The 72,089-nt window shown below is 37.7% G+C and overlaps 1 protein-coding gene across 2 annotated transcripts; it reads left to right on the top strand.

The window, feature by feature from the left end:
* Positions 1 to 24,562: 24,562 nt before the first annotated feature.
* On the top strand, positions 24,563 to 52,102 carry Cpr76Bd (Cuticular protein 76Bd). 2 transcript variants are annotated; one of them, XM_073982438.1, is made up of 6 exons: positions 24,655 to 25,082; positions 45,120 to 47,391; positions 47,530 to 50,490; positions 50,553 to 50,893; positions 51,459 to 51,702; positions 51,769 to 52,102. In XM_073982438.1, the coding sequence occupies exons 1-5, from the start codon at positions 25,077 to 25,079 to the stop codon at positions 51,699 to 51,701; spliced, it is 5,823 nt and encodes a 1,940-aa protein (XP_073838539.1). In that variant the 5' UTR covers positions 24,655 to 25,076; the 3' UTR covers position 51,702; positions 51,769 to 52,102. The 2 variants fall into 2 exon arrangements, with proteins under 2 accessions (XP_073838538.1, XP_073838539.1); XM_073982437.1 differs by having other exon boundaries at positions 24,563 to 25,082; positions 45,120 to 50,490.
* The last annotated feature ends 19,987 nt before the right edge of the window (positions 52,103 to 72,089 follow it).

Here is a 72,089-nt window from a genome sequence, read left to right as displayed (position 1 = left end):
GTAGTTTCTTTGAAAACAATTCAAGAAAATGACTTTTTATGGTCTGCCCATTTAGGGACAATCCTTTAAGTGAGATTGGGTTATATTTATTGCTGTGGGTTGTATATTTTATGTTGTCCGTCTCATTGACAAACCTATCGGCTAAAAAATCGCATTAAACGGTAACCAAACCTAGTTTTGGATCATGATGACGATTGTTTGACGATTTTCCAAATTTTGTTGACGATTTGACGATTTTTTTGACGATTTCCGACCAAAAACTGTCGGCAACGCTGGGTGTGACTCGTGGGTAGATCACAGGCAACCACCATTACAGTATTATAAAGTTTACAATACACATACAGGCTGCTATGAGGAAGTGGGCCGCAGGCCTAACAGAATCAAGCCAATAACTCAATAGTGATCAAGGTTTTCGTGGATCAATTACAGTAGCATGTATTGAATTGAATAGACTACCAAATAGGATAGGAGAGACTAAAGTTTTCCGAGATTAAATTATCCAAAGATACGACAAAGGTGCATAAAAAACACCCGGCCGTTTCTATACACCGAGGACGCCATTACTACAATTATGTGTTTTTATTCGTGGTTTTCTTTTTTTCAACATGGGATCGGTAATATATCCTGCCATGCTTCTCCGAACGCTTTTGGTCCGTGCCGGGATAAAGAAGAACCTGGGCCATGTTCGTTTTTCAAATTCTCATCTATCACATACCAATATCGGTGACATTTGTTTGCTTTTAGAGGGCAATTGACTGTCTGATGCTAAGCTCCGTTGACGTCGCTAGCCGAGCAAATTACTAGCTTCAGATTTTGCACGGTGAACGAAGACCTCTTCCAAGGATAAGTGGAGATTGTCGCAGCTTCCCAAGCATCACCACTGTGCTCCCTTGGTCTGAAAAATTTCCCTTGGCGCAGACCTCCTTCCTATCATCGTCTCTGTAAATAGACTCCCCGACTTCATAACCTCTAAACGCCGTACTTTTCTGAACCATGGAAATGGTGATTGGTAGAGTTGGGCAATCTCGTTCAAATGAACGATCCGGATCACTGTCCTCGTTCAAAGACAAATGAGTAACATCATAAAAAACCAACGTGTGAAATTAAGTATACGCAGTTTTTTCAGAGAAATTACCGGTGTCCATTGAACGAGATAGTGATCCGGATCTTTCAATTGAACGAGATTGCCCAACTCTAGTGATTGGTAAGGGTTCAGAGAATATAACAATCACCGCTTCAAAAACTGACCATTTTCTCGGGTTGCGGAGAGAACTTTCCGGAACATCATCATTGCAGCAGCCGCTCGCTACATACCTGCTTGTCAAATACCCGAAATCAGACCGATTTTTTCAGCAGAGGCGGCATGGCTAGCAAATGAGAGTGATAAACTTCGTCGTACCATTCCTGGAACCAAGAGTTAGGGAACTTATTCCTAAAGCAATGCAATATTGGTACAGGATTTAGTAAACTGTGAGCAAATGTTACATCACTCGAGTCCGGGAAAGAAGAATTATGGAAGGGCTGTTACTTTCAACGGCGTGACAGTGACAAGTCCCATGAGGTGCGGTGTTATTATAACCTGCAATTTATAGAGCACCCTGAGAGAGATAGGACGAAGAGGAGCATTCTAAGCCGAGGAGGTACCACCACAATGTACGGTGAGCGACGTTGAGCTATGCCATCCGAAATGCCAAATCATCCAAAGCTTTGGACTCACATAGAATCACAATGTTAATGCTAAGCAACTGGTTGAACACATTGTACCGGAAGCCTAGAAAATTGGCAGGGTGGTCCAGCTACTGAAGCCGGACAAGGATGCCAACAGAGGTGAATCATATAGGCCGATCTCCAGCTTGTCGCCAGTAGCAAAATTTCTAAAGGCACTACTCCTCTCCATGATGAGAAGAAGTTTCCCAGTTGCCCAAAATCAACATGGCTTCCGGAAAATGTACAGCACCTCAACAGTATCACACGTCATATCCACACATATTAGTCGAAGACTGAGCCAAGCAAGCCGAATAGTTATGGTGGCTTTTGACTTATCGACTTATCTTTTCTAGAATTCAGAAATAAGAAGTCCAAGATCCGTGGAGTTGTCACTGGACGGCAGTATTTTGGAAACTGATACTCAAACCTGCCAAAAGACTGCAACAGGGTGTCTCCTCGTGACACCAGTGAACCATCTCCATGAGGAGACGAATATTTTAACGGTACACCAACTGCTTGCCACGATCTAGTGGACAGGCTTCCGTCACCCAGGCACGTCAGTAGAGATCTTCATGATCTGGAGAGAGAGAGAGAGAGAGAGAGAGAGAGAGAGAGGTTCAAAGGTATAAGCGAGAACCTCTAGATCAACAGCCTATCAGCCTTGAATAGCATTCATACTGAAACAGTTGCCCTCTCTACTGCGTGGATAGCTTGCGATTATTTGGGCTTTAGTCAAAGAGTTCGAGTTTTATTAGGGTTTTGTTTGTAGTTTGTCTTTGACAGGGATCGGAACTTAAATAGTTACTGGGCGTCGGCCACGCCCCTTGAACTAACAGCGGTGTTCCAATCGGGTAACCTGGCTGGTTTGCCTTTTTCGAGGTTTTGTGAAGGATCCCTGGCTAAGCACTCCCTATTGTCCGTTTGTTGGCAGGGAGCTGGTTTATTACTCCTGCTGAAGTTCGGAGGAGACCTGGCTAAGTACTCCTTATTGTTCTGCTGCTCGTGGATAAGTACTCCTAGTAACGTCCGGGGAAGGCTTGGCTAAATCCTCCTTATTGTCCTGCTACGTGCGGAGACCTGGATAAGTACTCCTAGCGACGTTCAGGGAAGACCTGGCTAATTCCTCCTTATTGTCCTGCAGCTCACGGAGACCTGGATAAGTACTCCTAGTGACGTTCGGAGGAGACCTGGTCCAGTACTCCTTACTGTCGGTTGTTAGTAAGTACTCTACTGGGTTGTACGTATGACGGCAGTGGTCTGACACCAGGAGTAATGAAAGAGGTTGAACCTAAGATACTTAACGGGGACAGCTCTTAAAAGGGATTAAACGTGAAGGTCTACGAAGACCACAGAGGGTTAAACAGGAAACTCAATTCTAAACCGAGGACACAAGGGTTACGGACGCCTTAAAGGGTTTAACATGGGGCCCAACTTGAAGCCGTGAACCCAAGGGTTACGGACACCTCAGAGGGTAACACACGAAGCGCAGTTTTAACCCGATGACCCAAGGGTTACGGACACCTCAGAGGGTTACACACGAAACGTACTTTTAAGTCGAGGACGCAAGGGTTACGGGACGCGAATCGCAATTCTAAACCGAGGAACCAAGAGTTACGGACACCTCAGAGGGTTGGACACGGAACGCAATTTTAAGCCGAGGACCCAAGGGTTACACACGAAGCGCAGTTTTAACCCGATGACACAAGGGTTACGGGCACCTCAGAGGGTTACACACGAAACGTACTTTTAACTCGAGGACCCAAGGGCCACAGAGTGTTAAGCTCGAGGGGATCCTTAAGTCTAAGAGAAAACACCACTCTAACTCACCTGGGGTACTTCGTTCGCGCACTTGTTTGCGTCACTGGTTCACTTCACCGAATGATCACTTTCCTCTCCTGCCGTCCTTTTATAGGAAAATCTGGTGATACCTATTATTCCTTAAATAATTTAATTAAATTTGGGTTCCGGTTATTTGAGAAACCTATAACCTTTTGGTACCACCGATTACGCCCCGTGGCCTTGATTTTGTCGGCCAGTGACCCTAACGGTCGATTGATGAAAGGGGAAGGAGGTTAGTCAATTAAATAATTTAATCCATGTTTATTTATAATTCAATCATCCAATAATAATTATATAATAACAATCCAATAGTATAACAATATAATGTGTGGGGCGAAAACGAAGGCAGTGACTTTCGTCATCACATCAGGCAGTACAAAAGTACAATGTGAGTGCCGTCCGTACTCAGAGACCATCCTCCATCCATTGCAGCAGAAGAATGCCAGCTGCTAAGGGATGCACGAGGGGTTTTAGACCAGTAACCATGCAGCCGCCTCAATTTATATTGGGCCAGAATTGATGGGACGATGTCCAGCATGTGGTGTGGGACCACACGACACGGTGCAAATTTTGGCTGTCCAGCCAAACACACTCACCTGTGTCCGGATACTTTATGGACGCAACCAGTCCAGGTTGCTGGATATAGAGGAAACAGAACCAGATAGCTAAGTAAAATATATCATATTTGTGTTGCTACAACAACAACAACCAAGATTCACATTCGAAGTGGACCAGCTATAATTTTTTTACCTTAACTATGTGCGTATTTTCCTCCACCTCTATATGGCAAAAATGAATTTTCCATTTATTGAAAAAAAATCGAATTCATTAAAACTCTTTGATATGCAAATGTCAGAATTGTGTAGATATCACAAAAATGCATTTGATGTTGTATTTTTTGATTTTTTTGTGTGCTAAAAAGGCCATAAAAGATTTTTGCCGACTGTGGACAGCCTTTTTTAATGCCGCAGCAGGTATTGTCTAAAATTTTGTCAAGGCTTTTTTCGAAATCAAACAAAAATCAATGTGTGGTGGCATGTCTACAACGGCAATCAATCGCTAAATAAGGTTTTAGATCAAATCATGACAATTTTACGGTTGTAAACTAATGCCATAACGCACACACATACATGTACTTCATGTACACGTATAGCGTTACATGAATCGAAATTTATGCAGACCTATGGAATTATTGATAATCTTTTCAATTTATTTTTTTATAAATTCAAACTGAGTTGAATATTTGGCACACGCAACTTAAACTTTAGTCTCTTCTAGTCCAGCCGATATAAATCTAAATCAAAAAAATTTTAGTATTTTTTACTTATTTATTTTTTATTTTAATCTCTTAGTTTATTTCGTGATTGATTTTTGTTTTTGGTTATTAACAACTTAAAAAATTGTCAAGAAAAATAATGCAAAAAAACTCCACCACTCGTTTCTAGATTACAAACCTTTTTTTCGTTGCTTTGCTTTGATATAATTTACATACTGTTTCTTTAGAGACATATTTATTTTAGGCCTATGTTCATATATTAGCACCTTCTGGCTCTTTGCACTCTAACACGACATTTTTTCCAGAGAGATACGGTAACGTTGATAGTCACTGCATTGATATTTTCCATGAGCAATTCCTCGAAGCGGCTCCGTTCAGCAGCAGCAGCACAGCATGAAAGCAGCTATTGCAGCTAACGCCTAGCTAGGCTTAGAATTTGAAGTCATTGCATTGCAGCCCACGGTGTTTTCTAGAGACTGTTACACTGATAAATTAACGAGATTGATCGGTTGGTTCACGTGGTGGTTATACTTTATAGTCTCAAATAGTATGTAAGAAATACCATTTTGAAAACCACACCTCTCGTTCAAGGATTGCTATTTCGTTGTAGTAAATTGGCAATTAAATCCAGCCTGATGAATTGAGAAATCGCAGGAGGTCTCCCAGACAATCTTCGGCTATCTCAATGATATCATGAAGGAACGGTCGTCCTAAATCTTTAAATCGTCGTTGCATTTGTGCTTGACAGGAACCGATGAGGTGCTTAACAGTTTCTTCCTCTCCTTTATTTCCGCAGCTGCGGCAGTGGTCGTTGTGTGGTAGATTTAAGCGCTTTGAATGGTTACCAATAGCCCAATTACCGGTTGACACTGCCATAAGTTTTTCCAGGTTCCGTCGATTTTGGCTGACTAGGAACTTTGTGTTGTTGTATTGAGGCCATGTAGATTTTGATATTCGGCATGTTTCCGTTTTGTCCCATCTACTCTCGGCCAATGATATATAGTATTTGAAGATATCCCCTTCAACTACTCCCATTGGTGTTGCGACTGACGCCTTTGGGAGTTTGTTAGAGACGGGTCCTGCCCTAGCTAGTTCATCCGCTTTTTCGTTCCCAACAAATCACTTATGACCTGGAATCCAAGTGAGAGTTACTCTTTAGCAAGTTCTTCTTTACAATCTGTGACGACCTGTTTTCTCTATAAAGCTGGGGTAGACTCAATGGGGGCCAGAGTCGTCACAAAAATTTATTTGTTGGGAACGATAGAGAGACAAAAATTGTAACAAATATTGAACTCTTTCTAAATCAGAGTAAGGCAGAGAAATTTCTTAGATCCCCCTTTTGTGCTCTCAATGAGCGTAAATTTTTTGTTGCTCACAACGTGTTTGCATCTTCACAGGCTATTTACGCTCACTTAGAGCGCATGGGCTCTCTTGTGAGTCACAATGCCTTCCACTGTTCTAAATCACTATACACTATATGTCGTTAAACACTTTATTTGAAATATGTTCTTAAGTTCACTAAACATAGTTACGGCGACGTACTCGTAGGTAGCATAGCTTTATTATCGTGGCTTCAATCACAGGATGGAGTAACAACAAAGCAGCGGGCGGTTCGTTGTAGGCGACAAACTCTGAGCAGCTTGATACATGCGTGTGGTAAATTGTAGAACGACGGCTAGATATCAGCTTGTTATACCAGTTCTTTGACAACGACAGGGATTCCATGCCTCATCCGCAACACGTAGGGGGTAGCAGCTCTGTTGACGATAGCAACAAAGGAAAGACTCGCTCAGAGAGACTAATGCACAAAATATTTTGTGCACCACCGTCAACTCACTACTACACCACAGAGTTAAAAGATTGGCACGAGCTTATCGTACCAAATTTAACTCACCAGCGGTAAATAGACAACTGTCCCGAGTGACTTCAAGGCAACTGCGGCAGCCAACTGCAACCAACTTCAGGTTAAACCATTGTTCTTGTTACTTCATTTCGCGCTAGAGGGCTTCGTTGCTGAGGTAGTCATCGTCTTTGCCACTAGAGTTTAATAGGGCCGTTAATTTGAATTTACAAATAAAACGTATTTTTTTTACCACTCCTTTAGGTACCTCCCCCACAAAAGTTAAAAAATGTTCCAAAAATTATGCGCACGATAACTCTTGAAGGGAGTGACCAATTTGGTCCATACTTTACACATCCTAATATATCTACCAGATATCAGATCAGGTTCGAATATGGCATTTTTTCGTAATCGTAGTTAAAAGAATATACATCTACTGTAAATGTACTCTAGCCAAGAATTTATTATAGTCTCCGCGCTTTATAGCATCTTTGGTATTATACCATCTGGCCCCTTAGATTTGTTTATAGCCCAATGTGACTTTACTCGGACTTATTATCTTATCGACTTCAATGTTGTTTTTATCTATATTAACATCAGATTGCTTTTCGCTGGTTCTATCCGAGCAGCCGGGTAAGAAGAATTTCAAGAGTTTCGGCTGAGTTTTTTCAACACCTGCCGTTTTTTCTCTTTATATATGTATATATATTTCTCTTTATATATGCGATAATATTGATTAGTCTGGCTGTATCTTTGGTGCTGTCTTGGGATCAATGAACGGAAACAAACAAAACGATTCCCGTACCAATCACACAAAGCCACAAACTTTTCAGCTTCTCTGAATCGTTTCATTCTCACAACCAAAACAAAAACACAAACTTTTCAATGTAAAAAGATGGAAACCGTACGATTGCGGAAATGTAACTTCGGTTATGCTTTGCCGAGTTGTTTCATTCACCACCGAAACAAGAAGTATTTTTGGGAAACGTTTGCCGTGCGTATTGTCAATGACACACTCAGACACACACACATGTGATTGCTTAACAACCCTATAAGATAGCATCAGCATACCACAGTGAATTTTATCAACCACCAAACGTTTTTGATTTATTCACATGTGTTTAGTACTATTCCGTTTTCTATCTGCTCTTGTGGAGTAGAGTACTTTTCGCTTTTCGTTTTGTTCGCACTCACGAATATAAACAAAACAAAACTAAACAGCGAGCTCGACCAACGAGGGTTATGTTTCGTTTTGTATACTGCTTGGGATCCGCAAAATTCAATCCATGATTGCTTTTTTGCTCTGGCAAAGAAGAGTTTGTTGTCGAGTCTTAGTTAACGAGAGAGCCAAACTGATGATTTTATTGTTCGGGGGTTCATTGGCGATGGAACTTTCTTGTTCATCTTCGCTAGACGTTGCAGCAGTTTTGGGGCGTCGCAGTCTATATTGGGAAGCCAAACTCTGGCACGAGGTCTCATTGGTATTTCTTGGCCTAGAATCAACCGAAGGCGGATGCCTTACCAAGAATGCATTTGCCATCCATTTTTCCCAACAATCCCTTTGAGAACTCACCCATGCATTTGATTACTCTGCAACCACGATGAACCTCGCTTGAGTTGAAATGGGCCACAGAAGAATCATAGCTTGTGAAAACGTGTTCCAAAACTTGTTCTGACAACTTGGTTTCTACCACGCCCCATTCCGTAGTGACCATACGGGACAGATTTCCCTTCTTGTCGTTTGCCACGACAACCATCAGGTTGTCCTTAACAACTTCATTGAAGGACCGTTTTATTGTTGATGAGGCAGTAAAATTCTGTTTCAGCCTTTTCCTCTTAGCGGGCTTATTGTCCACTGTCCGAGAGCTTTCACGCTTAGATGAAGTTGGGCGATTATTGGATTTTGAGGTTTTGGCTTTCTCATATTTCGCGACGATTTTGGTATAAGTGATCTTGTCCGCCTTATCCCGTACGTGGATTGTAATTTTAGCAACATTCTTGGCAATCTTTCCGAGAATGAATTTTCCCTTGTGATACAGGGCCTTTCGTTGGACGGAATTTTAATTTTTTATTAGCTTGCGTAGGTTGGCTATCTTCAGTGACGGTCGGAGTTGCTGTTTTTGTATTTTTCTGATGAAGTTTATCAGCGAAAACAGATGCTAAAAGATCGTCTCTGGAAGTATTGCCAGACTGCAACCGAGGGGGTGTGCCGTAAGGGGATGGACGATCGTACGCAATGACGGCGTGCACAGACTATGCTAATAATAAGTACAACTCGGCCGGTGCCCTGGGGTCGAGGCAGTATTGCTAGCGACCAGACTTCTTTAGACACCTGTCGGTCATTCAGATCCTCAGCACAACTTCCATTACCATGATCTTAAAAATGTATATATATGTCACTGGTCCCAAGGTGATCTGCGAAATAGTCAGTCCATTTCCTGGGGTCGTGACAATTCCCTCCTCCTCCTCTTGAATGGAAGTTAAATCAATGGAAGATAATTTTGAAAGAAAAATTAAAAAATATTAAACCTAAAGATAACATGGCCTAAAAGATGACAAAATTACTAAATCTTTCCCAGTACATCCTGAATTGCAGTAAGGCAATATTTGCTTATTCATCTTTTTCAACTGAAGCGTAAACTACACTTGATAGCCCGTCCCTTTTCTCACAGTGTATAAGCAAATTTACATACCGCCAACTAAGCTCAAACTTAAGATCAGAATACAACAACAACCTAACCATTAGTTTTATTAAATAGCAAATAAAAATGAAACAGTGATCTTTGTTACTCTTACATTGAATAAACAAACCAAAATGTATCTGAAAAAGAAAAACTCCAAGCCTTAAGGTGACTGCTGCTGCTGATTATAAACATTTTTGCGACCACGATCTGATGACGAAAAAGGTGGGGCACTTTATGCCTTTGATATTCATACTGAATTATATATACGCACAGACGAAACGAATTTTATACGTTAATACCAACAAAAACAAAATAAATGCTGCGCTCCATCCCTCAACCGCACACCTTTGAGAAAATCGTTACGATTAAAATGAACCGAATACCTTTGTAAGAAGTATTGTTGGTTTGTTAAACTGTTACGCGTAAATATTCAATATTCGTGATTGTTGGTAAAGTGATCAGACAAACGCTCACAAACATACACACTTTACTGAATGATTCGTGGTTGTTAGACAGAGTTGCCAATGGGGATGTCAAGAAATGGGATAAAAACATACAAATACAAAAAAAATCCCAAAAGTCCAGTTTAAGGACACGTCTCGTATCGGTTTGACAATCTTTACAGCAGGTTGTGCTTGGGGCCCCTATACGACGGTATATTTTTTCGACAGCAAGTCCATACTTCCTGATAGAATAGTCCAAAAGCCCTAAAACACTGCCGGCACCAACTGAAATGACTGATGCGCACCAATCCCACGGCGGCCAGTTCTAAACACGAATCGACTCGGAGGACTCTTTGATCAGGGGTCGACACCTCAACACTTATGTGTTTTTGTTCGTGTATTTCTTTACCATGAGAGCAGCAAAATATCCTGGACTGCCTGCTCCCAGCTCTTTTTGGGTGCGTGCCTCTAAAGAGAAGAACCCCGAATCAAATCCGCCAGATCTGCATCCACCACATAGCAAAATGGGTGAGATGTATGTATTTAGGGAATGAGTTCACTTCCGAGGATGCTCTGGTCTTAGCTGCCTCCAGAACTACTGCGGTAGGAGCTATGCTGTTGTTGAGCGCACATGAAATACATCGTTCCTGCAGTTTAATTGCAACGGTGTCGACAACAATATCAGCCAAATCGTAGACTTTATGAGTCAGGGGAACATCATCGCGCTCAGGAAACACAGCTCATCGTCTTCTATAGCTTTCAACCTTGCGATGGTTACAATGTTTTGCATGCAGACCTATCTAACTTGACTAAAGTGACCCACATATAAAAACTATGGGGGTAGTAGTAAAGTGTGCGGCTGCTGATGACTAGCTGTACCCTGCGTTTTATGTCCGACATTAGTTCAGGAGGTCAATAACTGCCTGGTGCTAGAGGACTTCAATGCTTATGTTGAACTTTGGCATTCGGTCTTAGGCAATGACCAGAGGAGTACAGCGCTGGCCGAGCAAATTGATAACTCCTTATGTTGTACGGTAAACGAACACGCTCCCACTAGGATAAGATTACCACAACTCGCCCGACATCACAATGGGATCACTCGATAAATGACATGTCCTGGCAACGCTTTGACCCATTCCATCTTCTGATCATGGACTGCGTGAACGGACCACCGTCATCATAACCTATGACCGCTGTATTTTTCTGAACCATGGGAGAGGTGATTAGCAAGGGTTCAGAGAATTTACCAATCACCGCTTCAGAGAGCTGTAGCAGTTGCCTGAAATCAGCATGGATTCCGGAAAATACACAGCACCACAACAACACTACACGCCATATCCATCGAGCAATTATGGTGCTCTTGACCCTTTGAAGGGTTTCGATACCGTCAAACATGCCACGCTGTTCGAGGACTCAGAGAAGACTTAACTCTAGGCGATGGTTGCAATGTTAAGTAATCACCTATATGTGTGGGGCGCTATCGATTGTGGAATTCAGATATAAGAAGTCGAAGCCCCGTATATTGAAACAGGTTGGTTGTATCTAAGGATCTGTTTAATTTCTACCTTTCTGAAATTCCACATCCTCCGGACCACATAGAATTCGTAATATATGCGGATTATTGTACGATTTTGGCGTCAGTCGATGATAAATTTGCAGTAACTGCACTAAGTCAGATATGTGGATTTCTATCCTACGTATATTGTGCACTTCTTCCATCTGAGGAATATTAAAATATCCGCCGCTAAATCTACTGCCACATTTTTCACCACATGGAGGTCTTAAATAAAGCTCCCACTGAAAATATTGATCGATGGTGTCCTAATTTCGACCACTAAGTACCACAAAAGATATTGGGTGAATAGATTGGCATATTTAAGTCGTCCGAGCAAGTCACAGCTGTTTGTGGCAAGATCAGAAGTAGGAACAAGGTTACAAAACAATAGGCCGGTTTTAGGTAAGGTATGCGGCGTCAGTGTTATATGCAAATGTTAGAGCTACGCAGTGGAAGAATATTCAAAACTGCCAAAATGCCTCTCTGAAGACTGAAGACTGAAGACTCTGAAGACGAAACCTTTACCGGTGCATCAGCACAACAAAATGTTGTGGATGCGGTACCTGATTGGCAGTTATCGCCATAAGCATCCCTGCCACAATATAGTGGACAGGCTTCCCCAGGAAGGAAGGATCTTCATAATCTGGAGAGAGAGGTCCAAAGATACAAACGAGAAATTCTAGATTATCGATCCTATTAGGCTAAAGAGGGTATATACACTTTGATACGATGAAAATGTGCCTCACCGAAATAATTGTTTTAGCTCACAAGCATGTTTGGACTAAATACGTTTCAGAAAATTTGGAGTCGATTTAGCCATGCCCGTCCTCCTGTCTGCCTATCCGCCTGGCTGGACCTCACGATAACTCTCAAACGGATCAACCGATTCAGTCCATAATTTGGTTCTCTTAATATTTTGTCCAAACTGTACCTCCGGATTTTAGGTTTTTGAGGATTTTAGCTGCATTCCTTTTTCAGAACTAGCTCTAATTTGGCATTTGAGGTGCACAGGGGTCACAAAACGTATTCACTAAAATTTATAACGGTCCTCCCGATTTTAGGTGTTTTGGGGAGTTTATCTACATTTGTTAACCGAACTATTTGTTATTTGACATTTAATATTCCCAGTGGTCACAAAACTTCACCATTAAAAATTGTCAACATATTTCGGTATGGTCCCCATATAAAGGTACGTCCCGATTTTAGTTGTTTCATGGGGTTTGGCTACATATATTTACCGACTTATTTACAATTTGACATTTGTGGTTCCCAGTGGGCGCAAACCATCTCCACCAAAAATGTTCGACACAGGTCTATGATTCCGCATAGCCTCCATATAATAATGGAACCTCCTGATTTTAGGTGTTTTGGGGAGTGTGCCTACATTTGTTGATCAACCTTTTTGTAATTGGATATTTGAGATCCCCCTTGGTCACAAAAGTATATTTGAACGAAATTTGTTTCAGGCAATTTAGAGTTGATTTAGCCATGTCCGTCTGTATGTCTGTCTGTCTGGCTGGCTGGTGCGCACGATAACTATAGAACGGATCAACCGATTTTATAGTCGTAATATTTTGTCCAAACTTAGTTCAAAACATTTCGCAAAATGAGGCTCATGATATCTCTCGAAGGCAGTAACCGAGTTGGTCCATACATTGCATATTGCAATACCTCTGCGAATAGTATTGGTTCGAATATGAATTTGTCAACTCCTTCGGGTACCTTCCACACAGAATTTCAGAAAAGTTCAGTATTCGAAATTCGAAGGTGGTGGTTATAGGTTCACTTCTTCCGGTGCTTCCCCAACAAAAGTTCGTAAATATTCCCTAAAATGGTACGCGCGAATCTTATTAACGTTCCACAGCTTGGGATACCACCCACACAAATGTTCAAAGTTTTTGTTTAAGTGCGGTTAAGGGATGACCTTTTGGAATTTTTGTTTCTTTTTTGTCCCTGTTTACAGCGATAATATGTTTCTCGTCGGCAAGTCCATGTTTCCTGATATAATGGTCCAAGGGCCTAAATTAAACTAAATGACTAGTGGGCGCGATATCTATCGAGAGGAATGACTCCCAAAATAAAACCCACTTCCAAAATGGACTATGTCGGTCAATTCCTTTAGGAACCTCCCCCGCAAAACCTTTGAGCTTTAATCCATATCCAAAATTCTGAAAACTTCCTATATACATACGTTTTCGTGGGAAAGAAGTGGTTCAATTGACACAGGCTGAGGGTATATGGGCAAAAATTCGTAAAATTGAGTTTTCCATTTTAGAAAAATCCAAACAAATTTTTTTTGCTACATCAATGATTTTTGGTACAAAGATTAATAAAAAAATACAATACAATACAATATGTACAAGTGATCTGGAAGTGCATCAAATTATGCATTTTCACTCATGATTTTTACAAGAGCGTGACTACGGAAAGAGGCACTCCATTGCACTGCATTTTAACTGACCCTTTGGCACTGCATTTTAACTGACCCTCTGGCACTGCATTTTAACTGACCCTTTGGCATTGCATTTTAACTAACCCTTTGGGGTAGAATAGGAGGCAGTCCAAAGCACGTGTTTTGATACAGGCATTCTGCGGAAATTGTGCAAGCCATTACAAAATATGCCAGAACAAATAAAATGCATTATTTGTGTAAAACAAAAATATTAAGAACTTTATTACATTAACACAAATTATGAAAATTCTGCATTGAATTCAATCGCAAACATGCATGTTTCCTCCGCTCTCCATTTGTTCCATGCTGAACAGTTTTTGTTTCATTTGCTAAATGGGTTGTCTTCCCATCACCAGTTAAGATTTCGACATGTACTCCAACAGCACTCCATTCGGAAATTTTCTTCTCTTGAGTTACCGGAAAAATGTTCACAAATGAAATATTATTCAGTTTGTATTAACAAATGTTTGAAAATATTAACACGCTTATCTCTTATTGGAAAAATTATGTCGCTGCCTGTAGAGATGTACAAACTGATTTATGTACATGTAGGGATCTCTAACAACTGCTAATAAAATGTAGCGAACGGAGTGCCTTTTTCACGACTCCGTTTGCACTGCATCCAGATGCTGTTAAATTGTGAGGAATTGGAGTGCCTTTTTCACGACTCCGCTGAACTGCATCCGGATGTTGTTAAAATGTGACAAGTGGATGTGATTCTTTGGATTGCATCCAAATGCAGTTAAAATGTGAGGACTGGAGTGCCTTTTTCACGACTCCGTTTGAACTGTATCAAAACATGCCCTGACAGAACTAGTCCACATTGCACTACTTCCAATTTATTTTGCTGGGTATACATATATAAAGAATTACAACAGCATACAGACTTCGTGAGAATAAAATTAGGCCTATGTCGTGAAGGTTGGAGCTTAATATTCATGTTAGTTGCAAAAATACGAAGAAAATTTGGTTATAAAAATAAAAATTGTATTATTCTAATTTTTTCTATTTTCTGATTTTATAGGAAAAGTTGAAGAAAAAATGTTTCGAGTTCTTTCGCTATTTTGTGCGAAAATAAGGATATTTGCCTTATAATTTTCCCATTTGCGAACTTTTTACATTATATTAAATCACAAGGAATTCCAATCGTAGGATTAAATTAAAATAAAGATATATTGAATATGACAACAGTTGAAATGCATATAAACCGCGAAATAATGGAAATGACAACATGAGCATCCGATTTTCGAACACAGTGAATGAATACCTTTTATTTGATATACACATTGTGAAATTCTATTTGGCGACCAAGATGTAGGTAGCAACAGTTGCATATTAGGGTCGAAAAAACAGAAAAATGGCAACAATTTCCACAACGCATCCGATTTCAATGATCATCATTTTATGCCGTTTCAGTGCGAGGTTAATACAATCACATATTAAGCTTTTACATAAATCCAGTTGAGCGTCCAAAATAGAGACAAAATTAAAAAAAACAAGTAAGAACGGCGTTAAGTTCGGCCGGGCCGAACTTGTTATACCCTCCACCACAAGTTGTATTGAAGTAAAATGGAATAATTAGTTTCCTTTCGTGTATGAAGAAGACTTAATACTAAATTTCAGCAATTTCGGTAAAACAATGTGAGGCACCATTCTATGGGGGCTATTTCAAAACTTCGATCTATACCGACAAATTTCTTACGGAAAGTTTTTAGGCTCAAGGAAGACTAAATACCAAATTTCCTATATTTCGGTAAGAGAATGTGGCTAAAACGTAAACAATTCCGAAAATCAAGAAGTACGCTTCTATGGGAATATAGGAAGACTTGGACCTATACTGATAATACTCTTCTGGAATATTTTATAACTTTTGGAAGACGAAATAACGAATTTCAGCCATTTCGGTTGGATATTGACGTCACAATCTTCAGTATTACGAAAATCGGGAGGTACCGTTCTATGGGGGCTATATCGAAACGTGGACCTATACCGACGAATTTTAGTCAGAAATGGACATATTTCTGGCGAACAGAAGACTAAATACCAAATTTCAGCCATTTTTGGTAGAATATTGAAGACACAACCTTCAAAATACGAAAAATCGGGAGGTACCTTTCCATCGGGGCTATATGAAGGCGTGGACCTATACCGATAAATTTAAAGGGGAAGCTTGAGTACCCCCAACGAAGTCTAAATACCAAATTTCAGCCATTTCGGTGGAATATTGAGGCCACAACGTTCAAAATACCGAAAATCGGGAGTACCGTTCTATGGGGGATATATGAAGGGAATGACCGATACCGACAAAGTTCTGGGGGAAAGTTTTATACCACCAACGTAGACTAAGTACCAATTTTCAGCCATTTCTGTGTGATAATGAAGCTAAAACCTTCAAAATACCGAAAATCGGGAGGTACCGTTCTATGGGGGCTATATGAAGGTGTGGACCGATACCGACAAAATTCTAGGGGAAAGTTTTATACCCCTAAAGAAGACTACGTACTAAATTTGAGCCATTTTGGTAGGATAATGAAGCTAAAACCTTCAAAATACCGAAAATCGGGAGGTACCGTTCTATGGGGGCTATATGAAGGTGTGGACCGATACCGACAAAATTCTGGGGGAAAGTTTTATACCACCAAAGAAGACTACGTACCAAATTTCAGCCATTTTGGTAGGATAATGAAGCTAAAACCTTAAAAATACCGAAAATCGGGAGGTACCGTTCTATGGGGGCTATATGAAGGTGTGGACCGATACCGAAAAAATTCTGGGGGAAAGTTTTATACCCCTAAAGAAGACTACGTACCAAATTTCAGCCATTTTGGTAGGATACTGAAGCTAAAACCTTAAAAATACCGAAAATCGGGAGGTACCGTTCTATGGGGGCTATGTCAAAACGTGGACCGATATATCCCATTTTCAATACCAACCATCCTGCAAGTAATAAAAACTTCTGCACCAAATTTTGACACTCTATCTTTAAAATTGCGAGCTGTATCTTGATTTCAACAGACAGACAGACGGACGGACGGACGGACGGACATGGTCAAATCGACATAGAATTTTATGCTGATCAATAATATATATACTTTATAGGGTCTCCGACGAATATTTCGATGTGTTACAAACGGAATGACAAATTTAATTATACCCTCCATATGGTGGAGGGTATAAAAAAACAATTTTTCAATTTTCAAAATGTCAGCACCCTTAGAGGCTGATGTAGTGGATATATTAAAAGATCATACATTAGGAACTTCATCCTTGAAGTGTATTCTTTAACTTCTTCTTAGAATATTAAGCTCTACCGCCACTTATTGGAAAATAATACAACGATTTTTATACCCTCCACCATAGTATGGAGGGTATATTAAGTTTGTTTTTCCGTTTGTAACGCATTGAAATACTCATTTGGGACCCTATAAAGTATATATATTCTTGATCAGGATAAAATTCTATGACGATCTAGCCATGTCCGTCTGTCCGTCTGTTGTAATCACTCTAGCGTCCGCAATAATTGAGATAGAGTGCTGAAATTCTGCACCCGAGGGTCTTTTTTCCATAGGCAGGTCAAGTTCGAAGATGGGCTATATCGGTGCACTCTTTAGTATAGCCCCCATATAACGGTAGCTCCGGATTTGAGGTATTTTGACGTTCTTCGCCACATTTGCAGACCGAATTAGCTATAATGTGGCACTTAGAGTTCCTAGTGATCAATAAACTTATATCCCAAAGGATACGGGCATAGGTCCATGTTTTGGTATAGTCCCCATATAACGGTACCTCCCGATTTTCGGTATTTTGAGAATTTTTGCCACAATTTTTAACAGAACTATCTGCAATTTTACATTTGAGGTTATCAGGGGTCATGAAATATCTCCACGAAACATCGTCAACATAGGTCCATGTTTTGGTACAGCCCCCATATAACGGTACCTCCCGATTTTCGGTATTTTGAGAATTTTAGCTACAGTTTTTAACCGAAATAGCTGTAATGTGACATTTGAAGTTCTCAGTGGTCATAAAACATTTCCAACGAAACATCGTCAACATAGGTCCATGTTTTGGTATGGCCCCCTTATAACCGATTTTCGGTATTTTGAGCATTTTAGTTACAAGTTTTAACCGAACTATCTGCAATTTGACATTTGAGGTTCTTAGTGGTCATGAAACATCTACACCAAACATCGTTAGCATAGGTCCATGTTGTGGTATGGCCCCCTTATAACCGTACCTCCCGATTTTCGGTATTTTGAGAATGTTAGCCACAATTTGTAACCGAACTATCTGCAATTTAACATTTGAAGTTCTCAGTGGTCATAAAACATCTCCAACGAAACATCGTCAACATAGGTCCATGTTTTGGTATAGCCCCATATAACGATCTCCCGATTTTCTGTATTTTGAGAATTTTAGCTGCAATTTTTAAACGAACTAGCTGTAATGATCGGTATTTTAGCTACAATTTTGGCTATTCAAAAATAATCGTCAATATAGGTACATGTTTTGGTATATCCCCCCATATAACTGTACCCCCAGATTTTCGGGAATTTTCAGTTGTCACGAAATTTCTTGACTAAAATTCGTCAACATGGGTCCATTTTTTAGGGTCTAAATTGTTTTGATGAAACTATCCTCAATTTGACTCTTAAAGTTGCCTGCAGCTATAAAACTTTTTCGCCAAAAAATTTAAAGATAGGTTGACTCTTTGATATAGCGCCGTAGGTGGTACCTTTCACTAAGCTGAACACATTTTTTAATATTAAATTAGATAACACTGTGCAACAAAATGGAGGTAAAAGTCTGGGGCACGAAAAATTCCTCTTAGGGAAGAATGGACTTGATGAGTATATTATGAACCCTGAAGGACAGATCCGCCGTGAGTCGAACTTCCGCGTTATGGCGTGATGAAATTTTTGTTAGAGACCCTCTGGGCCATCAAGAATTGGCGTTATATCCTTGTTCACTGTTGCTTAAGTGCTCTACAAAAACAACAAACAAAGAAATAATGCTAATTCACGATGGCTTACAGGGTCTTTTCAAAAACGTTATCGCGCCATAACGTGGAAGTTCGACTCACGGCGCATCTGTCCTTGGGGGTTTTTAATATACACACACCAAGGGCTTTCATCTTCAAAAGGAATTATCTCTGCCCCAACATTTGTGTTCACAGTGTAATTGTTGAAAAGTTGTTCCACCTAAAATTGTGAAAAGACCCTAATTATTCCATTTTAATTAAGACTATTTTATGGTGGAGGGTATAAAAAGTTCGGCCCGGCCGAACTTAACGACTTTTTACTTGTTTTTTCTATTTTTTACATTAATACGACTAGAGCTTCCGCTCAAGGTATTGTTTTAAAAGAATCGTGCTAAAACAGTCGATTTTACACAAATGTGTTCAAAACTTCTAGTATAGCACTATGCAACACTCAAAATGCAAACAACTTTTAGTATGCATTTTTTGAAAGTACATATCGACACCTCCAAATAATAGTATGCTAAGTCTAACAAGTAAGAAAAGCGTTAAGTTCAATCGGGCCGAACTTTTTATAACCTCCACCACAAATTTCAGCCATTTCGGTGGATTAATGTGGCCACAACCTTCAAAATACGGAAATTCGAAGGTACCGTTCTATGGGGGCTATATGATGGCGTGGACCTATACCTACAAATTTCTGGGGGAAAGTTTTATACGCCTAAAGAAGACTAAATACCAAATTTCAGCCATCTCGGTGTGATAATGAGGCTAAAACGTTCAAAATATCGAAAATCGGGAGATATTGTATTATGGGGGCTATATCAACACGTGGACCTATATAAACATTTTATGGTAGAAATGTTTCTTAGCCTCTGGAAACACAAAATACAAAGTTACAACCGATTCTTTGGTTAAGTGGGTCTAATACATTCAAAATATATTAAAATGACGCGTAGTTTATAAGGGGCCTTATGTGGGGGCTATACCAAAACGTGGACCTATATAACCCAACTTTGGTAGGAATGTTTTCTGGCCTCTGAAGACACAAAATACCAAATTACAACCAATTCTGTGGTCAAATGGGTCTAATACATTCAAAATATATTAAAATGACGCGTACTTTATATGGGGCCTTATATGGGGGATATACCAAAACGTGGACCTATATAACCCAACTTTAGTAGGAATATTTTTTGGCCTCTGGAGACACAAAATACCAAATTACAATCAATTCGGTGGTAAAATGGGCCAAATATCTTAAAAATTCCTTAAAACGAAGACGCGTCACGCGTCATTTTGTATGGGGGCTATACGAAAGCGTGGACCTACATAGCCCACTTTCAATACCAAAAGTCCTACGTAAACATATTTTCCCAAAATTTCATCAACCTACGTCAATCCGTTCGGACGCTAGAGTGATTTCCACAGACGGACGGACATGGCTATATCGATGTAGAATTGCACGCTGATCAAGAATATATATACTTTATGGGGTCTACAATGATTATTTCAAGTAGTTACAAACGTAGTGACAAACTTAATATACCCCCATCCTATGGTGGAGGGTATAAAAAGTGAGTTTTGGAGGAGAAGCTCTCAAAGTTTGGAAATTTTTTTGAACTTCAGTACTATGCTAAGTCAATATTTGTTTATAACTTCTGTTCGGATTGACCGATCATTACCAAAGTTAGACAGAATTTAAGTTAAAGGACGTTCGACACCTCCAAATAATAGTTAGCTAATTCTGAAAAGCGAGTTTTGCAGGACAAGCTCTAAAAGTTTGGAATTTCTTTGACCTTCAGTACTATGCTAAGGAAATATTTGTTTATAACTTCTGTTCGGATTGTCCGATCCTTACCAAAATTTGACAGAATTTAAGTTAAAGGACGTTAAATATAAAAATGTAAAGAACTTGAAAACATGCTAAGTCGACTTAGCATACTATTGTTTGGAGGCGTCGATATTTAGACTACAAAAACCCTAGTAGGGTTTTGTCCTGTCAGATCCCGTTCGGATTTTATGTCCTCATCTAAACCGGGCTAAATCTACACGCTATACTAGCGCTATACTAGTAGAACTTATTTTTAGAGAAAACCACATAAGAAAAACTCCATCTAGGCCATAAAAATCTATAAATTATAGAAAATTTACATAATTTCTGAAATTCTGGACAGTATCGGCTAAACTATTGGGAGTTGAACCAAGTAACCTTTTGCAAAAATCTTCCAAATAAAGTTCTCAACAATTCTTTAGAACATTCTAAAACTCTAAAATGCTTACTTCATGTTGTTTTAGTGGTATTTTGCATCATATCTTTTACATCACGTATTTCAAACACAGTTCACACCAACAGTTTATTCTCGCATTTCGGATTTTACTACATTATTGACATTTTTATTAACCCTTTCGACCCCAACGTTGCTTATAAGCAACTTCGATTTTTAGCATGGTTTAATTTGAAACTGATGGGATTTTCTCATCAAAACTCGCATTGGTTTGGTTAATTGAAGTTCTGAGAATAAAAAACAACAGCAAAAATATCAGTTATGTGACGATCGATCTATTTATTACGCATTATTCACTATGAAGTCTAGCAAATCGCGCGCTCTGAAAAAATAGTGCATAAAGTAAAGTTAAAAAAAAATATTTATAAATAATAATTTTAAAATACAAATACAGTGTTATTACCAACAGGTATAGTTATAAAACAAAAATAACACTTTGAAAAAATGTGGCATTGTTCCTTTACAATATTTTTTTCTATTTTTTTTTTTTTGAAGTTGCTTATAAGCAACTTTGGTCCACGGTTCTGGAAACAAATATACAAGCCATTCTGGAGTTCGACAGAAACAAGTCTTCTGATGAAGAGTGCGAAGATGAAGAAGAAGAGTTTATGTAGAATGGTTTGAACGAAATTTTGGAGAGAGGTGAAGAAATGAGATCAATTTGCTGAAGATAGCACCATTGAACTACGTGTTGTAAAGTATCCAGAGAGAGGCGAGCGTCATGTTCCAGTTCCAAGCGCCGTAAAGTTATTTACGACCTGCCAAATTCGTCAGTGGGAGAAGGTCGACGTCGTTTTAGCAAAACAGGAACACCTGTGTCAAAGTGTGGTGTTCATCTATGTTCTAATACAAGCAAAAATTGTTTTCTTGCCTATCATACTAAGGTATTATTGATATAATATATAACGGGTGCCACCGTGGTGCAATGGTATGCACACCCGCCTTGCACGCAGAAGGTCGTGGGTTCGATTCCCCGGTCAAGCAACATCAAACAATTTTCAAAAAATACCCCTCAGTAATGCTGGCGACATTTCCTGAGTATTTCAGCCATGTAAAACTTCTCTACAAGTGGTGTCTTAAGACACGCCGTTCGGACTCGGCAATAAACAGTAGGTCCCATATCATTGAGCTAATATAAATCGGGGTGCACTCATTGATATGAGAGAAGTCTCCCTTGTCCCGTATGGGATGTTTGTGGAAGAATTATTATTATATAATATTACTAGCTGACCCCGTCCGCGTTGCTGGCCCGTTTTTGAGATCCCGGTATAAACATTTACAACTACAACTTTTTTCGACAACGGATTTCTACTACCAACACACCAACTAATGATGTAGACCACAATTTCCAATGTCATGTTTACCAATAATAATATCTGAAATTTCACGTTTTGGTCAAAACAGCTGTGGGGGAGGTCACCCGAGACCACTACTTCCCGTTATACTATGAGAATTTGGATTGAAAGCTGTTATTTAGATATTTTGAAGAACTTTGGCTGATTTCCCAATCGATTGTTTTGGAATTTTGGTCAAGTACCATTTCAAATTATCGGAATTTTACTGTGAAAATTATGAAGTTGACCGCAATGTCTAACTTATTGAAGCCAGTGTTTATAGCGCTTTTAAAGACACTCGTACTAACATTAAGGATATTATCTGCAATTATACATTTCTGAAAAAAAATTGTGGACCGCGATGACCATTCAGGGTCAGGGCAATAATTACCATAGCATTGAAAACAATTTTTAAACGATAGGTTGAAAAATATCTTCGATTTCACGTTTTGTTAAAAAAAAATTGTGTGGGAGGTATCCTGGTCACTCCACTGACCACTATAAAAAGTAGTTAAAAACCTATTCTCAGACCTACAAACTCCACATACAAAATTTCATCAAATTCTGTCTGTTCTGAAGAGTTGTGTATTACATTCCGGGGAATATATTTCCAAAAGAAAATATTCAGAAAAAATTAACGGTTTTGGATATATGGTGCGAAATGTATAAAAATTTTGGAATTTTTGCATTTTTGAAATTTGAGGCAATAAATGTAGTTTTTCGGGTTCATTATTTCTCCAAATATTTTATTCTTGTCCTTATCTACAAATTTGCTTCAGAGGTCAGAAGAAGATTCGCATTGATTGCAGAGATATAGGCCCGAATTTCTATAAAAACTCAATATTTAACCATGTTTAGATGGGGCCATAAAATCGAGCTGGATCAGACACAACAAAACCCTACTAGGGGTTCTTGTAGTTTGGGTATGTACTTTCAAAAAATTCTCAGTTCGAATTGTTTGCACAAGATCACCTTAAAAATGTTGCACAGTGTAGTACAATTGTTCGCGAGTTACTGATACTTTTTTACTTGTTAACATATTTGTTCATTTTCGCCGTCGCACTTAACATCGTTGTTCATTTTCACCAGGAATTTCTGGAGCTTGAGTCCATCGCACTCAACCAAACTCTGGCATGGAGTCTCATCAGTATTTCCTCAGGCAGATGTCGTCTCAAGCATAGCTATGTTTCTTTTTCAGGAACCCGTTTAGCTGATGGCCGTTGTAGCCAATGCTATGTCTTATTAACATTGTATTTACTACAAGTTAATATAATAATAAATAAAAAATAAAAATTTTCAGGAACCCCTTGGAGTACTCGTCCTTGCATTTGATCACCCAAAATAAGACTCAGGAGAATTATGGTTTGAAAGAACAAGTTCGATAACAAATTCATACAACATTGATTCTACTGCAACCCATTCGCAGTGGTGATAGGAAACACCTTTTCCCTTTTGTCCATAAGTTGACTTTAACAACTTCGTTTTTCCCATTAAAAATTAAAAAGTGGCAACACCACTCCATTATTGCAGCTTGTGCCTGCCAGTTCATTGATTGGTCTGCAGGCTTTTTGAGACACCTTGTTTTAGGCCTAACGCATTTACCATGAAAGGCTATAGGCTGGTAATTCTATGTGTAACGTGTTTATTTGTTTTATTTTTTGCGTTAGAAAGATTAAAAAAAAAAACAAATTTGACAAAAAAGCATATCAATGTATGCAACGATTTTGTCTTAGAGAGAATTATTAAAACGCCAATCGAGCGTATAAGCTGCTGAGCAGATTAGAGCAGAATTAAGGCAGAGCTGGACATATGTTGTCAATATTTCTGCTAGTTGAGTGTTTTTGCTAATCGTTTTTACAAAATTGAGCTATATATTACAGATAGCGCTGCGAACTTTGTCAAAACGACTTAACTTATACTGACAACTTTTTTGTTCGGTGCAACGAAGCAACAACAGCAGACATGCACTCTGGCACTGTATTGCATTTCTAGAGCGCAGCATCAGCTGTGTGAACTGCCCAAAATCTGCTCATGTTATGATTATTGCAGGTTCTGTCGCTGCTAGCTGACAAACTGCAGCCAGCTTGCTTGGCTGGATGGCTGGGACTATGAATGATCTTTATGCGTGTTCGCACAAAAGCGAAAAGTTAGATCAGTTTGTCAAGCAGTCATTACATGACGACAAGACAGTTGTGTTTGTTTTATTTTTGGACTTAGTTTGACCGTATATAAACGTTTATAGGGCCTGGCTGGCCATCAGTATCTCGCGGTGCTCCACTTTACCGGGGCTATAGCACAAAACTCGAAACGCACGATACGCAAGAGAGAACAAAATACAAAAACGGTTCTTCTGATTTGAAATTGTTAGCGTCTATCAAGGATTACAACAACATCAAACGATACAAAAACATTTATGGATTTCTTAATTGCAAATAGCAACAACAACGACAACACATATCTAAAGGATTATAAAATTATTTAAATGAATAATACGACAAAAAGCTGAAATCTGTAAAAGCACCAACTAAAAAGGATATTGTGTGTATGTGTGTGTTATAATTGAAACACTACTACCGGTAGTAGTTTTCAAAAAAAATAAAGACCGTTAAAAAGCTTTAAAACGAAAACGAACTTTCTTTGAAATATTCGAATAAAAAGTGAAAAAGAGTGAAGCAATACAATGAAGGTGAGTCCTTTTGTGGAATATGTGAAGAACACTAAAAAAATATATATAAAATGATAATGGACAAGACAATGTTGAATGTGGTTAAAAAGTTGTTCTTTCACGAAGAAAAATGTGACAAAGACAAAAACCGAGTGTAAGCGATATATACTTTATAAGCCCTTCTTATTTAATGTGAATGCATTGTAAGATAATATGTAATTGCTTAATTTCGAAAAGATTGAAAGAAAAGCACATCGAAAAAAATTTTAAAAATATTTATACTTAAAACAAAGAATTTTGGATACTGTGTACTATGCTTTCGGGCCCTAATTTGTAACTTGTGTATTTTTCGAGTTGTTTTATTCAGAAAAAAGGGATTATGTTGAGACGGGCCAAACTTAGTGTACCCTCCACCATAGAGAAATCTAAAATCTTGGAAAATATCACCGGACTCCGATAATATACTCATATTACAAATCATGGTTTATCTTTAAAAGTTTTTGCGCGAAAAATTTCCATCCGTCCAAAATCCAAACCGATTTTCACAAATTTTTGAAGGAGTCGTTTTTTTGCCCCAACATGAACTGGTAAAATTTGTTCATCGATTAGGCCATAAATGCAGCCCTTACATAACTTTCATGAAAATGCACCTTTGGTCCCATACAAATTTCAATGGAACCAATTATAGCTCGGTTGGCACGGACTAACATTAACCGATTGCCATAAAATTTCATATATAAGGTTTTTGAATCAATTGGAAAAAATGTAGGAGGTAGGCCTTAAAAAAACAATTTTTTTGGTCGACCTAGTGAACAACCTTCAAAATACGTAAAATCTAGAGATATCTTCATATTGGGAATATACCAAAATTTGAACCTATATTGATTATTTTCTTCGTGTAGGTTTTCTATTCAGGATCCGAAATACCATCTTACAGTCACTAAGTAGACTAATTCTTCGGCCGGAGAAACTGCAATACCTTTTTTATGGGGGCTATTAAAACGTCAATCTATACCCACAATTCTCTGTAGGCATGTTTTATGCCCATATTTTAGTAATTTTGGGTATGATCATGTGGCTAAAACTTTCATAATATTGGAAATCGGGAGGTACCGTTCTATGGGGGCTATATTAAGGCGTACACATATACCGACAAATTTATAAGAGAAAGTTTTATACCCTCTACAAAGGCTAAATACCCAATTTCAATCAGTTCAGAGGAATATTGAGGCCACTACCTTCTAAATACCCAATTTCAGTCAGTTCAGAGGAATATTGAGGACACTACCTTCAAAATACTGAAAATCGGAAGGTACCGTTCTATGGGCCTATATGAAGGCGTAGACCTATACCGACAAGTTTCATATGGAAAGTTTTATAACACAAATGAAGACTAAATACCAAAGTTCAGCCATTTCGGAGGAATATTGTAGCCCCAACTTTCAAAATGCCGAAAATCGGGAGGTACCGTTCTATGGGGGATATATGAAGAAATGTTGTATATCCCCAACGAAGACTATATATACCGAATTTTACCCATTTCTGTAGGATAATGCGGCTAAAACTTTGAAAATGCCGAAACTCGGGAGGTACCTTTCTATCGGGGCTATATCAAAAAGCGGTCCAATACTTACAATTCCTTGCATGAATGCTGTATATCCCCAACGAAGACTATTTACCCAATTTGAAAAATTCCTGTAATGCGGCTAAAACCTTCAAAATACAAAACAAGTAAGAACGGTTTTAAGTTCGGCCGGGCCGAATTTGTTATACCCTCCACCACGAGTTGTATTGAAATAAAATGGAACAATTAGTTTTTTTTTCGTTTATGAAGACGACTAAATACAAAATTTCAGCAATTTCGGTAAACCAATGTAGCTAGCCTTAAATACCGAAATTCGGGAGATACCGTTTTATGGGGGCTATATTAAAACGTCGATCTATGCCTACAAATTTCTGGCGGAAAGCTTTTAGACTCAAGGAAGACTAAATAACAGATTTCCGTTATTTCGGTAGGATAATGTGGCTAAAACCTTCAAAGTACCGAAAATCAAGAGGTACGCTCCTATGGGGGAAATAGGAAGACGTAGGCCTATACTGATAATTTTCTCCTGGAATACTTTATAACCCCATGAAAGACTAAATAACAAATTTCAGTATTTCGGTACAATATTGAAGCCACAACCTTCAGAATTACGAAAATCAGGACCCATTCCGATGAATTTCAGTCGTAAAGGGTTTTTCCTCCAAGGTAGACTAAATACCACATTTCAGCCATTTCAGTGGGTCGTTGTGGCCACAACCTACAAAACACAGAAAATCGGGAGGTATCGTTCTATGGGAGCTAAATTAAGGCGTACACCTGTACCGACAAATGTATGAGAGAAAGTTTTATGGAGAAAATTTGTATGCCCCCAACGAAGACTAAGTACCAAATTTCAGCCATTTCGGTGTGGTAATGAAGCTAAAACCCTCAAAATACCGAAAATCGGGTGGTACCGTTCTACGGGGGCTATATCAAAACGTGGACCGATATAGCCCATTTGCAATACCAACATTCTAGGAGTAATAGAAACTTCTATACCAAATTACAACGCTTTATCTTAAAAATTGCGAGCTGTATCTTGATTTTAACAGACGGGCGGACATAGTTATATCGACTTAGAATTTTACCCTGATCAAGAATATGTATACTTTATAGGGTCTCCGATGAATATTTCGATGTGTTACAAACGGAATGACAAATTTAATTATATCCTGCATATTATGGTGGAGGGTATAAAAATAGGGGCATGGCACAATTACCCAGGTAGTGGCATCGTAAAATTTTGAATATGTTATGTCAAAACTTTCTTTATGTTGTTGGGGAAATTACAACAAAAATATTATTTTTATAAGGGGATTTGACTTTTCATATTCGATCAGCTGGTGTGATACCACTACCTGGTAGTTCTGCCATGAATAGGGGGTAACGTTCTATGAGGGCTATATTAGAACGTGGATCAGATCCACCAATTTCTGGGAGAAAGTTTTGTAGGCCCAAGGAAGACCAAATACCACATTTAAGCCATTTCGATGGGATAATGAGGCTAAAACCTTTCAAATACAAATAATCTCTACGAAGGCTATATCAAAACCTTCAAATTTCTGAAGAAACATTTTGTAGCCCAAACGCAGGCTAAAAACAAATTTCAGCCATTTCGGTGTGATAACTATTAAATACCGAAAATCGGGAGATATCGTTGTACGGGGGTTTAACAAAACGTTTCCCTGTACCAACAAATCTTTGGAGCAACCTTTTGTTGCCGCAACGAAGCCTAATTACCAATTGTCAGTTATTTCGATGGGATAATGAGACTAAAACCATAAAAATACAAAAAAATCGGGAGATACTGTTCTATGAGGGCTATATTAAAACGTGACCCTCAGCGACAAACAGCTTTTAAAATACCCAAAATCGGACCGATATAACCCATTTTTAATACCAAACATCTTATGATTAATAGAAACTTGTGTACCAAATTATAAAGAGCGTTATGTTTATTTCAATAGATAGACAGACTGACTGCCATGGTAATATCAACATAGAATTTTATGCTGATGACGAATATATATACTTAACTAGCGGACCCGGCGAACTTCGTCTCGCTATTAAGGAATAAAATTTCATACAAAAACTCAATTTTCGATTTTTCCAATTTTCCGACTTTTCCAGAGGGATTTTCCAAAATTTTCTTCCGCAAAGACCTTCTCCTCGAAAATGCGAATAACTGACAAAAAATTTTACAGAAATCGGCCTAGCCGTTCCCATTTTATGAATTACTATACATTTTTTACACCATTTTTATATATATAGATAAGGACTTCACGAATATTTCAATGTGTTTCAAACGGAATGACATATATGATTATACCCTCCATCTTATGGTGGAGGATATAAAAATTCAAAATACCTAAAATTAGGTGGTACCGTTATATTGGGGCTATTCCAAAATGTTAACCTATGGCTAATCCCTAAAGGCTTTGTCTATAAAATCGATTAAGCTGCCAATAAGCCAATAACTGCTCAATTTATTAGAAAATTTGGCGCATGGACAATAGCTTTTTTTGGCTACCGGCAAATGAATTTCCTTTTTTAAACAGCCTTTAACTAAAATATTGACAATTTTGATAAGAAACTCAAATAAAAAAATATTTTATTGTCCTTTTTATAACCTCAGCATTTTTGCTAACTAGGGTATATTCACTTTCATTGCGGCAAAATGTGCCTCATCGAAATAATGGTTTAAGACCCCAAGTTTGTTTGAACGAAATCCGTTTCAGACAATTTGGAGTTGATTCAGGCATTTCCATCCGTCCGTCTGTCTGGCTGGCATGAGCGCACGACAACTCTCAAAGGGATCCACCGATTCGATATAAAATTTGGCTTTAGTAATATTATGTCCAAACTTAGTTTAATATATCTACCAGATATAGATCAGGTTCGAATATGTACTATATTTGTCCACTCCTTCGGGTACCTCCCACACAAAATTTCGGATAAGTTCACTTTAAACCCTGCTCTCGAATCATTTTGATTTTGTTGACGCAATTTGAATTCGCTGCCTCCATTACGATGGTAAAAGTTCTTTCAGAGGCAAGTCCATACTTCCGACGAAGCAGAGATATCCGCCATGGAAATAAAATTGCACAAATTGATAATTGGGATAGCCGATCATCTTTTTCTATATATTTCGTATCTGACCGTATCGCCTCTTTATAAAACTATGTTATGCACAGTGAGCCTTAACTAACTTTAAATTGAAGGTGCTTATACCTGGGAAGTTTTGTGGATTCTGAAACTACAATGTTCATAGACGAGAAAAAAGCAAAGAAATTGCTGGAGAGATTTTTAAATAAATCACGATCAACGTTCACATGTTTAGGGGTTTTTTGTAAAAACCTAAAAAAACTCAAAAAATGTGAACTTGGATCGTGATTAATTTAAGAACCACTCCGGCATTTTTTATACCCTCCACCATAGTATGGAGGGTATATTAAGTTTGTTTTTCCGTTTGTAACGCATTAAAATACTCATTTGCGACCCTATAAAGTATATATATTCTTGATCAGGGTAAAATTCTAAGTCGATCTGAGCACGTCCGTCCGTCCGTCCGTCTGTGGTAATCACTCTAGCATCCACAAAAATGGAGATAGGGCGCTGAAATTTTGGGAAAATGAGTCTTTTGTTTGCAGGCAGGTCAAGTTCGATGATGGGCTATATCGGTCCACGTTTTGGTATAGCCCCCATATAACGGTACCCCCCGATTTACGGTATTTTGACGTTTTTAGCTACATTTTCAGACCGATTTGGCTATAATTTGACATTTAGGGTTCTTAAGTATCAATAAACTTATATAACAAAAGTTAGGACATAGGTCCACGTTTTGGTATAGCCCCCATATAACGGTACCCCCGATATACGGTATTTTGACGTTTTTGGCTACATTATCAGACCGATGTAGCTATAATTTGACATTTAGGGTTCTTAAGTATTAATAAACTTATATATTAGAAGTTGTGGACATAGGTCCACGTTTTGGTATAGCCCCCATACAACGGTACCCCCCGATTTGCGGTATTTTGACGTTTTTAGCTACATTTTCACACCGATGTAGCTATAATTTGACATTTAGGGTTCTTAAATGTCAATAAACTTATATAACAAAAGTTGTGGATATAGGTCCACGTTTTGGTATAGCCCCCATATAACGGTACCCCCGATTTACGGTATTTTGACGGTTTTAGCTACATTTTCAGACCGATATGGCTATAATTTGACATTTAGGGTTCTTAAGTGTCAATAAACATATATAACAACACTTGTGGACATAGGTCCACGTTTTGGTATAGCCCCCATTTAACGGTACCCCCGATTTGCGGTATTTTGACGTTTTTAGCTACATTTTTAGACCGATTTAGCTATAATTTGACATTTAGGGTTCTTAAGTATCAATAAACTTATATAACAAAAGTTAGGACATAGGTCCACGTTTTGGTATAGCCCCCATATAACGGTACCCCCGATATACGGTATTTTGACGTTTTTGGCTACATTATCAGACCGATGTAGCTATAATTTGACATTTAGGGTTCTTAAGTATTAATAAACTTATATATTAGAAGTTGTGGACATAGGTCCACGTTTTGGTATAGCCCCCATACAACGGTACCCCCCGATTTGCGGTATTTTGACGTTTTTAGCTACATTTTCACACCGATGTAGCTATAATATGACATTTAGGGTTCTTAAATGTCAATAAACTTATATAACAAAAGTTGTGGATATAGGTCCACGTTTTGGTATAGCCCCCATATAACGGTACCCCCGATTTACGGTATTTTGACGGTTTTAGCTACATTTTCAGACCGATATGGCTATAATTTGACATTTAGGGTTCTTAAGTGTCAATAAACATATATAACAACACTTGTGGACATAGGTCCACGGTTTGGTATAGCCCCCATTTAACGGTACCCCCGATTTGCGGTATTTTTCCGTTTTTGGCTACATTTTTAGACCGATTTAGCTATAATTTGACATTTAGGGTTCTTAAGTATCAATAAACATATATAACAAAAGTTGTGGACATAGGTCCACGTTTTGGTATAGCCCCCATATAACGGTACCCCCGATATACGGTATTTTGACGTTTTTAGCTACATTATCAGACCGATGTAGCTATAATTTGACATTTAGTGTTCTTAAGTATCAATAAACTTATATAACAAAAGTTGTGGACATAGGTCCACGTTTTGGTATAGCCCCCATATAACGGTACCCCCCGATTTGCGGTATTTTGACGTGTTTAGCTACATTTTCAGACCGATGTAGCTATAATTTGACATTTAGGGTTCTTAAATGTCAATAAACTTATATAACAAAAGTTGTGGACATAGGTCCACGTTTTGGTATAGGCCCCATATAACGGTACCCCCCGATTTGCGGTATTTGACATTTAGTGTTCTTAAGTATCAATAAACTTATATAACAAAAGTTGTGGACATAGGTCCACGTTTTGGTATAGCCCCCATATAACGGTACCCCCCGATTTGCGGTATTTTGACGTGTTTAGCTACATTTTCAGACCGATGTAGCTATAATTTGACATTTAGGGTTCTTGAATGTCAATAAACTTATATAACAAAAGTTGTGGACATAGGTCCACGTTTTGGTATAGGCCCCATATAACGGTACCCCCCGATTTGCGGTATTTTGACGTTTGTAGCTACATTTTCAGACCGATATAGCTATAATTTGACATTTAGGGTTCTTAAGTGTAACTAAACTTATATAACAAAAGTTGTGGACCTAGGTCCACGTTTTGGTATAGCCCCCATATAACGGGACCCCCGATTTACGGCATTTTGACGTTTTTATCTACATTTTCAGACCGATTTAGCTATCAATTGACATTTAGGGTTCTTAAATGTCAATAAACTTATATAACAAAAGTTGTGGACCTAGGTCCACGTTTTGGTATAGCCCCCATATAACGTTACCGCCCGATTTCAGGTATTTTGAGAATTTTACCAACAAGTTTTAACCGAATTATCTGTAATTTGAACATTTGACATTTGAAATTCTTAGTGGTCACCACACCTCTCCACCAAAAATTGTCAAGAAAGCCCCCATATAACGGTACCTTCCGATTTTCAGTAATTTGATGATTTTACCTACAATATTAAACCGAACTAGCAGTAATTTGACATTTGAAGTTCTTAGTGGTCACAACACCTCTCCATCAAAAATTGTCAACATAGGTCCATGTTCGGATATAGCTCCCATGTAACGGTACCTCCCAATTTTCAGTAATTTGGCAATTTTAGCTACAATTTTTAACAGAACTAACTGTAATTTGGCATTTGAAGGTTGTAGTGGTCACCACACATCTGCATCAACAATTTTCAACATAGCCCCAATATAACGATACTTCCCGATTTTCGGTACTTTGAGGATTTTACTTAAAATGTTTAACCGAACGTAGGTCCATGTTTTTGTATAGCCCCAAAACAAACCTCCCGATTTTCCGTACCTTAGTTTTATTTTTTGGACGAACTTTCTGTAATTTCAAATTTAAAAGTCAACAAAAATTCTGCAACAAAAATTGTTCATTTAAGTTCATATTTTCGAACTCCTCCGAACTAGCTGTTAATGACATTTGAAGTTCCCACGTTATGTACCGATTTTCGATATTTTGAGGATTCTACCTAAATTTTTTAACCGAATTAGGAGTTATTTGACATTAAAGGCTCCCATCAAAAACTGTCAACATAGGCCCATGTTTTATTATAACCCCTATATAACGGTACCTCCCAATTTCTAGCCCACCAAAAATTGTCAACAGTTAGATATAGGCACCATTAAAAAGGGCCTCCCGAATGAAGCATTTTATGTACATTATCTGACATTTTAACGTACTCACTTAAAGTTGGGGACAGGAATGAATATTTTATGGTGGAGGGTATGAAAAGTTCGGCCCGGCCGAACTTAATGCTTTTTTACTTGTTGGTTTTTAATTTTTCTTATCTATGAACATTGCAGTTTCAAAATCCGCAAAAACTTCCCAGGTGTAACACTTTCCATTTCTCGGATGGTATATTACACTCAATATGGGATTGTAGACAATTTTATATAGTCGAGAATCGAACACCATGACCTAGAGTTTTGGATGATTCGGTACTTAATGTGACCAATTTCGGATTCCTAACGATTTATAGGCAAGCGGAGACGTTAGTTATTCTTAATTTCCGAAAATCGTAAGGACGACTTTTGCTTAGCGCAGTTTGTAATAAATCGTAACACTCGCTATTATATAATAATTGCTACTGTTTTTTATCAGCTGAATAGAAAACCAAAGATCCTGAAAATAACGAGCCGAAACCACACAGAATCTAAAAGTTCTGTGAAAAACCAATTTGAAGTTTCTGGAAACCACGGTTTAAAATGCTAACGCCATATTAGCAAAAGCACCGAATATTTGCAGCTTTGCCTGCTAAAATTTCTTCGAAATATGTTTAGCAACAATGAACAACGGCAACATGTAGCAACAAATTTCACAAAAATATTGCTAGCGATGCTGATGCTGTTTGATATTGTTCCTATAATAAAAAAAGCATCGGACACGCATACTCATATTTTGCAGCATACATGATCAACACATATCAGAAAAGAAAATAAGCAACAAAGTTTCAACGGCTTAGCCATGTTTTCAGCAAACAATTGTTTTTTAGATCGGGGTTACCAGTGTAATGTATTAAAAATCACGATATAATTCCAATTAATTCCACTTTTTCGTTCAAAGGACATGTGAATTTTTGGTGAAACCGTTCAAAATATATTTTTTTTATTTTTAAACAATAATAATTAGTATTCTTTAGGTTCTACCATATAATGGGGTCATTTTGACATTAAATGACACCTTTTTTATTACTGCGTTGGCAACCCTAATCACTAAAAACACCCTCGGATGCTAATTCGCTGTGACGAATGGTCAGCCGACAGCTAAATATATAGCGTGGTTGTCGATTATGCCTAACGAAAAAAAGATAAATATGCGTTCGGTTGCTTATTTAGCCGTGTGTGGGAAACAACAACACAAAAAATTGTTAAGTCGAATTCCCCTGCAAACCATTTCTATCGCCAAAGAATAATACGCGATTTTCCTTGGCAAATAATTTTTCGCAGGCGATATCACCTAACAATCTTCTGCGTAACACCAACCTAAAGTAAGTGTTTATGGAATGCGAATCGCGACCAAGATTCGCTGAAGAATCATTTGGAAGATCTTAAGAAGAAGATAATATAAACAAAAAATTAAAGAAAATTTATTTTTCATTTTTCTTTGTTTTTTGTTTCTTTCATTTGTTGTCTTTGATTTTTATACTTTTTGTTTTATTTTCTGATTTGTTATAATTTTTTATCATTCTTTATGACATAGTGGTTTATACTGCTTATCGGGCCTTTCTTAATTCCACTTGGCAAAACCCAGACATGTACTATGTTTGTCAATACTCATAATATAATACGTGCCATTTAAACAAAAGTTATGCAGAATGTGTATATGAGAATTATAAGCAACCAAATCAAAAATTTTAGTAACAATCGCGTGATCGGGGTTCGGAAGAATAATATATTATTCGCCTGCTCTAACAATAGCGGAACATAACACAATTTCGCGGAAAGATCGCCGAGAAGCATAACAGGTAATTTGTCGTAGCGATTGATTATAAACAATAATTTTTGAGAATCGTCTACGAATGGCAAATTACTCGCATGGGTGAATTTTATATAAAAATTCGCTAAAAGATCGCCGGAAAGAAGCGTTGAAGAAAAATCTGGTCGAAAAATCGTCCAAAAATCTTCCAATGGTTTGCAGGGTCTCCAGCTTAGTGAGACTTACATATACATTTTTGTGTTTCATGGCCTAAATTCGTCTACAAATATATAGCATTTTTTATATATAGCAGTTTTCAAGTTATAACATACATATTTAAAAAAGTGGGCCGATATTTTGGCTACAAATACATATGTACCTTATAGCCCGTTTAGACTAGTCATTTAAATCGACTCGATTTCCAAATCCAACTTTCAAATCCTAGTTGTTTAGACTAGTCTAAAATGATATAAGATGCCAGTCAGCTGATCTTTGTTTACGTATACATACGCGAATTTGCAAAAAGAATTGCTTGAAAATTAAAAGTGGAATGGAATACTGCAAAAAATAATCTGACAAATTGCTATTAAATATGTTGTTTAGAATTTATATTAAATTAAATCTACATCCATTTTATTTTTATTTAATATTTTTTCTATTTTTCCGCTTCTGTTTGTTTTTGTGTGTTTGTGTTTACAGTTATTTGAAAAATGTAAATAATAGGGTTATGACTTTTTTACAACCTCACATCCCTGTGTCATATTTTGATGATCTTTTGCATAAGATAAAATCTTAATTACAAGGTGATCCGATAGAAAAAGCTCACGCACAAAAAGCTTTTAAAGTTTTTATAGATGAGCTTTTTGGAAACCAATTTTGGAGTCACTTTAAGCACATAATGACATAAGCTTTTGTTTCTTACCAATTTTATCGTCTTATTATTACATATATATCATTTTATATCATATATAGCTTTATTCCATGTATAACATAAATTGGAAGTGCTTTGTACGGGACCTTTTTCAATATTAATAGGCAAAATGTCACTTATTCGTGCAACAGCAAACAATTTTGGAGCAAATTCTTAGGCAAAAGTTCATTCACTCTCGCTACAGGAAATCGTTTTTGAGAAAAAAGATCAGGAAAAATGTCATAACCCTAGTAAATAAACGACACATGAACATAGTTGCCAATTTTCGTACAGACTGCAATAGTTGCATTTTTAGGAGCAAAAAGCAGTGTTGTATATCAAAATATTTCGATTTAACATTTGATTTAAAACAAATCCAAGAGTTGAGTTGATTTAATTGTGTATGGTAAATCAGGTTGGATTTCGGTGGATTAAGCACTTAAATCGAGATAATGCCCTTAATCATCGTATAAGGGTATAGTCTAAACGGGATATTAGGGTTATGACTTTTTGAAATTTTGTCTCAAAAATGATTTCCTGTGGTGAGAATGAATGAACTTTTGCCTATTAATACCTAAAATAACATTCAATCCACTTTATTATAAACAAGTAAGCAAAGGCTCTAGACGGAAGGGGCCGACCATGTGAAACCTACGCAACTACCCCTGGGAATTAGCTTTCAGCAAATCAAAATTCCTTTTTGGAACAAATAAACTTTATGTAAGAAATCACTTTGTGAATTCGGCCACCTTTAACACATCAAGCTTAAATAATAATATAATAAATGTTCCACAAACATCCCAGAAGGGACAAGGGATAGAGTTGTGTAGTTCCGGAACGAACTAGTTCCAAGGAACTGTTCCGGACAAGGAACTATTGGAACTATATCCGGCTCTTGCATTTAAATAGTTCCTTAAGTTCATATAGTTCCAACCGTGCATATAATTCCTTTCATTTGTATAATTTATTTTCTTAATTTAATTCCACACTTACTTCGATCTTTCACGTTCGGTTCCTTCATCATTCAGATGCGGCCACATTCCTAAATAAACGTAAATCACATCCTCGTTACATCGCTGCAATTTACTTATTTCTATGTCAATTTATCCTCCAAAAGATAAAACCAAAAGGAAAGAGAAAGATTCGTTCAACTACTTCACTCTCAGAACTATTTGTAACGAAGGAAATAAAAAGAACGACGAAAGAGAAAGATTTATCATCGGTGATGAACGGTAGAACACAAAACCCAATGTATAGTAGGCAGTACGCCCGTTATCTAACAGACACGTTATCGCAATTTGCATCAGGGGGAAAGGACAGTAGTTATTTTTCCATATGTAGGCTACTTTGCCGCTATGTGCCCTCCAAGAAATAAATATCAGATCATCATCCAAAATTGTAGGCATCTTCTTCTACCTAAACTCCTACCCCGTGCAAAAGTGATTATTGAGCTATAATTGCGACCTTTAGGGTGTTTATGATTACACTACAAACAAATAACTGGGTACATTAGGGTGTAACTCCGTTATCTTATCATGTACACCAATACAATTGACATCAATAGAAAGGTCAAGCGTTCCTCTTCCAAATATAGTTTACTTGCCCGGAATGTATCTTCCAGGAATAAAGATGTAGTCCAAAAGTTATAGTCCATTTAACCCTCCAAATATTATCTGATCGCCATCTCAAATTGTGAGCTTCTTCTTTGTCATATTTTTTTTTTCCTTTATTCATTCCACCTGGGAACATAGTTCATTTACAAGAAAATTCCATTCTTCTCTATTATTACATATAAGTTTAACTTCTTGCCAGGACATGTTTAATCTTTTAAGTTCCATAGAAACTGTTCTGCGCCACGTGTTTCTGGGCCTTCCTGGACGTCTAGTGCCTTGGGGGTTCCAATCTAGGGCACATCTGGAGATGCTACCAGCATCTTTTCGAAGTGTGTGGCCTATCCACTTCCATTTTCTTTTGTTCCACAATTCAAGATTAGATATTGTGTTTGGGCAAAAGATGCCGCAAATTCTTCTTAAGCATCTGTTTATGAAGGCTTGTAGTTTTTGAATTATTCCGTTTGAAAAGAGCCAGGTTTCGCTCCCATATAGCAAAATTTGTTTTACGCATGCGTTGAATACGCGCAGTTTTGTTTGTTTGCTAAGGCGACCAAACGCAGATCTGGCTTTATTTAGCTTACTGTTGACATCTTCTTCCACTCCTCCGTCAATATCCATGAAGCATCCTAAATAGCAAAACGATTTCACATATTGTATTGTTGCGTTGTTAATTTGTATGTGGTTGTCACTTGAATAATTAATGCGCATTGCATGCGTCTTCTTTGTATTAATTTCGAGGCCAACATCTTTGGCTAGAAGAACAAGCTCGTTCTTTTTATCTTGCATGTCGGTAAACTTGTGCGACATAAGACAAATATCATCGGCAAAGTCCAGGTCTTCTAGATGTCGATGGAGAGTCTAAATAATACCTCTTTTCTTCGAACATATCTTCTCCATGATTTCGTCGAGAACTACCGCAAAAAGTAACGGGGATAAGGGACAACCTTGCTTCACCCCAGCGTTAGTTGTGAAAGGCTCACTCATTAAGTTGTTATGTTTTACTTGAAGAGTTGCGTTATTATACATTGATTTTATGATATTTATAATTTTTGGCGGCACCCGCTTTTTTTATAATGCGGACCAAATTGCATTGCGTTTAATAGAATCGAACGCTTTTCGAAAATCTATGAAGACGAGATAGAGTGGTGTTCGCCATTCTATAGATTGTTCTATTATTACGCGCAGGGTGTTTGTCTGGTCGACGCAGCTTCGATGTGGGCGGAACCCAGCCTGTTCATCCCGCAACGTTTTTTCAATGGGTTGCAGTCTGTCATTTATTATGATTGCAATAATTTTATAAACGGCGTTACGCAGGGTGATTCCCCGCCAGTTATCGCATTGTTTCAGATCACCTTTTTTCGGCAGTTTAATTATGGTGCCCTTCGTTCATGCGCTAGGTAGCCACTCATTTACCCACGCCTCGTTTATGTGCGAGTGTATAATTCTTGCCGATGTTGTGGGGTCGACTTGAAGGAGTTCGGGTGGTATACCGTCTTCTCCTGGCGCCTTGTTTCTTTTCAGTTTAATTATGGCTGATGCAATTTCAGCTATTGTGGGGACATCAGTATTTATGGAGTTATCCACATTTTGATTTTCATTAACTTGCTGGACCAAGTGTACGGACTCGCTATCATCACCATCGATATTGCTTATTTTTTCAAAATGCTGTTTCCAACGTTTCGTTTGTTCTTCGGCATTTGTTAATAGTTTACCGTTCATGTCTCTTATTGGTTGTGAACGGATTTGCGAATTGTTTGTATAGCGTTTTATTATTTTGTAGAGCTCTTTCATGTTGTTTGATCCCGCTGCAGCTTCTGCTTCCTTTGCCATTGCTTCTGCGTAAATCCTTTTGTCGTTTCGCGCCGATCGTTTTACCATTTTTGCCACCGTTTTATATCGGTCCTTCTTCGATACATCACCTAAGGCTTGTTGCTTTATACGATTTCGCTCCTGGATTAGACTCCAGGTGTCGTCTGAGATCCATTCCTTTCGTTCGCTTTTCTTGGTGTATCCAACGTGAGTTATTGCTATGTTTTTGAGCTTGTTGCAGGTTTCTTCCCACGATGTTATATTGTTTGGGGGAGTGTGTGCTCTAAGGTTATTTGCTATCTCTAAGCGTTTTTCTTCATTCTTTAGTAATTTTAAGTCAAATCGCCTTTGTGTACGTTGGGTGTTGTTGTTACGTACACATTTTAGTTTAATTTTGAGCGTTGCCATTACGAGCTCGTGGTCGCTATCAATATCGGCGCTACGTTTGGTGCGCACATCTAAGAGTGAACTTCTCCATGATTTTCTGATGCATATGTGGTCGATTTGATTTTGTGTTTTGCCATCAGGTGATGTCCATGTATACTTGTGTATCCGTTTATGTGGGAAAAGTGAGCCTCCTATTACCAGCTGCGTTGCTTGACAAAATTCAACCAGACGTTCGCCATTGTCATTCCTCGTACCCATTCCGTGCTTTCCCATGATGTGGGATAGCCCTTCATTTTCACAACCGATTTTTGCGTTGAAGTCGCCAAGTAGAATCAGCAAGTCTCTGTTGGCTATACCATTTATGGTGGTGGTCAATTGTTCGTAGAACATGTTTTTCGCTGACTCCTCTGCTTCTTCGGTGGGTGCATAGCATTGGATGATGGTGACACATTTTTTAATATGGGAATAGAACCGCGCTGTGATTATTCTATCGTTCACTGGATTGTACGAGTGGAGGGATTTTTGCATGTTGTTTGAGATGATAAAGCCTACACCACTTTCATCTTTGTCATATACTCTTACCTTATTTAAAATTTCCGTTGATCGGACTATTATTGCGACCTACAGATCCGCTACAAAATTGGATAAATATTATATTATATAAATCACCATCATCACCAATGAAAATAGGGATCTATTCTGGTCTGAACCCGACCTCCATATAAAATTTCGTGAAGATCGGTCCATAATTGCGGCCTGGAGTTTGATTACAATTTGTAATGTACAGACGGACGGACGGACACACATCTCAAACTCGCTTTAAGGCATATGAAGATTGGTATACCACATTGGGGTCTCCGACGAAACTTATAATACCCTTTCCACATAGTGGTATAGGGTATAAAAAGGTTCCGCACAAACCCCTTTAAAAAAATTGAAAAAATTCTTGGAAATGAAAAAAAATTTTTTTTTTTTCAAAAAATTATTTCCTGTTGCACGATTGAATGGTCTTTTACCTATTAATAACTAAAAATAACACTTTCCCCATACAAGTGGATCCACTGTGCGCCTCTTCGAAAGTAAAAAAATATGCACCCTATCTTCGCCGGGGGCCATTCCTGTGCATTCCCTGAAAATTTCAGGAAAATCGGTTCAGTAGTTTTGTAGATGTAACATACATATTTTAAAAAGTGAGCGTGGTCAAGTCTTTGGGTCCCAACTAAGTAGGTATGGTCGGAGACACAACCACAATTGTCTCCCACATTAATTTCCAAACCGATACATTCGTCATTTTGGTATATATAGCATTTTTAAATAAAATAGGGGAAGTACCCCGCCCCTTCCGAAATTCATCAAAATATGTAGCCTATTATCACCGGGGGCTATCCCTGTACATTGCATGACAATTTCAGGAAAAACGGTTCAGTAGTTTTTGTAGAAAAGATAAAAATTTAAAATTGAAAAAAGTGGGCGTGGTCAAATTTTCTTTGCATAAAAACCTAAGTTTGGTTATGGCGAACATTTCACAAAAAGAATTATCCAAATCGGTCCAGCCGTTCTCAACTGATGCCATTATTAACGAACGACATTTAATTTTTATTTATAAAGATTTATTGGATTAAATTCGGGGACAAAATAAACCATAAGTTCTTGCGGCATATTCTACAAGGTTCAAAATCGAGTCGCCTCGTTAGCATAATAATTTGTTCATTTATGTTGGAGACACTGAATATCTTTTTACCCTCCACAGATCATTAATTATTAAGTTTCTTTTTGCGTTTGTGATCTGTGCATTTGCCCCTACTCCTTTCGTCTGTTTTAATCACTTTAGCACCCAGACAAATTGAGATATGACGCCAATATTTAGCTGTCTTGTGTTTGCAGGCAGATCAAATTTGAAAGTGGACTACATTGATATAGACCCCATATAACGGTACCGCTCAATTTAAGGTATTTTGACGTTTTTAGCCACATATCAGAATTAGCTAACATTTGGCATTTAAGGTTCTTAGAGGTAAAAAATATCTACTAAAAATTATGGACATATGTCCATGTTTTATAATAGTCCCCTATAACGGTATCGCCTGATTTTAGTTATTTCGACGTATTCAGCCACATTTTCACACGGAATTAGCCTTAATTTGACATTTAGGGTCCCTAGTGGTTACAAAAATTATCTGTAAACGAGTGACCCAAGGCTATAGTCGGGTCGGGGCCGACTATGTGATACCCTACACCACTACCACTGTTCATAAGCTTTTGACTAATAAAATTCAAAATATTAAAATTGGGATAGCTTAGCGCCTTTGCTCTGAATGTCTTCATTAACACAGGTCAATTTTTTTGAAACGCATTTAAGTGCATCGGCAGTACAACCCAAATAAAAAATGAAAAAGTGGGATGTATGCTAGGCTTCTTTCTCCGTTAGACCCCCATCAACCCCCAAAATTTCGTGAGGATCCGATCAAAATTTCGTATTGTGATTGCACTAAAAATGGAAAAAGGGATGCATTACCGACTATTGCGATATTTCTGTTCTTTGACCACCTATGACAACCTACTTCACATCGTTGTAAAGGTAATATTTTCTACTTTCCTTGCCAGGTTTTGCTTTCGATATACTTCCTACAGAAGGGAGATATTAACTTTGAAATAAAAAGTTGGTCTTTTTTCCAAATATCTTTTTTTGTCACATTCCGACCCCTGAATAATATCCGACCATTATCAAGAATCAAAAGGTTTTTCCTCTGTGGGACCCGCAATAACACCCACAATTTCGTGACGATCCAATTAAAATTGCGACCTGCAGCGTGATTTCCAAAAAAGCGGAAAAATGGGATATATTACCGACTATTGTGATATCTCCGTTATGTGGCCACCTACGCCAACCTACTTTGCATCACTGTAAAGATGGGATTTTCTACTTTCATAGTCAAACTTGTTTTTGGAAGATCCCCAACCGAAGCTGTGATATTCTTCATTATTATTAAAATCGCAAAAATAAAAAGTTGGGTTCTATTAGCGGCTATTGCGATATATTCGTTGTTTGATCACCTACGAGAACCTACTTTACATCATTAGTAAGGCGACTTTCAAGGCCAGGTTCTGCTTCCAAAGCGAATATCTCAGCTTCAATATTCGCTTTGGAAAAAACGTTGTATTTTTCTCCAAATAAGCTTTTTGCCCATTACGACCCCAATAGGCTTCTTCATCTGTGTGACGTCCATTAACCCTCAAAATTTCGTGACGATCCGATCAAAATTGAGACCTGTAGCGTGATTTCCAAAAAAAGTGGAAAAATGGGATGTATTACCGACTATTGCGATATCTCCATTATTTGGTCACCTACGCCGACCTACTTTACATCATTGTAAAGATGGGATCTTCTACTTTCATAGCCAGGCTTTGCTTTTGGAAAGTCCCCAACCAAAGCTGTGATATTCGACATTATAATTAAAATCGCAAAAATGAAAATTTGGGTTTTATTTGCGACTATTGTAATATCATCGTTGTTTGATCACCTACGAGAACCTACTTTACATCATTAGAAAGGCGATATTTTCTACTTTTATTGTCAGGTTTTACTTTTGGTATACCCAGTATAGAAGCTGAGATATTCGCTTTGAAAAAAAAACGTTGTCTTTTTATCCACATACGTTTTTTGCCCATTCCGACCCCTAAATATTATCCCACCATCACCAAAATCAATAGGCTTCTTCCCCTCCGGGACCCCCATCAACATCCAAAATTTCGTGACGATCCGATCAAAATTGCGACCTGTAGCGTGATTACAAGTTTTAGATGGACAGACGGACGGACGGACACACATAGCCAGATCGACTCAGTTCGTCGAGACATTCATTTGGTATATATAAGTATGGGTCTACGACCATTATTTCGATGCGTTACAAACTTTTTGGCCAAAACCAACTTATAATACCCTCCCCACATAGTGGTGTAGGGTATAAAAATGTGGACATAGCTCCCATTTTAACAGTACCTCCTAATTTCTGGTACTTGGAAGTTATTATCTACATTTTCGGCCTAAATTGGCTGTTATTTGGCATTTAAGACCCCTGCTGTCAACAAACTTCTGCATTACGTCCATATAAGGGCACCACTCGATGTCAGCTATTTTAACATTTTAGGTACATTTTCTGAGAGAATTAGCTATAATTTGGAATTCCTAGGTCCCTAGTTGTCTACCAAAAATTTTGGACATAGGCCCGTGTTTTAGAATAGCACCCATACAGTAAAGTAGTCAAAAAACTTATCTACCAAAAGTTTTAGATGTTGTGGTACAGCCCCCATATAACAGTAACGCCCGATTTAAGGTATTTTGGTCCTTTTGTAAAGAAAGAAAGAAAACTTATTATTCCATATTAGTTCAGAATATTTCTTGTGGAGGGTACACAAAGTTCGGCCCGGCCAAACTTAACTCTTTTTACTTGTTTCTGTTCATTTGGACAATTAATGCATATAACGACGCCCATCTCTTTTAAAAACAACACAAACTTTTTTCAATTATGACAATGCAACTGGCGCCCAATGAAATGAAGGTGGAGTAGATTCGTGTTATTAGAATTAGAAAACATAACACTCAAAATAATGTTAAACCAAATATATCAAAATCACGATTGCGTATATTTGTCATTAAATTAGTAGCATTTCATTTGTTTTTTAATTTAAATTCAATATTACCTTGTACGTATGAAATCTACTGCAATTTCCATTACACTGAGACAACTTTCCTCAAGTGTTACAGATAACAAACATGACACGCTCACCTTGGACATTCTTGATTGACCTAATATGAACATATGTATGTATGTGCTTATATGTATTTATGAGCCTAAAGCAAAAAACAAATAAACGAGGGACATTTAACAAATTTGGATAACAAGTTCCGTTTGCTTCCTACGAAAACTATAGTGAGTGATGTAGGTCATATTATGTATTTTTTAAATAATAATTTTATTTGCAATCATAAGATTCGAAATTGTCGCTTGCATTCGATTCGTAATTAATTAATTAATATGCCCATATGTATATTTTAGCCACATTTTCTTTTATTCAAAATATGACCTTGAACTTTTCTCCTATTTTCGTCCTTTTTCTCTCTATTTTCTTCCTTCCTTTTTAGATATTTCTTGCTATACTGTGCCTTGTGGCCACAGTTTGGGCAGACTCTACACCCCGATCGTTAGCAGATTGCATACAAGCTGTCATAGATGCCGGCTATTCGTATCCACAGCCACAAGTAAAATTCTCAATAGGTCCAGGAGAAACTAAACTAAAGGCAACACCACTGGAGTCTTCATCCTACTCATCCGCCTCGTCTTCATCATATGAATCATCAGCATCATACTCGGGTTATTCACATGGCTCTGGACAACAGGCCAAATATATTGCTCCGGTTAAAAGTGCAGCATATCAACCGGCAGTTACCTATGCCAAGGGAGGTAGCATAACATATGCCGACAAATCGCCAGCTTCCAAATATGCTGCAGTTGTACCATCGGGCATAGAATTTAAAAATCTGGTAACACCTGCAATTAATACCAAGAAAATCAGCACCGCTTATTTGCCGCCTGCTCAATCGCATGGATCTAAAGTGGAATCGTATGACTCAACAGGCTTTAGTTACACACAATCTGTGCCGGGAGTTACAAAAGTTACCACCTACACTGCCGGTGGCGGTGGAGAATCCAAACTTTCTTATTCTGCTCCAGCAGTTACAAAAATCGCCAGCTACTCTTCCCCATTCTCCAAGTCCACCCCAGTATTTGGTTATGCCAAATCTGGACATTTGGATTCGATTTTCACCAGTGCTGCATATAATCCTCAGGCGGGTTATATTAGCTATGCGCCCAAGATCTCATATGGAACTCCCACTGTGGCCAAAATCTCATCGATTGCCTCAACCGATCATCTGGCCACTTTTCAAGCTCAGCCTTTGTTCCCCAAAATTGAGACCCCATCGCCTGCTGCATATGCCTATGCTCCGGCACTTTCGAAGGGATATTTACCCAGTTTGGAGACAAGCGGTTATTCAAAGTCTTCATATGGTGCGATTTCCCATCAGCACGTTTCGAAGCCGTTTAACTATGTTTCCGCACCAGTTAAAGTACCCACCTATGCAGCACCCCTTGCCTCCCACTATATTTCGGCACCAGCCAAAGTGGCAACATTCAGTTCGGATGGTTCTTATCACCATGCATCAGGAGGTGGTGCCATATCTCACCAACATGTCTCAAAACCAGTTTCCCACCTAACTGCTTATGCCCCGGCACCTGTTGTGGCCAAGGTGGCTGCTCCAGTCACCATTACAAAATATGCTGGTGGTGGTGATGGTTCCGTACACTATACAACCAGTGCAAGTTCAGGACATTATGCCACAGGTGGTGCCATATCTTCACAACATGTTTCCAAGCCAACAGCTTACATAGCCCCAGCTATAGCCAAGACCGTAACATATTCAGCTGCCAAACCTCAGGTTGCTTACGTTGCTCCAGCCGTTGCTAAAATTGCTGCCGCTCCAGCTGTAACAATCTCCGGTGGAGAATCTGTGAAGTATTCGGCGGGAGGTGCAGTTTCTCATCAATATGTTTCGAAGCCAACAGCGCACATTACTGGCTATGCTAGCCCGGCTCCTGTTGCGAAAGTAGCCACCTACTCTGCCCCGGCTATTGCCAAGGAAGTAACATATACGGCACCCGCATCAGCTCACTTTAGTGTTTCGGGTGGTCGATTTTCTCATGGAGGATTGGCTTATTTACCACCAGAGCCAGCAAAAGTTTCCTCTGGGCCAGTTTCACATCAATATGTCTCGAAACCAACCGCCGGATATGTTGCACCTGCTATAGCTAAGGTAGCAACTTATTCAACACCCGTTCCAGCACCAGTTGTGGCTAAAATTGAAACATATGAAGCTCCAAAAGTAGTTAATATTGGTGCCAGCAGAGGATCAGTGCATTATTCTTCCAGTGGTGGTGGAGCTGTTTCCCATCAATATGTTTCGAAACCAGCCCAGGTGGTTCCTGTTGTTCCTGCCAAGGTGGCGACATACTCAGCACCAGCAGCGGTTGTAAACATTGGTGGTCATTCTGCATCGGCGGGACATTCAGCTCATTATTCGTCGAGCGGAGGTGCGGTGTCTCATCAATATGTCTCTAAACCCGCCCAAGCTACTATAGTTCAAACTCCGGTTACATACTCCGCTCCCGCTGCAGTAAAAGTTGCTTCCTACTCTGAAGGAGGTTCGTCTCACTACGCCACCTCGGGAGGTGGGGCTGTGTCACACCAGTTTGTATCGAAACCATCTCAGGCTGCTATAGTTCAAGCTCCTGTTGTCGCCAAAGTAGCCACATATTCTGCCCCGGCTGCTGTTAAAGTCGCTTCCTACTCTGAAGGAGGTTCATCGCATTACGCCACCTCAGGTGGTGGGGCTGTGTCACATCAGTTTGTATCGAAGCCTGCTATAGTTCAAGCTCCTGCAGTTGCCACCTATTCCTCCCCAGCTGCAGTTAAAGTTGCTTCGTACTCCGAAGGAGGTTCATCGCATTACGCCACATCTGGTAGCGGAGCTGTTTCACATCAATACGTATCCAAACCGGCCCAGGCTACAATCATTCAGGCTCCTGTGGTTGCCAAAGTAGCCACATATTCCGCACCCTCTGCCGTTAAGGTTGGTTCCTACCCCGAAGGAGGTTCGTCTCACTACGCCACTTCAGGTGGTGGGGCTGTATCACACCAGTTTGTATCGAAACCAGCTCAAGCTACTATAGTTCAAGCTCCTGTTCTCGCCAAAGTTGCCACATATTCCGCACCTGCTGCAATTAAAGTTGCCGACTATTCAGCTGGAGGTGCATCTCACTTCTCTTCTTCAGGAAGTGGAGCAGTTTCCCATCAATATGTTTCGAAGCCAGCCCAAGTCATTCAGACTCCTATCGTGGCTAAGGTCGCCACTTATGCTGCTCCGGCTGCCGTAAAAGTTTCCAGTTATTCTGGTGGGGGTTCATCTCATTATTCAGCCTCGGGTAGCGGTGCTGTTTCCCATCAGTATGTCTCAAAACCCGTCCAAGCAACTGTTCTACAAGCTCCAGTTGTAGCTAAGGTTGCTACATACTCTGCTCCGGCTCTAGGTTCCTCTCATTACGCCGCCTCAGGCAGTGGCGCAACTTCCCATCAGTATGTTTCCAAGCCAGCACAAGTTTTTCAAGCTCCTGTGGTTGCCAAAGTGGCTACATATGCCGCTCCAGCAGCAGTGGTGAAAGTAGATGGGGGCTCATCTCACTATTCCGCATCGGGCAGTGGGGCAGTATCCCATCAATTTGTTTCTAAACCAGCTTTGGCAGTACAAGCCCCTGTTGTTCCGGTTGTGACCAAGGTAGCCTCTTATGAAGCACCAGCAGCCGGAGCATATAAGTTCTCCTCTGGGGGAAGTTCTCTACATTATACCTCGGGTAGTGGTGCCATATCCCATCAGCATGTCTCAAAACCGGTTCAATTGGTTCAGGCCCCCGCTGTCGTCAAGGTGGCCACATATTCCACTCCAGCCAGTGGTTCAGCTCACTATGCAGCAGGCGGTAGTTCTTCACATTTCTCTTCATCGGGTAGTGGTGCCGTATCTCATCAATATGTATCCAAGCCGGCGCAAGTTGTACCAGTCGCACCCGTCGTGTCCAAGGTAGCCACATATTCTGCTCCTTCCCTGGTAAAAGTTGGCGCGTATTCTGAAAGTAGTTCTGGACATTATGGCAGCTCCAGCGGTGGAGCTGTTTCTCATCAATATATATCGAAGCCTGCAGCCGGCCCAGCTGTACAAAAGGTGGCTCTCACATCTGGCCCTGCTTATACTGATGGCAGCAGTTCATCGCAGTATACCTCGGCAAGTCGAGGATCGGTCCATTATTCATCATCGGGAGGCGGTGCAGTATCCCATCAGTATGTTTCAAAACCAGCTACCCATCTTTCCGGCTATGCCGCCCCAGCTGTTGCCAAAGTTGCCACTCTAACATCGCCCGCAGTTACCCAATATATATCTGCTCCAGCCGTGGTGAAATCTGCAACATACTCCTCATCCGGTGGTGGTGCAGCATATGTCTCTAAACCTGCAGTATTGGCCGCTCCCGCTGTTGCTCAATATCATGCCACTGCCCCCGCAGGTATTGCTAAGGTGGCCAGCTATCATAGTAGTGGCAGTGGTGCCGTATCCCATCAATATGTTTCCAAACCGGTTCTGGCTGCAGTTATAGGCAAGGTGGCAGCACATGCTGCTCCCTTCGTGACCCATTATGCTGCCCAGCCAGCAGTTGCCAAGGTTGCCACCTATCAACAACCCATATCTGCCGTAAAATATCAAAGTAGTGGAGCTGTATCTCATCAATATGTTTCGAAACCTGGACAGATATTGACATCAGGCGCCAAAATTGCAACCTATGCTCCAACTGCTCCTGTTCTATCTGCCTCATACTATGCGGGATCGCATGGAGCAACGGGATTGTCTGGAACATATCAACATGTGAGTCAACCTACTTTGATATCCGGACCAGCAAAACCTTTATATAGTGGGGTAGGTTATGGTGGCCAATATGCTGGATATGCTTCCCATCATTACGTATCACAACCACAAGCTCACATTGGAGCAGGCCATATTACCGCTTCAGGACTTGGTTACAGCAATTTACATGCTGCCGGCGGAGCTGTTTCCCATCAACATGTCTCCAAACCAGTGAAAGGAGTAGCTTATGTGGCACCAGCTGTAGCAAAAGTGGCTTCTTACCCAGCTCCCATACCAGCTCCTGCAATTGCCAAGGTATCCTCAGTCTATAATCCACTTTTGACAAGTGCAGGTCACAGTTCAAGTGGTTATGAGGCTAGTGGATATAAGAGTGTTTCTTCTGGAGCTGTCTCTCATCAATATGTTTCGAAGCCGGCGACCATTTTAGCAGCTCCGGCCATTGGTAAAAGCGTAACTTATTCTGCTCCAGCTTTTGGTAAAGTTGTTACACCCGTACTAAATGGCGGAGTTGGTATTAGTGCCAGTAAATATGAATCTCATGGAGCGGTATCTCATCAATATGTGTCCAAACCGGCCTATGGTGCTAAACTGATACCCGCTGGTGGTCCAGCAATTGGAGGTGGTCTTCATGTAGGTGGTGCCATTGCACATGGTTCTCTCAGTGGGGGATCCATATCACATCAACCAACCACCTTCACATCACCCATTGTGGTGGAGGGTTCTGGACATCATTTGACCACAGGTTCGGCTGGAAAAATTGCCATTACTTCCGGTGGTGGCGGTCATGGAGCCGTATCCCATCAATATGTCTCACAGCCGTCTCTGATTAAAGGTGGACATGCATCGGGCGCCACATTTATTGACAAATCATCAGGTTTAGCTAGCCATGGTTTTGGAACAGCATCATATGTAACAAAACCTCTACAAGCTCCTACAATCGGTTTAGCAGCTGGTCATGGAGGTGGTCTGTCTGGTCACCATCTGGGACAAGGTAGGTTTAATATATAAAAAGTTATTCCACAAGATATGTGATTTAAATCCCTAATTTTTTAGGTTATTATGGAGCTGTTAGTCTGGGACATTTTGGTACTTCCCCGGCTTTGAATTATCAAAGTGTTCTCGGCGGTCATGGTCTCCCGGGAGCCCACGGTGTTCCGTTGGCCGGCCATGGAGCTGGTTATGGTGGAATTTTACATGGTGGCTTGGCCCCACTAACTGGTTATGATCATGGAATTGGTGGAATAGGACCACATGGAGCCGGTTTCTATAGATATGCACCTATTGCTCCTGCTCTAAGTTCACACAGTCTTACGCCTGAGGCCTATCTGAAAACAGCGCCCATAATAAAGCCCGCCAATATCAAAGTTATGACTGAAAGGCATCTGGAATATTTTGTAAGTAAAGCCGCATTTACATCTAAAGCTTGGCTTAGATTATAAACTTATATGATGATATATTGTACGAAAATGACAACTTAAATGCACTGGATTTGGTAAATCCTGCATAGTATAAACGTACAAGTATAAAAAATGTGTCATTTAATTTGTCAATTCCATACAATATATACTTGTTTCAGGCGCAAGTGTAAATTAGGTTTAAGCGGTGAAGTAGTGAAGGTGAATGGCAACACTGATTTAGTTGTCAACTAAATTGAAGAATTCACAGCATAAAGCCGCATTTACATTTAAAGCCGAAAACATATCCAACGTTTGAGAAAGGTTTTGTGTCATTTAAAAGAATAAAGGAAAATTCGAGCTACGTTGCCCTTGGTCTTTTATTCTTTTACCAGAAATAACGCAAAACTTTATATGGTTTACAAAACATGCATCCTTTAAGTTGTCAATTCCATAGAATGTCTGTCAAAATGACAGTTTTAAGTGCTTCCATTATTTTACCCAGAATTCAATTCATGTATGCCGAAATAAAAACATAATCTCATCGTCCATTTCTTTCTTTCAGAACGATCATCCTCGTTATGCCTTTGAATATGGTGTAAATGATCCAACAACGGGTGACATAAAACATCAACGTGAAGAACGTGATGGTGATGTGGTGAGAGGTGAATATTCTCTAGTTGAGCCAGATGGCAATGTGCGCACCGTTAAATATTATGCCGACTGGGAAACTGGTTTCCATGCCGAAGTTATTAATAGTCGAGATTCTGCAAAGACTCTAACAAAACGTACTGCCAGTAAATCATAAAGTAAGTTTATATTCAACTCTTTTTTTAAGTTTTCTAAAACGTTTTCAATATTTTCTTCTTTTACAGTTATCTAAACGTAGTCAGCTGTTTGGGGCGTTCCTACTATACGATTTCATTATCTTTGTAAAACAAAAAACGAATTGACGAACGACACAACATGTTATCGAATTAAAGATATAACGATATTTGCAACGGAAGAATACTAAGGTTAACACCGTCAAATTGCATAAAAAATAATAATTAATATCCAAGTTTAGAGCTCGAATATCCAAAATCACCATAATTGCTTCATATGCGCACTTAAGCTTGGTTTAGACTATACACCTAAACGACGATTAAGTGCATTATTTCGATTTTTAAGAAAATGACAACTAAAATCTCCTTGATTTGCTAAATCAAACATTGTCTAAACGTAATGTTACGTACGAATTTACCCGATTTACCTTTCCCGCAGCAAAAACAGGTGATCGTGATACAATACACTATTGTGGATACAAAATATGTTGACATTTAAATTTAAAATCAGCAGTTTTAGGTGGGGGATCTATTAGTTCGACCCATGACGGAATAAGAAGGTGTTACATCAATTGCTCAAAATGAGTCTAAACGTCAAAATTTGTTCATAATAACGCATTACTGTGAATTGCTTGTTTGTGTTTTGTATGTGATTTTATTCACAATAATAAATTTTGACAACTAGAATGTTATGCTAAGTTTACATTTACGAAATCCACTCGATTTCAACTGTCAATTCCATAGCTCACACGTCAAATGAAATCTCATCTGAAATCCATTGGATTTCATTTGACGTTTAACCTATGAATTTGACAGTTGAAATCGAGTGGATTTCGTAAATGTAAACCAAGCATTAATCAGCTGTTTTTAGTGTGGTATCTGTATTATTGTTCGACTTTTAGACTATTTTGGTCTGTTCCAGAACTGCAAGTATCTACTAATTTTTACGTTTTTTTTTGATAACAGTAGTAGCTTCTTGCAGGTTTTGGAACAGAGCATTTATTTGTTTTTGGATTGTGATTATTTCACCATAATGTATTTTGTCAGTTTAAGTCATAAACAGGTGTTCTGGCTTAATTGAAGTCAACACTAGAGTGGTTTCCATGGCCCAAATTACAGGTGCTACATCGACTAGCACACCGACATTGGCTAGCACACCAACTCCGACATTTGTTCCAGTTTATTTTACGTGTTTGCAATTTTTGCGTTCTCATTTTTCATAGTTTGCTTTACCATTAAAAAGTACGAAAACGAATCTAAGGTGAAACAGTAAGACCAGTTGATTTGTCAAATCTGTCGAGTTCCTTGTTATTATGAATTGATCGTAAGGAAGCATTAACTAAAATGTTGACAGCTTCAAGGACTTTCAATCAAAATATGTTGTAGTTTCTGGTTCACCTTACTAATTGCATCATGATCGCACTAACACCCCGTTTAGACTATACTTGATTTAGCATGTCCAGTCTATTAAGTTACCATTTTCATAAAAAAATATGTCAAATAAATCGAGATAGTGCACTTAATCATCGTATAAGTGTTTAATAAAAGCCAAGTATAAAGTAGCTTCATTTAAGCAATAGTTGTGTTCCAGAAGTAAAAAGTGTTTACACATTTAAACACGCCAAAAAGTTGCAAAATGTTCACTTCTCTTTGAACAAAAGTGGCGCTGAAAAGCTTTCTCTTTAGAAACTTTTTACACGACAATTTTGGGCGAGCAAAAATGTGCAACATGTTTGCCGGCTTCTCATTGGCTAGCATGCCGATTTTGAGATTTTTTCAAGCGTTTTTGATCTTTCTGTCATTTTTCGTTACTTTACGTTATGAAAAAATGTGTACATCGAACTCATTTTTGATAGTTCACTCTTTAGCAACTTTTACCATTAAAAAAATACAGGAACGGAGTCCCAAGATCGAGTTCCACAGTCGCGATCCATTGAAAATATTTCATGAAATTATGCGTCGCTAGATCGTGTTCCATACTAAAGTAATTTCATGATATTGCTGTATTGGGGAACTCGATCTAAGAACGCCTTATTTCGTGAAATTATTTCCACTATTGTGGACCGGGACATACTAGACTAATATCATGAAGTTGCTGTAGAGGGAACTAGATCTAGAGGACAAAACTTGATCAGCTCTTCGCTTGCTTTGTTCGCTTTACTCTAGTAAAAGAATAGATGGAAAGGGGCAAACTAGCTCGAATTTGTCCCGACAGTTCTTTATTCTTTTACCAGAAATTAAGCGATTCAAGCAAGAAAAATCCATTGAATTTTGACCTTATGACTTTCTCAAGTGTTAATGAAACCACTCTAGTGTGACCTTCATGGTCCAGTACTTTATTAAATGGCAAAAATAGTAAAAGCGGTGAACGACTCCCATATAACTCAAAATGTGCAAAAGTAGTAAAAATTTTAAAAACTTTTTAGTTCTGGAACACAACTAATGTAAAATTATGCGTCTTTACCCTGTGTTTGCACATGACAGGAAAATTGCGTTCATGTACTGATTAGGCCTGTTCGATAACTTCACAAGTAAAAAGTATTTGCAAGTTCTTGCAACTACTTGGAAGTTCTGTCGGTTATCTTTTACTGAGCAAGTTTGTTATCGAACAGCATTTTGTAAAAGCTTTTACAAATTTGCACAAACTTTCGGGTTATCGTACAGACCTATTGTCAAAAACCCAAAACTTTCCTGGGTAATGCTAGGTTTACATTTACGAAATCCACTCGGTTTCAACTGTCAATTCCATTGCGTAAACGTCAAATGAAATCCAATGGATTTCCGATGACATTTGATTTGACGTATACACAAAGGAATTGACAGTTGAAATACACTCGATTTCGTAAATGTAAATGCACTATAAGGTGGATAAACGACATATATATTAGTACATTTACGAAATCGAGTCATTTGACGTTTAAGCAATGGAACTGACAGTTGAAATCGAGTGGATTTCGTAAATGTAAATGTACTATATAAATGTGTTAGTAAATCGTGGTTGTGATTCAAGACTACTTATCTTGTGTAAACGCCTAGTTAGTGGAAGGTCACACTAGAGAGGTTTCGTGAAACAAATTGCGTTAAATTAGGCGTTCTTAGAAAATGTTTAGATTCACGAAATCCCGCAGATTTCAACCGTCATTGCTTCAATTGTTGTATTGAAGAACTCAATCTAAGTCCCGGACCACACTGGAGTGATTTCATTGAAAATTGTTCATGAAATAATGCGTCCCTAGATCTAGTTCTATAGTAAAGAAATATCATGAAATTTTTGTAGTGGGGAACTCGATCTAGGAACGCCTATTTTCATGAAGTTTTTTCAATGAAGTCACTCTAGTGTAGAACAGGAATAAGTACGCCTAATTTTACGCAACTTGTGCTTGTCCACACTAGCGTGAATTTCATTAAAAATTCATGAAATTAGGCGTTCTTAGATCGAATTCCCCACTACAACAATTTTATGATTTTACTCTACTATGGAACTCGAGCAAGTAACGTATAATTTCATTAATTTTTTCAATGAAATCACTCTAGTGTGGAGCGGGAATTTGTTTCACGAAACCACTCTAATATGAACTTCGACTTAGATTGAGTTACAAACTAGAATAATATCAAAGGCCTGCGTACATAAGCAACCTCGTCGCCTGGCTTTCTTGTCTTGCTTAATTTCTGGCATAATAAAACTAAAAGAATAAAGAAGAAAAGGGACAACCTAAGTCGACTCGGCCTTCTTTATTCTTTTATTTTTAATAAGTCAGAAATGAAGCAAGGCAAGAAAGCCAGGCGACGAGGTTGCTTATATGTACCCACGCCTTCAGAACGCCTAATTTCATGACATTATGTCTGTAAATTAGTCTTTAATTATGAAAGTTTTGTGAAATTTGACAGTCTTGTGATTAGTTCTCCTCTCGTTGATTATAAACCCATAAATGCAATGAGAGTATTATAAAATCGGCAATAATCTTTCACACTACTACCGATTTTATGTCCCTTTCATTGCGTTTTTAGCACCACACAGTGTTGTTGCCTTCACACAATACGATTTATGCCAGCAGACAAATAAATCGTATGGTGTAAACGCGCCTCTTAGATTCTCAATTTTTGCCCCTCCTCTTCATTTAGCATTTAGGAAAACAAATCTCATCGATATGTATTTTTACCACATTTTCAAGGAGGATATACATATACGCGAATTGAATGTTCATGGATTCTGCTTATGGCTACTTAACACGATATGCCTTTTTTACATATGTGTTGTCGCTTTGGGTATACATACTATACAAAGTGCAAGACATATGTAAAAAAACATGTTGCGTAAAGTAGCCACAGCTTCAATTAGCTGAACTAAAGCCGTAAACACATCCAACGTTTCAGTAAAGTTGGGCGTCATTTGTAATAAAAGAATAAAAGGGCAACATAGATCGAATTTTTCTATATTCCTTTTACAGAAACGTTGGATGTGTTTTCGGCTTAAAGGAAGAATCATTCATTTCCACATTAGAAACCATCCATAACAAGTTAAGGTTCAGGTTCAAAACAAAAAATCAGCGCATAGAGCATCGAGGTCACTGTACCTCACTTTTCAAAATACCTTTCTTGTTATTTACATACTTATTTATATTCATGTTACCATTAACATTTCTTATGCCATTTCATATTAGAAAAATAAATTATTTTCCTGTTTTTCACTTTTCAAATTTTGTTTTGTCAATTCTTTCAAAAAGTACCCGCCACCCTCGTGTACATAATTTTGTATAAAACATCTGTTATTTACTTTAAAGTTTTTCTTTTGTATAAATATTGTATGTTTTTTGTATTAAAAATAATTCAGTTATGTGATAAAAGCAAGTGTCATACTTAATTATCTTCATTTTTCTTTTCAGTGTATATTTTTTGTATAATATAATTTGTATTCTTTCAGTGTATAAAACAAAAATCAATCTAAATCTGTCATTTTTTACTCTTCCGCACTTATGTATGATTTTTCTTAATTTTTGTAAATATATTTTTCTTAAGTTAAGAATTGTTAAAACTAAAATTAAATAAAAACGAATTAAAATAGTTTTATTCAGAAAATATCTGAATCTGTGTGTTTTAATATTAAATCCAGCAGAAGTGGAAATCATGCAATATGGTATGACGACATCATTTTGATGAAGTATAAACGGAGTCACGAAAAAGGTACTCCATTCCATGATGGAAAAATAAGGTGGCGTAAAATGCAACAGTTATTGTTCCCTACTCATATGCAAGTCAGTTTATAGACCACTACAAGTAGTGGCATCAAAGACAGAGCCTCTTGCAGGTTTAACCCCAGAAAGAAATTTAAACCAGGGGCTTAATTCTTTTTCTATGAAATTCCCGGTTCACACTACAGCGATTTCATTGAAAAAAATTAATGAAATTATACGTCCCTAGATCGAGTTCCATAGTAGAGTAATATCATGAAATTGTGGGGTACTCGATCTAAGAACGCCTAATTCCATGAAATGTTTTTATTGAAATCGCTTTAATGTGGACCGGGACAAAATGTGAAATGAAAAAATGTAGAAAGAAAATGAATATCAAATGAAAAATTATAAATAAGATATTTTTCATTTCAAACCTTCATAGGACGCACTGTAAGGGCAATGGCAGGGTTGTGAGGCAACAAATCACATGGGCAAGATAGACCTTCGAAATTTCGTGCATATGTTTATAATGGGCTTAGAACCAAATGTGCGAAAATTGAACCATGTCGGTTCAGATATAGCTCCTCTATATATTTTTTCCAGATTTCAGATTTTTATCTCATAAAAGCCATAATATGCATCAGATCTTAACATAATGTGGTGTGTTACTTCTTTATAATTTAATGCAAGCATTCTAAATTTGGTTAAAAATAAGATGTAGTTATTTGTCAATGGGAACGCTATATGTCAAGACATAGCTAATTTAGTAAAACAAAAGGATGAAAATGCCAAAAATTGGGAGGTACCTTTACATGGGGATGTTATAAAAATGTGGAACCATATCCATAATTTTTGGTGGATAATTGTTTGTCTACTGGAAACCCTAAAGGCCGCTGCACATACGGCGCGTTGAGCGTTGCGTTACAACAACCACATGTAAACTTCAAGAACAAACTTGGCATCCCTTACATATTTTTCATGTGGTTGTTGTTTTTAACGCCTGACGCGACGCACAACGGACCGTATGTGCCGGGGGCTTAAATGTCGAAAAATATAGCTTAAACCCTTCAAATACCGAAAATCGTATGGTACCGTTATATGGGGGATATACGAAAACGTGAACCGATATAGCCCATTTTCGAACTTGGTCTAATGGCTATATTGCACTATATGCTTTTTCACATGTGTGACATCAGTAGTGCGATTCTGTAACTTTTTTTAGTTACGAACCGACATCGGTAGTTAACGAAAATATGCGGTTGAGTTAACGAATGTGCTATTCTGTAACTTTATGTTACCGATTGTATAAATCGGTAGCACATACCGACGAATATCGATAGAAAGACAAATTGTCAAAATTATATTTTAATATTTATTATTGTATTTTTAAGTTGTAAATGTTATTTCTTCGCAACAGCAGAAGACAAAACGCGTAAGGAAGAAAACATATCTCTTTTTGGAAGTAATGTGTCTACAATGGGTGTTTGCAAGTATCCCAACAATGCGTTTCCTAAGGGTAACTTCAACGTCAAGTTTGTATGTAAGTACTTTTAGGAGATAAATGAACAGTACATACATATCATAAATTTTGGTGGTTTTTTTCAGAATATTTTGCATTAACCTCCACGTAAAGGGACCACAACGCAAAATATAGAATATCTCCGATTGATGTGTTTTAATTGGACAGGAACTTGTCTTGTGGACCAACAAATTTGCCTGCAGTCTCAGGAAGTATATACCGTCTGGGTTGCAGTGAAAGAAGATTCATTATATGTACATATATGTTTAATAGATGTTTGTAATCAGAATCGTCGCTCAAAAGGTCATGTGTGTGATCTATACTTATAAAAGAGTTCAGTAATGATGACTCACTGACTGACTGACTGATAATCAACGCCCAGACTAAACGGCTGGAGCTAGAATCTTGAAATTTTGGGTGAGGGTCACTCATGGTCCGAATAGGTCAGATAAGGCTCGGTTTTTGGAAATTCGAACTAGAACAGTACGAAAAGTACTAAAAGGTACTAAATATGGTACCCTTAGTATTAGGCAAACGCGAAGAGCTAGAATTCTGAAATTTGGAATGAGGTTCACTGATGGAGAGTTAGAAAGGTGTACCAAAGGGTTTTTGGAAATTCGAACTATAAGTGTACGAAAAGTAATAAAAGTTACTAAATTTAGTACCATTTGGTATAACGTGAACGGACAGAGCTAAAATCTTGAAATTTGGAATGAAAATCAAGGTTTAGAAGATAAGTTGATATTAGGAGGTGGTTTTGAAAATGTGTACTCATGTGTACGAATAGTACTAAATAGTACTAAATTTGGTAAAATGTGAATTTGGGCGAACCGATAAAGTTGGAATTCTGAAATTTGGAATTACTATTACTGTTGGAGTGTAGGTTTGAGATATGGAGGTAGTTTTCGAAATTCGTACATATGGGTACGGAAGGTACTAAATAGTACCAAATAAGGTACAATTTGGATTTGGGGGAACGGATGGACCTGGAATCCTGAAATTTAGAATTAGGATTACTGTCGGAGTGTAGGATAGAGGTATTTTGGAAATTCGTACTTTTGGGTACGAAAAGTACTAAATGGTACCAAATTTGGTACAATATGAATTTAAGTGATCGGATAGAGCTGGAATAGTGAAATTTGGAATTAAGATTACTATTGGAGTGTGGGATTGGTATACTTTTGGAAATTCGTACTTATGGCAACGAAAAGTACTAAATGGTACCAAATTTAGTACAATTTGGATTTGGGTGATCAGATACATTTGGAATCCTGAAATTCGAAATTAAGATTACTTTTGGAGTGTTGGATAGAGGTAGGTTTGGAAATTCGGACTTATGGGAACAAAAAGCACTAAATGGTACTAAACTTGGTACAATTTGGATTATGGTGATCTGATGCAGCTGTAATTCTGAAATTTGGAATTAAGATTACTGTTGGCGTGTAGGCTTGAGGTAGTTGTGGATATTCGTACTCTTGGGTACGAATAGTACTAAATAGTACCAAATTTGGTACAATTTGGGTTTGGGTGAACGGATATAGCTGAAATTCCGAGATTTGGAATAAGGAGTACTATTGGAGTGTAGGATTGATAAAGTTTTGGAAATTTTTAGTTATGGGTAGGAAAAGTACTAAATAGTACTAAATTTGGTACAATTTAGATTTCAATGTTGGGATACATTTGGGATCGTGAAATTCGGAATTAAAATTGCTGTTGGAGTGTTGATAGAGGTAGGTTTGGAAATTCGTACTTTGGATACGAATAGTACTAAATGGTACCAAATTTGGATTTGAGTTATCGGATGTATCTGGAATTCTGAAATTCGGAATTAAGCTTATTGTTTGAACATAGCACTGAGGTAGTTTTGAAAATTGGTACTTATGTGTACGAAAAGTACTAAATGGTACCAAATCTGGTACAATTTGGATTTGCGTGAACGGATATAGCTGGAATCCCGAGATTCGGAATAAGGATTACTGTTGGTAAGTACGATTTATGAAGTTTTTGAAATTTTTAGTTATGGGTACGAAAAGTACTAAATGGTACCAAATTTTAATTTATGTGATCGGACACATTTGTAATCCTGAAATTCGGAATTATTGTTGGAGTGTTGAAAGAGGAAGGTTTGGAAATTCGTACTTTGGATACGAAAAGTACTAAATGGTATCAAATTTGGTACAATTTGGATTACGGTGATCGGATGCAGCTGTAATCCTGAAATTTGGAATTAAGATTACCGTTGGCGTGTAGGATTGAGGTAGTTGTAGAAATTCGTACTCATGGGTACAAAAGTACTAAATGGTACCAAATTTGATACAGTTTGCATTTGGGTGAACGGATATTTTATTTTAATTTATGTGATGTTGATGTTACAGTGTTGATAGATGTAGGTTTAGAAATTCGTACTATGGATACGAATAGTACTAAATGGTACCAAATTTGGATTTGAGTTATCGGATATATCTAGAATCCTGAAATTCGGAATTAAGCTTATTGTTTGAACATAGCACTGAGGTAGTTTTGAAAATTTGTACTTATGGGTGCGAAAAGTACTAAATGGTACTAAATTTGGTACAATTTGGATTTCGGTGATCTGATGTAGCTGCCATACTCAAGATTGGAATTAAAATACCTGTTGAATTGTAGGATTGATAAAATTTTGGAAATTTTTAGTTGTGGGTAGGAAGAGTACTAAATAGTACTAAATTTGGTACAATTTGGATTTGAGCGAACGGATAGAGTTGGAATCAAGAAATTTGGAATTAAGATTACTGTTGGAGTGTAGGATTGAGATATAGAAGTAGTTTTTGAAATTCGTACTTATGAGTACGAAAAGAACTACATTTTGTACAATTAGGATTTGGGTGAAATTATAGCACTCGAATCCTAAAATGTGGAATTAGGTACACTTAGGGGTACGAAATGGTTCCATGTATGGTACAATTTTGTATTGGATGAACGGATAGATCTGGATTCGTGAGATTTGGAATTAAGATTACTGTTATCATTTGCTTATAACGTCCGATTTCAGAAATATGTGCCATAAATATACGAAAAGTTGTCAATGGCACAGGATTTGGTACAATTTGTTATTATGTAAAGGGAATTTTGAAATAATAGGAGGAGGTTCGTATTTATGTATTTACATGTAAAGTACTTAATAGTTATATAATTGGTTGAGAACCTCAATTAAAATATCTCAAAAAATGTGGATTGCTCATGATGTGTAGGCGTGACGAAAATCGAACTAAAGTGGTACGTATTAGTACACAAAATGTTTCCACCATTCTATATTATATATTGTTTATTTGTTTTGTATATTTAACGCATACGAAGTAGCGGGCACTTTGCTAGTATAAAAATATAAATGTAGAATCCTATATGTACATATGTATTTAAAGCGCTGTTTTATTTATTTTTTTCTAATTACAAAGGTAGGGTCATATTTTGGATTGTGGCGCTTTGAAAGCAAATTCTGAATAGCGCAATAAAAAGAAGAACTAGATGAAGATTGAGGTTTAAAATATAACGTGACTTAAGCCTGTCCCTTCAGTGATTTTCGTGGAACCACGTTATCGTCATTTGAGTTTATATATTCAGATCTTCATCTCACGCCCACATTAAACATAATTTCTCATAGTTGAGAGTATGAAAAGTTCGGAAATCCGAACATATAAGCCATTTTTAGCATTCTTATTGTTAGTGATGCTGAGTTTAAATCTATGAGATTACGACAGAACAAAGTAGGTTATAAGAACGCTATACACGTTTTGGCCTCAATGCGACATTAAAGCCAACGAAAGCCTCCTAAAAAGATTGTGTTAACCGTATTGGTATAGGTCTTATATAAAGTGCAACACTTGAGTTCTTTTAAAACTTTAGCTAACGTTTTCCCTCTTTAAAAATAAAGACAAATATTAGCGTGGCCTTGATATGTATTGTAAAATGGGCTTCGGCAGTACCGATTTGATTGATGCTACATAAAGACCGTCGAAGATCTAAACATTTCCCTTTGACGATCTTTATGTAGGTAGCTTCAATAAAATCGGCGCTGGCGAAAGAGCGACAGTGGCGGAGCTGCCCATGTATCCTACATAGTTAACCCTTATGTTAATGACTTAAGAAGACTTTTTCTCAATAAGGCGGAATTTATCTTGTATACCCTTCTTATTAACATAACATATGTTTAAATAAAAACGCCTTTGTTAAGAGAAATCGGCTAAATATTGCAATCATGTACTGTCGTTAAGACTTAACAACTACTTTTTTTTGGTTGTTAACTTAACAATAATTTTCGGTAATTAACGACAAAATTTACCGACAAAAATCGTTAAAATTGGTTACAGAATAGCACTTACCGAAAATTATCGTTAACTACCGACATTCGTCGTTAATTCTGTCGTTAAGGAGTTACAGAATCGCATTACTGTTCTGTAACTTTATGTTACCGAATGTAGAAATCGTTAACTCATACCGACGAATATCAATGTAAAGAAAACTGTCAATTATAATATTTTAATATTAATTAAAATATATTTTGAAGGTGAAAACATTATTTCGTCGCGAATACAAAACATAAAGCGTTTAAGAAGGAAACAATTCAGATTTTTGAAGGAATGTGTCTCAAATGTGTGTCTTTTGGATGACTATGGGTGCCAGTAAAGAAGCATTTCTTAAGATGTTTTTATTGTGTGTGTGATTTAAAAGTAATAAAGTAATAAAACCACCATTAATCTTTTTTAAAATCGCAGTTGTATTTTTTTTAATTAAACGTTGGGATCATATTTTGAGTTGTGGCGCTCTGTATGGAAATTCAGCACAGTGTAAAAAGTGCTAGTTTCGCCATATGATAATTGAGCTTTGATATTTGACATGATTTAAGCCCCTTCATTGATCGTGGATCCACGATACCGTCATTTGAGTTTATATATTCACATATTCAATTCACGCACACATTAAATGAAATTTCTCATAGCGGAGAGTATGAAAAGTTCGAAAATTCAAGCTTATACGCCACTTTTAGCATTCCGATTGTTAGTGATGCTGAGTTTAAATCTATAAGATTATCTCAGAACAAAGTAGGTTATTGTAATACTATTCACGTGTTAGCCTCAATCCTAAATTAAAGCCAACGAAAGCCTCTTAGAAAGATAGTGTTAAAGACATACATACATAGCACAGTGGGAAAAAATGCAGATCTAGCGTGCAGAAAATAAAAGTCGATGTTTTATTGTATGTTTCTCCATAATTATGATAAGAATAGCTTTAGATTGACAATTTTACTTAATTTATTGATATATTTTGCCGATTTGTATTATTTATATATTTTTTGATATAACTCATATAGGGCGGTACCTCCCGATTTATGTAATTTTGATGATTTTAGCCGCATTATCCAACTGAAATGGCTGAAATTTTGTATTTAGCTTTCGTTGGAGGTATAAAATATTCCGACAGAGAATTGTCGGTACAGGTCTACTTTTTAATATAGCCCCCATAGGAAGGTACCACTAGATTTTGGTAATTTTGAAGATTTTAGCCGCATTATCCAACTGAAATGGCTGAAATTTGGTATTTAGTCTTCGTTGGGGGTATAAGATATTCCAACAGAGAATTGTCGGTACAGGTCCACTTTTTGATATAGGAAGGTGCCGCCCGATTTTGGTAATTTTGAAGATTTTAGCCGCATTACCCAACTAAAATCGCTGAAATTTGGCATTTAGTCTTTGTTGGGGGTATAAAATATTCCGACGGAGAATTGTCGGTACAGGTCCACTTTTTGATATAGCCCCCATAGAACGGCGCCGCGGCACGATTTAGAGGGGCGTCCTCGAATCTTATTTCCACAATTTGAAATCGTCTCACTTGGTTGGTTGGTACGTTGAAATCCACATGCTGTGCATAGGGTATAAATAATTCGGCAAGTCTATGTAACACATGCTCTTTTAAATCAGAAACTCTTTAAGAATTGGTTTTTGATTTAAGCCAAACTTCAAAAATCTCCTTACGCAATATTGACATTTTTGTATTCACTATTCACTTTTTGAAGATCTTAAACAAATCCTGTCGGTAACACTTATAAAATTTACCCTGATATCAATGCTACTAAAATTAACTTTTTAGAATGTTTATTTTTTCAGCCGATTTTGTTGTAATTGCATTATTGAATTACAAATACTGTTTAAATAAATGTACATTCAGTATAAGAGTTCAAATGTCTTAATCCTGCACTTTTTAGTAATAAAAATATGACTTTAACAGTTTGTTTGTGGACGTTTCACTACTTCCGGTTTGCTAGGTCCACCCATTTCAGAGAAACCGCGGTTCAGAAATTTTCAATTTTTATTATCTTATCTGTTATGATGTTATCAATTCCAAGTGAAATCTAACATATTATATCAAAAATTTTACCAGAATAGTCATTTTATTTAAAATAAACTTTAAAAAGCATCCTGCGCTAAATTGGCATATTTCCTTAAAACTGGCAAAAAGTCAAAAAACGCAAAAAGGCGCAAGAGATATTTTGGGCAGTTATTCTAGACAATATGTACAAAAAATAAAAAAAATATCTCAATCCGACCTGATCCTAATTCATACTTTATCCCTCATTTAATTCCAGAAATGGAATATAATGTACGTTACATATAATTAGCCCGTAATATCTACATTAACGTAACTTTTGGCTTATAAAACTGTTTAGTTTAATTAAATACCTTCATTTTAAAACAAAAATAAAAAAAAAATCTACAATAATATGTTCCCAGACTGCACACGTCCGTAAAATTGTGATTTACAAATAAAAAACATCATCGTGAGCACTGTAAAAAATATCGATATTAAATGTACCGTTATTCCGTTCCAACTACTTATTTCTAATTATAGCATATGCAGTTAAGTACAGTCAAGCCTCTAGTTTAATACTGTATTTAAGTTTCATACTTTCTTTCAAACTAATTTTTTGATTTTCTGCACGCTAGATCGGTAATTTTTCCCTCTGTGCATAGGTCTTATATAGCAGTACCACACTTGAATTCTTTTGAAGCATTAGCTAACGTTTTTCCTGTTTAATAAGTAAAACAAAGGTTAGCGCAGTCTTCATACGTAGGGTAGCATGGGACAGCTTCGCCACTGTTGCACCTTCGCCAGCGCCGATTTAATTTATGCTACATAAAGGTGGTCCAAGAGAAAGTTATGAGTTAATCGAAGATCTACAAGTTCTCTTTGATGATCTTTACGCAGCTTCAATAAAATCGGCGCTGTCGAAAGCACAACAGTGGCGAAGCTGCCCCATGTTATTCTACACAGTCAACACTTATGTAAATGCCTTAAGAAGATTTTTCTCAATAGGGCGGAATTTACCTTGTGTGCCCTCTTTATTATCTTCATATATGTTCATATAAAAACGCCGTTGTTTAAAGAAATCATCAAAATACAGCAATAATGTACTGTCGTTAAGACTTAACAACTACTTTTTTTGGTTGTTAACTTAACAATAATTTTCGGTAATTAACGACAAAATTTACCGACAAAAATCGTTAAAACTTGTTACAGAATAGCACTTACCGAAAATTATCGTTAACTACCGACATTCGTCGTTAATTCTGTCGTTAAGGAGTTACAGAATCGCACTACAGCTGGTCTGTATATAAGTATACCCAAAGTGACAACATACATACATGTGAAAAAGCATATGGTGTAACTAGCAAAATGCCCGCTACTTCGTATGCGGAAAGGATATAAAAAACAAATAAACAATATATAATATGGAAATGACAAACACTGAAAATTTGGTCGCACTAATACCAATTTTAATCAATATTTATTTTTATCTTAGTACTGTACGTACCCCTTAAGTTCGATTTTCAAAAAGATCAGCCGTATCTCACCCTTACACATTAACAGCGAGATCAACGTTGCACACCAATACACACCCTAACTCCAAAAAATAAAAATTCCATCACTGTCCCTACACCCAAAAACAAATTGAGTACCATTAAGTAATTTTCGTATACTTATGGTACGTATTTCGACGACATATCTCAGCCATACACGGACATTAATACCAAATAATTACAGTAAATTCCATAATAATTACAGTAATTCCAAATCTCAAGATTCCAGCTGTATCCGTTCGTCCAATTCCAAATTGTACCAAACTTAGTATCAAGTCGAACTCTTCGTACCCATAAGTAAGATTTTCCAAAACTACCTCAATCCTTCACTTTAGTAGTAATCTTACTTCCAAATTTCAGGATTCAAACTCTATCCGTTAAACCAAATTAAAATTGTACTAAATTTAGAACAATTTAGAATTTTCGTACCAATTTTCAAAACTTCCACAACGCAACAGGGCTACAATAATCATACTTTCAAATTGCAGGATTCCACCGCTATCCGTTCACCTACATACAAATTGTACCAAATTTAGTACCATTTAGTGCTTTTCGTAACCATAAGTTTGCTTTTTCAAAACAACCTGAATCCTACTCTTCGACTGTAATCGTAATTCCAAATTTCAGGATTCCAGCTCTATTAATTCACCCGAATGCAAATTGTATCAAATTTAGTACCATTTCTTTCCCAAACAAAAATGTTAGGATTCCAGCTTTACCCGTTCACCCAAATCCATATTGTACCATATTTAGTACCATTTAGTCCTTCTCGTACCCATACGTACGACTTTTCAAATTTTCCTCAATACTACACTCCTACAGTAATCTTAATTCCTAATTCCAACACTATCCGTTTACTAAAATTCAAATTGTACCAAATTTAGTGCTTTCTGTACCCATAAGTACGAATTTCCAAAACTACCTCAATTCTACTGTCCGGCAGTAATCTTAGTTCCAAATTTCAGAATTCCAGCTCTATCCGTTCATCCAAATCCAAATTGTACCAAATTTAGTACTATTTAGTACTTTTCGTACCCAAAGGTACGAATTTCCAAAACTATCTCAATCCTACACCCCTACAGTAATTATAATTCAAAACTTTAGGATTCCAGCTCTATCCATTCACCCAAATCCAAATTTAGTACTGCTCGTAATCATAAATACGAAGTTCCAAAACCATTTCCTTATTTCAACGCCATTTCCCAACCTTGATTCCCATACCAAATTTGAAGATTCTAGCTTTATCCATTAAAAATATGCAATTGGTACCAAATATAGAAACTTTTAGTTCTTTTCGTACACTTATAGGTCGAGTTTCTAAATACCCTTTGGTACATCTTCCTAACTCTCCATCAATGACCACTCGTTCAAAATTTCAGATTTCTAGCTCTTCGGGTTTGCCTAATACAATGGATTCCATATTTAGTACACTTTAGCACTTTTCGTACCTTTCTACGACGAATTTCCAAAAACCCCTTTACACAAAAACAAATTGTACCAATTTTCCAAAACAACCATAATCCTTCACTTCAACAGTAACCATAATTCCAAATAACAGGATTCCAGCGCTATCCGTGCACTCAAATCCAAGTTGTACCATTTGGTACATTTCGTACCTATAAGTACGAATTTCAAAAACTACTTCCATCTCAATCCTATACTCCAACAGCAGTCTGATCAAATTCCAGGATTCCAGCTCTATCCGTTCCCCCAAATCCAAATTGTACCACTTAGTACTTTTCGTACCCTTACTACCTCAGTCCTACATTCCAATAGTAATCCTAATTTCAAATTTCAGGACTCAAACACTATCCGTCACCCAAATCCAAATTCTACCTCTATAGCCTACCGCGAACGGGTTGCAAATTCTAACTCTCTCCGTTTACCATTTAGTACTTTTCGTACCCATAAGTACGAATTTTCAAAACTACCTCAATCCTACACCCCACCAGTAATCTCAATTCCAAATTTCGAGATTCCAGCTATTATCCGTTCACCCAAATCCCCATTGTATCAAATTTAGTACCATTTAGTACTTTTCATACACATAAGTACGAATTTCCAAAAGTTCTTCAATCCTACACTCCAACAGTAATCTCAATTCCAAATATAAGGATTCCAGCTCTATCCGTTCACCCAAATCCCTATTGTACCAAATTTAGTACTATTTAGTACTTTTCGTACACATAAGCACGAATTTCCAAAACTACCCTCATATCTCAATCCTACACAACAGCAGTAACCTTAATTCCAAATTCCAGGTTTCCAGCTCTTTACGTTCACCCAAATCTAAATTGTACTAAATTTAGTACCATGTAGTACTTTTCGTACACATGATTGGTAATTTTGCAAACCATTTCCTTTTAGAAACACCACTACCCAACCTTGATTTCCATACCAAATTCCTATATTCCTGGGGCCTATTATTGATTTCATTAATTATTTAGCGATTTCTTCAAATTACAGATTTTGGAATTGAATAGTTATGACTGTACATCTCCATATACAATAAAATTCTTAATTGCAAATAAATCGTGGTAATATGGACAATTTTATTGCACTTTCATTGATTTGCAAACATTTAGTTATTACCAAAAAGTGAGGTCCATACAGTTTTTAGTTGTTATTTCTGGCCAGTGTTCGAAAAGAAACAGTACACTAAAATAACGTACCGCTCCAGGTACGGTATCACTAAAAAATATTTTAGTGTACCGTACCGGAGCACAACCACTAAAAAATATTTTAGCGTACCGTACCGGAGCACAACGAAAATCGTAGTGAACCGCAGTCGGTACACTAAAAAATCGTAGCGTACCGCAGTCGGTACACTAAAATATCGTAGTGTACCACTAGTCGGTTCACTAAAAAAATAACGTACCGGTAATGTACCACACATGTGTTTTTTTTATTTATGAGGAAATATTATTTGTTATATCGTCTGCTCCGTCGGAAAAGGTCGTAAGTCCATCTTTTTTGGAAATCGCGTTTTTGTTACAGGATGATAGTACACGTCAAAACACGTCGTATGATACAAAGAAAATGGTAGTATGTCGCGTTTTTCTATATGTTTTGCCCTCGTCGGAAAAGGTCGTAAGTCCACAAAACGTACAAATTTGAGTACGAAAAGGTCGTAAGTCCACAGGAAAATGTATACTTTAACAGAATACTACAGCTAATGTAGTTCAGATATAATGTTTAACGTCATCCATGGTTGGGGTACAATGTAAAGAACTAGCCTACACCTTTGGATGATAATCGGATGATATTTGGCGGAGCCTTTGGACCAAAGTTTTGAACAAAAATGTGATAATTTCTATATTGCAACGAAAATTTACATTTGAAATCTATTTTCCCCTATAAGCGAACTGATTATGAAAGATGGACTTATGGCCTTTTCATTGATACAAATTGGGATGCTGTATGTGTTCAAATATACCTCATATATTGAAAAAATTGTAAAAAAAAAACAAGATTTTTACTGTTTTACTGTCGTATATCTTACTTAACTTTATTAATTGGTAATTTGTGGTTTCTCTAGGGACATTTATTCACATAACGAGATTAGTTTGTATTCTGAATTCAATAAAGTAATACCTTCTAACGGACGGGTAAGTGCAATGTTTATATTATTAAATGATTCTAAAATAATAATTGATTGACATGTTATTAAACTAAGAAGACATAATAGTTTTTGCTAACAAAGAGCAGTATGAATTTGGAATGGAATTAGACGATGGTGTCATGGATCTTGTTTCCTATGGTTTTCACGGTGATTCTGCAAGCGCTGATGATAAACTTCCTAAGCCCAGGAAGACATTACATGCCGAAGATTCTACATGGTTTGCAGACAAAAACAAAAAACCCCAAACGAAAAATAAATACCAAATTTCAGCCATTTCTGAGGAATATTGAGGCCACACCTTCAAAATACCGGAAATCGGTAGGTACCGTTCTATGGGGGCTATATGAAGGTGTCAATCCAAACATCCTAGAAGTAATATAAACTGCTATACCAAATCACGAAGACCTATCTTTAAAATTGCGAGCTGTATCTTAATTTCAAAAGACGGACATATCGCCAAATAACTTATAACATGAGGCATGCCGACTATGTCCACCTTCTTAAAATGTATCTTATATACCTGATGAAACTATAGCTATCGATATGTTGCCTTCTAATCTAAACACTTGCTTTCCAATAAGACCAAAGCTTCGTTACGCATAACATCTGGTATTTTTATTGATTTGTAGCATATTTAAGTAAGTGGGGGTGGTCGGGTCTTATTGCTAAAATATGTAGCCAGGATTGGGGAAACGGAATCGTTCGTAAGTTTTATATATGTATATAGCGCATTTAAAAAATAGGGCACAGGTGTAACCCGCTCCTCCGAAATTCAACAAAATATATAGCCAACTTACACCAAGAGACATCCTTGTGCATAATCTGAAAATTACATGGAATAAGTACTTTAGGTCGGAGATTCAACAACAGTTGCCTCGCAAATTAATTTTCCGACCGATATTTTCATAACTTTAGCAAAAAAGGGTTTTTTAAAAAATAGGGCCTGCCCCCGCCCCCTTCCATATTCAAAAAAATATAGAGCCTATTTTCACTCCGGTTGTTCCTTGTATATTCTCTGAAATTTTCAAAAAAAATCGGTTCAGCCGTTTTTGAGTCTATGCGGAACATACAAACATACACACATTGACTTTTATATATAAGATTTCACCCAAAAGTTTTGGTCCATTAAACCCGCTAATAATTATCTCATCACCATGTTAAATTGCAAGCTTATTCTTTGTCTTAAACTCAAATCATTTTTAAAATTTCGCTCCGATCGGAATATTACTGCGATCTACAGGACAGCTACAAAGTCGGGTAAAAATTGTGTGTTTGGTCCATTTCACACCAGAAATTCTGGCCGATTTCTGAATTTATTCCCCTAATGTTGTCTTCAACAGCAACTCATTTGTTCAACAAACCCAACATCATTTATTGAAAGAATTTTTGTTTTAATGTCTTGCAGAGGGCCAACTAAGTGAATAAGTACGTAATAATAATGAAAAATAAGGATTTTTGTTGTTGTTATTTTTTGTGGTTCCAGGACGAATCTTCTAAAACCCGGCCTTATCTCGCACATTTGCATCAACAGTGACCCACTGGTAAAATTTCAAGCTCCTAGCTTTAGCCGTTTTGGCTGGGCGTTGATGATGAGTCAGTCAGTCAGTCAGTCACTTATCACCAAGCTCATTTATATATATATAGATATAGATATAGGCATAAGTTAACACCAAAGACACATAATGGCAAAATTTCAGCGCTCTATCTCTATTCATTCGGAAGATAGCTTGATTAGAATAGACGGACAGACGAACGGACGGACATACGGATGGACGGACATTGCTAAATCGACTTAGAATTTTACACTGATAAAGAAAATATAAATAAAAAAATATCCAAATTCTTAAGTTTTACGTCAACTAAAACCAGATTTGTATGAAAAGGCGTGGATGGGCGCAGCTTTTTTTTCACAAAATGTACACATTAGCTCTGTTCCAGAACTAAAAAGTTTTTACAATTTTTACCACTTTTACACATTTTGCGTTCCCGTACACAAAATTTATATGAAAATCGTTTACGACTTTTACAACTTTTACGACTTTTACCACTTTATAAAGTACGGGAACAGGCCAATTAATACCTTTCACCAGATATTTATAATATTACAGATATACTCCAGAGAACACAGGGACGACAAAGCAAAATACTCAAAAAAACATCACATATTA

This window comes from Musca autumnalis, unplaced genomic scaffold (genome assembly GCF_047663935.1).
Source record: "Musca autumnalis isolate F117 unplaced genomic scaffold, ASM4766393v1 scaffold_4, whole genome shotgun sequence".
In the NCBI taxonomy this organism is placed as follows: domain Eukaryota; kingdom Metazoa; phylum Arthropoda; class Insecta; order Diptera; family Muscidae; genus Musca; species Musca autumnalis.
This window is presented reverse-complemented; position numbering and strand designations above follow the sequence as displayed.

Excerpts from the sequence above, each read along its gene's own strand:
- Cpr76Bd (XM_073982437.1), top strand. Across the intron at positions 50,491-50,552 it reads TGGTCACCATCTGGGACAAG|GTTATTATGGAGCTGTTAGT; the intron begins GTAGGTTTAATA and ends CTAATTTTTTAG. Across the intron at positions 50,894-51,458 it reads AAAGGCATCTGGAATATTTT|AACGATCATCCTCGTTATGC; the intron begins GTAAGTAAAGCC and ends TCTTTCTTTCAG.